This window comes from Physcomitrium patens, chromosome 23 (genome assembly GCF_059467195.1).
Source record: "Physcomitrium patens ecotype Gransden chromosome 23, ASM5946719v1, whole genome shotgun sequence".
In the NCBI taxonomy this organism is placed as follows: Eukaryota; Viridiplantae; Streptophyta; class Bryopsida; order Funariales; family Funariaceae; genus Physcomitrium; species Physcomitrium patens.
Window position 1 is genome coordinate 9397089 of NC_143432.1, and position 72089 is coordinate 9469177.

A 72089-nucleotide genomic window follows, 5' to 3' on the forward strand; every position below is an offset into this window, starting at 1 on the left:
GGTCTTCTGGCTTTGGAATGAAGCATAATCAATAGCTGAGAAGATATCAAGGATAAGAACTTGATAAAAATAAATAAACAAGTGAGACTTTTGTCAAAAAAAGATGACAAAATAAAAATAACTAAATATGTATATTAAAAAAGAAACTAGAATAGCTATTGCCAAAAGACAAGAAAACTAAAGATCCTTGAAACTAGAGTAAAAGCAAAAAAGGAATTGATAAGAGTGAAGAAGGCTTCATTCTTGCCTCTATATATACTATCTACCTAAGAGCTACATGGCGACATTCTATAGGACCTCCAAAAATATGTTGACTTTACATAATACGTATCTTAACTTACAAGGCAAGTTTTCTATGTGGGCACCACACAGTTAGCTTGTTTTCCAAGCTACCAACATGTGTGGCATGTAGTTAACTTATTGACAAAGTTTCTAACCAACCAATCAAGTATAAACACATGTAAAGTCAAAGCAGCGTCTATGAAGCTTTTAGGAAGCTTTTTCAACTGATATTATGAAATTAATCTATTTTTATCTACTTCTACCTATTCATATCACCTAGATAACAATTACAATAAATATATGTCCATGACAGAAGACTTATCAACCACTTTCAAAAAGAACAAAGATTTTAGTATGTAACAAATATAATTTGCACCATTTTGGATTACCTCAACCTATGATAATTATTCCTTGTAGAATTCATTCCTAGAGGAAAGAATAATATCATGGACATACATATTTACCTAAATAAAAAATACAATGTAGAAAGTAAATGTAAATAGATTTGATATTATCTTATTGAAAAACTTCTTAGAAGTTTTATAGATGGATATATAACTTTATAGATGTTTATAATTAATTTATGAATAAGAAACTTGGCCAACAAGTTAATCATGTGTCGCACATGTGGGTAGTTTGTGCTACAATCAAATAACATGGCACACATACAAGAAACTTGTCTTGTAAGTTAAGACATGTATCTTGCAAATTGGACACAAGTTGGAGGTCTTTTAGGATGTTGCCATGTAGCTCCTACTTGGAGAATATATATAGAAGCAAGAGTGAAGCCTTCTTCATTCTCGTATATGCCTTTCTAGTCTTTAGTCTTATTTTAAGACTTTCTAGTCTTCTTGTTATTGATAATAGCCATTCTACTTTACAATATTACCACCTTTGAGTGATTTTCTAGTCTTTTTAAGTAACATAAGATTATAATGAGATTTTTTTTCTTTGAGATTTATGTCTTTGATAATAAAATAAGAAAAAAAATAATATTAAGCTATAACAAAAGATATAAAAAATGTTATAAATTATATGATGAATAAGATTTAAATGAAGAATTGATTAAACTTAGGATGACTATTTTTTTATATTTATTAATATTATTTACAAAGATCAAAGTTTTTTATTTAAACATTTGATACCATAATTAATTAAATTAAAAATAATTATGGAAAAATTTCTTTCCAATTTATTAAAGTAAAATTTGATTTTTTTTTTTTTTTTTTTTTTTTTTTTTTAAACCAAGATTTGTTGCTTTAAGTTCTACAAAAAGCTTATAAAGATATAAGAGATAATTAAAATATATTGTAATTATCTTTAAAAAATCTAAATATTTCATGAATAAATAAAAATTTATTAACCGTTCTATGATTAATGATTGAGGATAAAAATAAATTTAGAGACCTCTAAACCTTAATTTATATTTAGTCATGGTGTTCCAAAAAAATCCACATATTTAGTACTTAGGACTTAACTAATATTTAAGAATACTTGTTATGTAATTTTATAGTTGAAAGAAAAAAAGAAAAATACTATTATATAAATTATGAGATATGAACAATTTTTTTATATTTAGTTTACTATTTTTTTAGAACTTAAATTTAGAATATATTAAAAGAGAAGAAATTTCATTTGAGCGGTTCCAATTGAAACCCAAATTCTAATGAACTTGAATTTGGATTTTTGTTCATAAAATAATGAAAAAAGAAAAAAAAGCCCTAAATTCTTAGCCTGTGTTGATTACTTGGACTAGTCAACAAAGTCTGCTCAGAAACATTCCATGGAGTGGGTACCACAAATAGCATTCAAAGCTCATTCCTCAACTTGCAAACGTCCGAACCGTCACTTCGTGTCATGAGAAGGGACCAAGATGGTACCTTTCGCCAAACCTCGACAGGTCCGCCAGGTTAGGGTTTGCGGTGTCGGTACCGACAGTAACCATTAACTGTACCGACAGCTCACAGGTCATATTTGATGACCTGTGAGGAGAGAACTGTGACTACACTCATTCTCTCTCATGCGAAGCTAGTTTCGCACATCTGAAGTCGGTTGATCGCATGATGTGCAGTTCCCCACCCTTCTTCTCAGCCTGTCTACGCTCGCGCTTCGTTGTGGGTTCGATTCTCAGAGTTTGTCTTAGAATGCGTCGCTGGAGCTCCTGCATGTCATCTGGAAACGTCGGACCCATTGAAACAACATCCAGCTCTCGCAGAATGAATGTGCTATTTGTGGAATATGGCAAGATAGTCTCGTTTGGAATCCGTGAACAGGGTCGCATGACGAGTTTTGGTCACAACCTTCCACGAATCCTGACGTTCACAACTCTTGTCCTGCAGAGATCGAATACAGACGTGTGATAACGAACATGGCTGAACAAACACTGGCAGTCATCTCGGAGTGCCGGAGTGTGAAAAGCTTTGATATCTTCTCACACCCCACAGCGACGCAAGCACCCATGAGCAGCAACCGGTCCAGCCTGATCCAATGCTTCTGAACTCAAAAAAGTGGGATGAGTGTTCATGCAAATGGACTGAAGTTGGAAATTAGAAAAACGCCCTCCATCTTCATATCCTCTGTACAAACAAACAGGTACAGATCCCGAAGAAACAGCTCACAGTTGAAAAGAGTATAGATTACGGATGAGGGAAGGTTATTCCTCGTTGCAATTGTGTAGAGATCAGGATAGGTATGCCAGAGGCTTTGAAGATGTCTTTCAGTGTCGGTATGGCGCTGAAACTCAGGCATGTCGACCGAGACAAAAGTCTTTCTTACTTCTTCCGTCATTGCTTCGAGATTTGCAAGGCTGCTGTGATCTCCGCTGCTGCCTTTCCATTCTGTGCGCATCAAATATCGGCACACATTTTGTATCGTAGCTGTGCTTAGTGCTATATTCAATGTCTTTATATATATATATATATATATATTCTCTTTTCTTATCTTCTTTAACACTGAGATAAAAAGACGAAGGAAAAAGATACTGTTTAATGATAACAAAAATGTGTTAAACGTTAATGCAGTAACTTGTGACTCATGAATGAAGTGCATTTTTATTTATTTATTTATTTATTTTTCTTTTTAATTTATTTCAGAAATTTTACTAATTTTATGGTGTATGAGTCGTTTATTGCATTTATAAAATAGATTACATTCAGTATAAAATTTTGTGTGGTTCAATGCATAATATGAAGTATTCTTATTGTGAAATTGGGTGAGAATTTTCAACAATCTTATTTTATGGTATTAGGGAAATAGAAGATAAAATATAAAGTAAAAATTGTTGAATTGCACAAATTCTCAGATTTTTTTTTCTCATTAAAAAATAATATTTTGATTTTTTCCAACAAGACAGTAGATATTGCTATTGTGTAGATCATAATTTAGTTATCCAGATATTAATTTTAAAAAAATCAAACAACAAGATGGATTAACAAATTAAACACTTCAATCTAAATTTTTACATTTGATTAAATGTAAACAATTCTACATTTGATAAGAAAATTTAATTTGATGTAGAATTTAAAATAAGTATCTCAAAGTAGAATTTGGAAGTTGTAATTCTTTTTTCAAGAAAACCAAAAAGTCACATAGACTAAATTCATGAAAATTATAAACTAATAAACTAAATTTAAAATGATTGGGATTTTTAAAAACATATCCAAAAATAGTTGTAATTTAAAAAATATAACATCATGATTCTTCTTTAATTTTTTTTATTAAGAAAATATGAAAATTTTAAAATATCTATAAATAAAAATACGTAAATACCATACTAGCATCTAATTAATTTTGAACAAAAAATAATTATATAAAAAATTAAGATAATATAAAATTAAAAGATGTCAAGGACAAGAACTCGATGAAAAAATAATTCAGACAAGTGAGCCTTCACTCAAAGAGAGGTAACAAAATATATATAAACAAGTATATATATTGAAAGAGAAACTAGAATGGCTATTGCCAAAAGATAAGAAAACTAGAGACCCTTGAAACTAGACTAGAAGCAAGAAAGGAGTTGACAAGAGTGAAGAAGCCTTCACTCTTGTCTCTATATATACTATCTAATTAGGGGCTACGTGGCGACGTTCTATAGGACCTCCAATATGTGTGTTAGGGACATATTCCTTAGGACTTTCTAGAGAGAAGTTTCTAGAACCTTCTAGAAAACAAGCCTCTGGAACCTTTTAGAAGAGAAGCCTCTGGAACCTTTTAGAGAGAAGTTTCTAGAAGCTTCTAGAAAGGAAGTCTTTGGAACCTTCTAGAAGAGAAGTTTCTAGAAGCTTCTAGAAAGGAATCCCCTGGAACTTTCTAGAAGCTTCCTAGTTAATAGAAGTAGCTCGAGAAGTTTCTAGAACCTTCTAGAAAAGAAGCCTCTGGAACCTTCTAGAAGCTTCCTAGTTAATAGAAGTAGCTCGAGAAGCTTCCTAAGTAGGAGTATATATAGGGATCGAGGCTGAAGAGTTCTTCAGTCTCGACAACACATCTCTTAGAGTTCTAGCTCACCTTTCTGATGTTGTTCTTGTACTCATCTGTTTAATCTAGTTCAGCCACTTCTTCTTGAACTTCTTGTTAGATTTTAAGTCTGTATTTTGTGTCCGTGACAGTTTGTCGAGACTACACTAACTTGAGATATCAGAGCTAGTTCTTTCTTAGTAGAGTGTGGATTACCCCTCTACTTGAAGGTATACTAGCATTTTTTAGAGGTTGCGGATTACCCTCCTCTAAACTGATACTTCTTCTCTTACAATATTGGAGTCTTATTCTTCTTGGAGAGAGTGGATTACCCCTCTTCTTGAAATTCTTAAGGCATTTTATAGGTTGTGGATTATCCTCCTATAAACCAATATTGCCTCTTATAGGGTCATTTTTGTCCTTCTTTTACAATGGCCGGAGGTCAAGACATTAGTATGACAGAAAGTTCGGAGTCTAAGTTAGATGCTATTATGAATGCCCTCGCTACGTTATCACAAAGAACTGCAGAGATTGAAGGAGTGGTGGCAAGGCTTCATAATGATGGAGTATCTGGGATAGCACAATCTAAACTACACCAGCCTCAAATTTCGGCACTTGGAGAAACAACTTTACCTCAGGTTCGACAAGAACCACTAGTTCTACAACATAAGGAGCCTCGAGTTAGCCTTCCAGATAAGTTTGATGGAACACGTTCCAAGTTTCGAGGATTCGTCAATCAAATCAGGTTGATAACAATTTTACAGCCCGAACGATATCCAACGGAGGAGTCACATGTTGGGCTTGTTGGAACCTTACTTACGGGACAAGCTCTATCATGGTTTGCTCCTTTGTTTGAGAAACGATCATCCATATTAAACAACTTCGAAACCTTTTTGGAAGCATTTGCGAAAGCATTTGGTGAACACGATAAGATTTGATGGGCTACAACAAAGATTCGGTCGCTACGACAAGGGATGCGTTCTACATCAGTCTATGCTTCGGATTTCAGGCAATTAGTATGCGACATCAATTGGGATGAAGAAGCTTTGATGAGTCAATTCTATTGGGATTTAAGAGATGATGTGAAGGATTTACTGTTAACTCTTCCTGATCCACGAATGCTCAATGAAGCCATTAGCCAAGCTGTGAAGTGCGATAATCGCCTATTCCAACGTCGCCAAGACCAACGCTCAAGACAACATACAATTTGCCATGCTCCAACTATGTCGGCAAGCGGTGTGAATTCGCATTCAGAGGTAGAAGACATGCAAATTGATGCGGTACGTATCAAATCTCTTACTATAGAAGGAAAAAAGCGACGTATGGAAGAAAATTTATGCTTGTATTGCAATGGAGAAGGCCACAAAGTCGGAAATTGCCCCAAAAAGCAAAATCGAGGCATAGTCAAGATTAGGGGAGTATTTGTTTAGGAAAACGAGGATGCCCAGCCACAGTAGGAACCGTGCGGCTGGACAATGAAATATCCCAACAACAATCAGGTTCCTTTCTTTCTGCCCAACCTGCACTTTGTTTTACAATCCCTTTGTTTATCGGCCCTCAAAAACTGAGAACCTTAGCACTACTAGACTCAGGAGCATCTGCTTGTTTTTTAGACGAAGAATTTGCAAAGCGTCATAAGATCCCTTTAGTACAAAAATCAAAACCTGTTCATGTTGAGGTCATAGATGGACGACCTTTATTGTCTGGTAGCATCACCCATGAATCAAAACCTATAGAAGTAACGTTTAAAGACCATAGTAGTCATATTATTTTTAATATTATTAGAATCCCATCAAATCCTATTATTCTTGGTCTTTCTTGGTTGGAAAAACATAATCCATTGATAGATTGGAGGTTGCGGAAGATGACTTTTTCCACAAAACCACCCAAGAAAAAACCTAGTAAAAAACCTCGAAAAAAGAAATCTTTATTCATTGGAGCAAGAGCGTTTATAAGATCATCTAAGGAAGGCACTCCATTTGTCATTTATGCGGCTCTAACTACTGAGGAGAAGATCTCAACAGCAAGTATACCGGAGCAATATAAAGATTTTGAAGACGTGTTTCAAAAGAAGAACGCCGACATACTACCGGAACACCGACCATATGATTGTGCCATAGACTTGCAAGAAGGAGCACAACCACCTTTTGGCCCAATCTACAATCTATCGCAAACGAAGTTGGCAGAGTTACGAAAGTACATCGACGAGAATCTAGCCAAGAACTTCATTCGTCATTCAAAATCATCAGCTAGAGCACCCATCTTATTTGTGAAGAAGAAAGATGGATCATTACGGATGTGTGTGGACTATCGAGGCCTCAACAAGGTAACAAAGAAAAATCGTTACCCATTACCCTTGATTTTTAGTCTCTTAGAATAACTTGGACGTGCGAAGATCTTTACAAAAATTGATCTAAGGGGAGCTTATAATCTCGTATGAATCAAGGAAGGAGATGAGTGGAAGACAGCATTCCATACAAGGTATGGTCATTTCGAATATAATGTCATGCCTTTTGGTCTTACCAATGCTCCAGCGGTTTTTCAACATATGATGAATGACATCTTTCGAGAACACCTCGACAATTTTGTTGTCAACTACTTGGACGATATTCTAATATTCTCTAAAAATGAGGAAGAGCATGAGGAGCATGTTCGTTTGGTCTTGGAGAAACTACGCAAGCGAGGACTATATGCCAAATTAAAAAAGTGTTTATTTCACCAAACGGAGATGGAATTTTTGGGGTTCATTGCGACTACAGAAGGTTTGAAGATGGACCCCAAGAAAGTAGAAGCAATCATGTCTTGGGAGGTTCCGAAGACGGTTAGAGACGTACAATGCTTTCTTGATTTTGCTAACTTCTATCGGATCTTCATCAAGAATTATTCTCAAGTTGCTGCTCCTCTCACTCGATTAACATGCAAGGATAAGTTGGAATGGGGACCTTTGGCGGAGAAGGCGTTTCAAGATTTGAAGACAGCATTTACTACAGCTCCAATTTTGGTACATCCAGACTTTACAAAGGCCTTCTATTTAGAAACTGATGCTTCAAATTTTGCTTTGGAAGCTGTGCTTTCACAAATGAGTGAAGATAAGAAGCTCCATCCAGTTGCATTCTATTCTTGAAAGTTCTCTGCTGCTGAAATCAATTATGAGATCCACGATAAGAAACTTCTTGCTATAGTGGATTCTTTCGAAGAATGGCGTCACTTTTTTGAAGGAGCTGCACATCCAGTAACCGTATATACGGATCACAAGAATTTGGAGTATTTCATGATGGCTCGAATTTTAAATCGGCGTCAAGCTTGGTAGAATATGTCGCTATCTAGATTCGATTTTATTATCACTTATCGACCTGGAGGCAGCAAGGACTATCCAATGCTTTATCAAGGAGATTGTATCTTGCACCAAAGGCTGGAGAAGCAGCGTTTGATCAACAATGTACAACGTTATTGAAGCTAGAGAGATTTCAACTTTGTGCTACTATTGTATCATTTGATGCTGACTTCCTAAACCAGGTACGTGCTATGACCATTAAAGATTCAATAGCCATTGATATCAAGCAACATACCAATGACGACAAGTTCAAGGTGGAGGGAGATCTTTTATACTTTGAAGAGCGATTGTACATTCCAAAAGGACTAGCACGACTCCAAGTTCATCAATCTCGCCATGATTTTCCAGATGCGGGACATTTTGGATTCAACAAGACCTTGGAGCTTATTTCCCGAGATTTTTGGTGGCCCCAAATATGGAAGGATGTGAAAGATTTTGTCCTCTCTTGTGACATCTGTTCAAGATCTAAGAATCCTCGGCATCGCCCTTATGGACTTCTACAGCCATTGCCAATTTCACGTCGACCATGGTCTTCAATTTCTATGGACTTCATCACAGACTTGCCATCATCAAACTCATTTGATAGCATCTTTGTCGTGGTAGATCGGCTTACGAAGATGGCACACTTTGTTCCTTGTAAGAAGACATCATCCAGTGAAGTCACAACAAGACTCTTTCTCGATAATGTGTATCGATATCATGGACTACCAGATGATATCATATCAGATCGAGGTACCCAGTTCGTGTCAAAGTTTTGGAGATCTCTCTTTGGGATATTGAAGGTGGATATCAAGCTTTCTTCAGCTTTCCATCCTCAAACTGATGGCCAAACGGAACAGGTGAACCAAGTCTTGGAGCAGTACTTACGATGCAGCATCAACTATCAGCAAGACGATTGGACTGTATATCTACCGCTAGCCGAGTTTGCATATAACAACACCCTCCATGCGTCGACTCAACAAACACCATTCTTTTCCAACTATGGATATCATCCAAAGCTTGATTTATTGAGTCCGTCAACAAATAACAATCCAACATCTGAAAGATTTGCGAAGCAACTATCAGAGCTTCAAACTATGTTGAAGCTTCAATTACAATCCGCTCAAGAATCCTATAAGACGTCTGCAGATAGATTTCGGAATCCAACACCTACTTTCAAAGTTGGAGACAAAGCCTGGTTTCTTCGACGAAATATCAAGACCAAGCGACCATGTGATAAGTTGGACTATCGAAGATTGGGACCATTTATCATCCAAAAGCAAATTAATCTAGTGGCATTACGGCTGGAGTTACCGGCTTCTATGAAGGTACATCCAGTCTTTCATGTTTCTTTGTTGGAACCTTATCGAGAGTCATCTTTTCTTGGAAGAGTGCAATGTCCGCCACCTAGTATTGAAATCGAGAACCACAAAAAATACGAGGTTGAAAAGGTATTGGATTCACGGCGAAGGTGGGAAAAGTTAGAATATCTTGTTCATTGGTGCGGCTATGACATTAATGAGCGAACGTGGGAGCCAGCTGAAAATCTTGCGAATGCGCCACAAAAGGTACAGGAGTTTCATCAACGACATCCCGATAAACCTAAATCAATTCGATGATAGCTTCTTTTTGAAGCTTGTTCTTCCAACAATATAAGAAAAGGGGAGAGCACCAGCAAAATTCATAGTTCATGTAGTTATTTTCTCCAAGATAGATCGTAGTTTGATCTTTTGATATGGATAGCCAAGAGATAGATACTATGCCAGTCAGAGTATCGCAATCGAGTAGCTCACGAAGGCGACCCCGAGATGAAGAACTACATGTACCATGACGACGACGGAGGATACCGAGTAACCGATCACTGGTGATCGTATTTGAGATCAAGCCTGCTTACGATGATCATCCAGAAGGCGTGTTTGCAGGACAATTTCACAATGAGGACACGGAAGTTCATGCTTGGTCAGAAGTCGAAGGCGTGGGCCACTACCGTTGGCTTTAAGGATCGATGAACCATTTGCCTCGTAAACAACAGTCGGAGTTCATAGCAGAAGTTATGCGACAGATCTTCATTTTCTTGCGTTGGTACTGATCAACAACATTGCTTCTCAGAGACCTCGAAGCTAAAGGAGGGGGTGATTTTAGGGACATATTCCTTAGAACTTTCTAGAGAGAAGTTTCTAGAACCTTCTAGAAAACAAGCCTCTGGAACCTTCTAGAAGAGAAGCCTCTAGAACCTTTTAGAGAGAAGTTTCTAGAAGCTTCTAGAAAAGAAGTCTTTGGAACCTTCTAGAAGAGAAGTTTCTAGAAGCTTCTAGAAAAGAATCCCCTGGAACTTTCTAGAAGCTTCCTAGTTAATAGAAGTAGCTCGAGAAGTTTCTAGAACCTTCTAGAAAAGAAGCCTCTGGAACCTTCTAGAAGCTTCCTAGTTAATAGAAGTAGCTCGAGAAGCTTCCTAAGTAGGAGTATATATAGGGATCGAGGCTGAAGAGTTCTTCAGTTTCGACAACACATCTCTTAGAGTTCTAGCTCACCTTTCTGGTGTTGTTCTTGTACTCATTTGTTTAATCTAGTTCTGCCACTTCTTCTTGAACTTCTTATTAGATTTTAAGTCTGTATTTTGTGTCCGTGACAATTTGTCGAGACAATGTGTTGACTTTGTAGGACACATGCCTTGACTTACAAGGCAAGTTTTTCTACGTGTGGGCCACATAGTTAGCTTGATCTTCAAGCTAACAACATGTGTGGCACATGGCCAACTTGTTGACCACGTTTCTAATCCAATAAGTCAATTAAAGACACCTATGAAGTCAAAGCAGCATCTACAAAGCTTCTAAGAAGCTTCCATATTAAATATTATAAAATTAACTTACTTTTACCTACTTTTACTTATTTCTACATATTTCTATATGTAATTATTAGCTTACATGATTATGGCCGTGACAAAAGGTCTAAAAGATGTTTGGACAATTTTTTTGCTATTTGTTTATATATTTTTTCATAAAAAGTAATTCTTTTTTTTAGTATTTTAGAATAGAAGAAAAAAAATACACATTAAAGGATATATCATGAAAAAAAAAAAGACTTATTTTAATAAAATTACATCAAGTTTCATTCTTGAGAACTTTGCAACAACATTCTAAGGTCATTTTAACGTAAAGGTAGAGACTTTTTAATTTTTACTATGATAAGATGTAATTTGTAAAATATTGCATATAGAACTATTTTGTCTAAATTTAATAAGATGCAATTATAAAAATACAAAGATGTAGATCCGATCATTGCATGATGATCATGTCAAAAGTTATTCATGATATAAAATTAAAATAGTTTAAAGAACAAGTAAACCATTTTATTACAAGAATTGGTTCAAGATTATCTACGCCTTTCAAGTCATTAATAGAAAAATAACTAGACGATGTTATTGAAGATTTTCTTGTAATTTTGTGAAATGAAAAACAAAATGTCAAGAATATGAATCACATTCAGCTGTTTTTGGACCTTTTTGTCAAGTGGACTAATTCAATCCCTATCTTGATGGAGCAGGCCACAGTAGATCAACTTGAGCAAGATGTGAACTTTTCCAAAGAGAAGAATTGTAGGACATTACAAGATGTGAACTTTTCCAAAGCTTTTGAGTTTCTCTGAGTTAGATGCATATTCTGAGGTGATGGTCTCAACAAGGTGCTAGATCCTAGTAGCACTGAGTATAATAAAAAGAAAATTTGAACACTAATGAACCACAAAGACGACAACAAATTTTCTGACCATGTGGGGTGTCATTGTCTTCTGGAGGGAGAAAGAAGCTCATGAAGACGCTTGTGCTTAAAGTTTATTTAGTTGCCAAAAAATTCCAGGGTTAAAGAGTGCAGGCTTGCAAGGATCCAATTTCTATATTTGCTACTGATTCTTTGCAAGCTGATCGAGCAGGAGCTTGCAGTCATTAATTTGGCATCGTTCAGTAGTCTTTCGAGATAAACTTGGTTGCAATATGTGGGTGTGACAGCTTGATTTTACAATGCCATTCTCGAATGCACGAACTGTTATGATCTACAATACGAACCTATAGTTCCTCATGGAGATCGAATATTTACACATTTATGCAAGCTTGAATGCTCTATCTACACATGATTATTATTGCTGTTATGCACAGACATTTCATACTTGTGTCGAATAGCATATGCTTTAGATAGCACGTTCCTGTCACTGCGTAAATGTCACATGCTAGGTTCAGGAAGTCTGCTGAATTGACAGACTGGGGTTGTCACGGTCTGTAGAAGTTTACCTTGCATTTTTCAACCAAATGGTGTTATCTACATTCCGATTGGTACTACTTGGGCATCGGAGGACTGTCGTTTGCTTTGCGTTTCTAATGTAGAGTCTTTCAACGTCTCAGTTCTCTGAACTCATGCCATAGTAATCATCCCTGGGAATAACCTATCTTCAGTTACTGAAAATGAAACTATCTGTAACTCTGCAAGGTCTGAGCCACACTTCCCACGTCAATGTGTTCTCAATGATTCCCACTATCGCTTGGGCCCACTTCCGGAGCTCAAATCTGGACCATGTTCGGACGACCTTTCTGTCCCCGAAAACTTTGATCGCACATCTCCAGACCATGGGAACTGTCGCAGGTCCAATCTCTAGCGACAGGCGTCCTTGACTCAGGCTTTGTTTCACGATCTCCAATAGAATGACTTCAGCTCGAGTGTGTTCTCAACTTTCCTTAGGAAGTGCCATTGCAAGCAGTCAAGTGTCAGCTTCTTTTCTGTAACATACAATGAGCGCGTTTCGGAGACGGTCAAAATGCGAGGCTGCTGAGAGGACATTGATATCTTTGTGTATTTTTCGATCAATATCCCGAGAAGAAAGTTATTATATGTTTATGATGGAGACATCTTAACGACTCGAAGAGCCTGACCTTGAATCTTCTACTATCTATAACATCGTCTTGTACTAGAACCTTCGTTTTATACAAGTTTTCCGATCTTAACATGGTTGATTTCCTCTGCTTTTCATCTGTTCATTTTCTAACTAAATATAGAATCCCTATTAAATATTTGAGCATCTGAGTTTCTTGATTCAGCGCCAGCAGCAGGTTCTGTCTCTTCATTGATTGGCACAAGAAATTTCTCCATTTAGAAACATAGTCTTGTCTAACGTGTAATCGAAGCCAAAATGGTCGTACTTGATAGTAGCAGCGTCATCGAGAAAAAATGCAGTAGCTCGGGTCACGTTTGGCTAAGCCATATCCCACTTGGACATGAAGAATAGCATCCACGTCGAGTTACAGAGCAACTCTGTCCACGGAAGGGCTTCGGATTCCTCCAAAACTTGGCGTGGGTTGGAAGTCAAGGTTGATGTTGAACCTCTTTTCTGTGGACTCCATAATGCAGGATACATTACGCACCAGCAGGCAGTCCAGGAATCTAAGCATCGCTACTTTCTCTGCGCTTTTAACTCTCGTATCCTCGTCCAAAGCTGGTCTCTTCAGTTTCTAAATCAAATCAAATATCTGATAGCGAATCCAAATCAGCTGTAGTATACTTTTGGCAAAATCAGATCTAGCTAAGATTTATCGTTTACAATTAAGACTGTGTAATAATCAGCAACTCCAATTTGTAGACGGTATAGAACTTGAAGCATTGCCTTCCAATGCTGGAGTGTGAGTGATGTCCTTTTCTGCGTCCGCTCTTCAGTTGTTTGCACTGATTCTTGCAATATGCAATTCTAGAAATTCTTGCCCCAGTACGAAAATTGCTTGACCACCAAATTACTGTTGCAAGTTATGCGCAATATCCTTTTGAATTCGGGACACACTATATTGAGAAAAGAATACTATAAGCATAACTTAAGTAAGTAGAAATCAACAAGGTTGCACATAAGAGAAGTGTGGAATGAGATGGTTCTCTCTTCCAACTCTCGTTACTTATAGGTGGTGGTTGCTGTCCTAAAAGGACTTCTTCCACCATTTGACTTTTACACATATGCTCCTTGAATCCTTTGACTCATACCACAAGGGTATCCAAGGATCCTAGGATTCTATGGCATCTTACATACCACGAGGGTATCCTATGCCATATACTAATTACTCTTACCTAGTTCTTTGGATATTCCCTAAGACACACTTTATCCTCTTGACTTTGACTCTTTGTCCTTGATCGCATCCTATGTCCATAGGATGCTTTTTCTATATGCCAAGAGTCAAGCCTTTGACCATTAGTAACTTACCTAAGGTAATATCCTTTACGAGGTAACTTATTCTACTTTAACTATTATCTATTCATCTTTATCTTTTACCTCAAAACACTAATTAAAAGACCACAACTTGGAAAAGACGTGAATGAATTTTTGGTAGAATCTTCTTATTTTCACTTAGTGGATTAAGAATGAGCAGGTGGTTGAGTGATTGTTACATTTATTTATTTATGCAACTACATCTTAAAAGAATATGTGGAGGATAAAAAAAAAAAAAAAAACTTTACTAACAATGACTCTTTGTATTATATTGAGTTTTTGTAGGAACTAATAATCCAATTTATTTCTTAGTTTTAATTTTATTTTTTTAAAATTTTTTTTAAAAAATTCCTTGGTTAATGTCTCATTGAAACTAAAAGAGGCTTCTACTCTATTAAACCAAATTTTAACCATTTTCAAAAAAAAACATGATTAAATCCAACTTTCTAAAGTATCACAAATAAATATTACCATAATACTTTATCATATGTTTTGGAATAGTATAGTTTAAATAAAATAAGTAGATATTTATTTTTTTAGCCTATTAAATAGTTTTTTGGACTACCAAGATATTATCCAAAGTAAATCTCATAATTTTTTTAAAATATTTTAGAATGGATAATTTTTTTTAAAATATTGTTTAATCTTCTTTGCAATATTTTTGTGAAAATCTTTTAAATTGTATATTGCAGTAATTGATCTCTAGTTATTAAGATTTTTTTCTTTTTGTTTTATTTTTTTATTTTTTGTGAAATAAAATGGTTTTTTCTTTTGTTTATGTTTTTATTTGTTTGCTTGTTTTTTTGTTTGTTTTGTTTTGTTTTTTTTTTTTTTGTAAATAACAATGTACAAAACAAAGCCATATATTAACGATTGATTGAACATGAATAGATAGTCTTTTTTAGTAATATTTTTTAATGCATTAAAAAAAATTACATCAATACTATCATATTTAAGATTTTCTTTTTCATTATTTATAACTTTCATTTCATTTTTTAGGTTTTTTAAAGCTTGTTTTATCTTTTTATATCTTTCAGATTATTTTACCTTGAAAATAGGATAATATTAAAATAAAATCTATTAAGACTTATCAATGTTTTAATTCTATCTTTTTATTGTTTCAATATATATATATATATATATATATATATATGTATAATTTTAATTTTATTATTGCTATGGCTTCAAAAAAATCTTCAATATCATATTGTGAATTGAACTATTCCATGCAGTAAGCTCAAGTTTAATTAATATCCTCTCAAAAAATAATGATTTGGCTTCAAATAATTTTTTCATATTCTAATTTCTTCTAAAAATCCATGAATACCATGTAGTATCAAGGACATGAATCTCAAAGAACTAAAAGTTGAATACAGTCTTGTGTCACTCAAAAAGACAAGAGAATTACTCAAAAATAGTATAATATTAAATTAGAATGGCTATCAATTAGCTATAAACATGTATAAGGTTAAATACATATCTATGAGGCTTCTAAGAAGCTTTGCCACAAGATAATATGAAATCTACCTACATTTTTTTTTTTTTTTTTTTTTTTTTTTTTTTTTTACCTAAAACTTTCTATCTAGATAAATATATATGTCCATGACACGTAAAAAGTATGTGTACTAAATCTAGTCATTTTTTTGTCTTTTTATAATATTTATTAGAAGCATATATATTAACAATGTCAATTTAATTTGTTAAGCTATCTTCGAAAGTAATTAAAAAAAACTTAGTCATTTAAAAGTAACTCTACATTGTGTGTAAGATATTTGATATGTGGTATGACTAAAATGCATATACCATCTACACTTGTACAATTGGGGCCAAGAAAATATCTAAGAGCTATTTTGAAAATGTAAAAACTTGCATTTGATTAAATTGATTTTCTAATTTCTCATGCTTTTTTATTATAAAGTTTATATTCTTAAATTAGTAATATATCATATTTTGATCATATGTTTTATATATAATATTGTAGCTTATATTTTTTAGAATTAAAATTTAATTCTTTAATATTATAAAAAAAATAGAGTTCTTCTAATAAATAGATTGTATATAGTTATGATAGTTTAAGCATTGTCTTTATAATAGTGCAATCAAACTTTAAAAAATAAGTCAATTATTATATGGACCAATCTACAACTTATCATAGAATAAATTGGCTACTTTTAAATAATATTTTTTAAAATTTTATTTTAAGAAGCTTACTTGACATTCAAGTTTTCTTCTTGTTTCAATAATTTATAAAAATTATTGCAAATACATAAGTATTATTTTGAATTTAAAAAATTAATATTTATTAATATTAATAATTTTTAATTTTTTAAATTTAACTTTATTTACCAATTAAATCAAACTATAATTTATGCCAAAACATATCTATAAGTTATTTTAAATTTAATAAGCATATAAAATAAATAAATAAAAAGGTTATATTTTAGAATTATTAAAAAGATCATAACTATATTGTGAAGTATTTTAGATTTGCAAATGATCAAAATATATTTAAAATTTTAATAGATAATTTGATGAATTTAAGATATATTCTAAGAAATAAAAAACTATTAAACATGAGAAAATTTCTAAAATAAAATAAAGTAATTAATGATTTATAAAATTTTGAATTGTAACAAAAATATAATTATGAGTTATTTCAATTTACTATATTATTACACAAAAAACTTATTAAGCCAAATTAATGAGGAATAAATATACAAAAGTAATATAATAATTTTTGAAATCTTAAATTTTAATTTTAAACATGGCTGAAAAGTAATTTCTCTTATTTGAAGGACATTTGTATAATTAAAAAAAATTGCATGCAATATGACTTTCAAGCATTTATTTATTAAATAAAATTATAGAATCTATTAAAGTTTTATTTTTTATGATTTAAATTATATATTTATATAATATATTTTGTAAAAATATTATTATTTGAAATCTTATAGATTTATTGAAACATCTTTTAATATTTTATTTCTATACTCATTAAGATAAATCTTCAAACCTCAATCTTTGTAATGATTTATTATAATGTTGGATTTTTTTTAATCAAAATAGTACAATCCATGTCTTGTGTTAAGACTATCAAAAATAAAAAAATATTTAAATAAATTCTATAATTATGTTAATGATAATCTTAAATTCAAATTTAAATTATATACATTTAAATTACTTCACATAAAATGTTTTTGATTTTTTTAAACCATCAAAAATAAAAATAATATCTATGTACATATATTTAATATTTTTAACAAATAGAACACCAAATTTTTAAATAAAGTGATTAAAATTATACTATTAATTTATTCATAAACATATTTGATAAACTTATTACTAATAATTATGATTATTATAAGGCTTAGGCTACAAGCAAACCTCAAGTTGCTGCACATACAGCCATTATGTCTATACACACACCCAAGTTTCTAATTGGCTCATCCAGATCTCTCTTCTCTTATCCAAACATGGGACTTGGCCCTTCTCACCCCTACACGGGTTTGGCCACCTCTTTTCCTCTTGTATGTAGGGAAAGCTTCTTTTGCCACAATTGCACATTATAATTAAACGATGCTTTTTGACTGAAATCCTTGATCAATTCCGTTCAGTACATTCTCTTTCATTTCAATCTTGGTTGATTGTGAAGTTTACAACTGGATGTGTTAAACTCATCACACGTGTTGCGTTGCGTTTCTCACAGATGCCTAGTGGAAGGTGCCGAAGAATTCATTATTGAGCCAATCAATATGGCAGACGTCAAACGATTGCGGGGTCACACAAGGCCTGTCCACATAACTTTGGACACTTCTTTGGGAACCGCTAGTGAAAACTCAGGTTCCACTTGTGGCTCTAAGAGGAAAATGGTGGAACCAACTGAACCTTCAGAAGGGAACAGCCCCGAGAGAAAGCCTCGCCTGAGTGAAGGATCTGTTTTATAATCTTAAGTGTGGGTCGTTGTGGGTCATTGACTAGAAGACCATTTGGACTTGTGCATGAGGTGACCATCTGATCTGGTTCATGATGCCAGAGGTTTACCATCCAAGTGGAAATGATCTTCATTGCTTGTCAAAGTTATTCAGTACATATTATTTGCACATTTGCATGCGTGGGTTAGTGATCTTCAAATTGATTAATTTGTCGACATATTATCACACCTGAACTGATGAGGAGGAACGTTTCCTAGGAACGGGAGTTTGGCTGCATGCTGCGGACACGGCTGCGGTGAAGAAGGAAAAAAAAACAACCAACGGAACAGCGAGCAAGAGGTAGAAGCTCGAAAGCGTAAAGTTATTTCGAGTTTTCTGTATACACCAGCTTTAGTAAAAAGAGAGCTGATTCAACAATTATTTTTCCATCGGATGCACCATGAGAGGTTTTTAGCCAATTGGGGTGTTTTTATTTTTGAGTGGATTTTGGATGATTTAAATTAGGTTTTGTATGATATAGTGCGATTGATTGCAGGCTTTGGCCGCATGCATTGCTAGCAAGGTAACTACGGTGTCGCAATTCTCCTCAGTCATTAAATCGATTCTCTCGAAGTCACCTCCTAATTCGTCGAAAACAAGATGGTGTATTGACACTAGACGGGCTTGTTACCCAGGAGTTCGTCCCCTTGCACACAGTGCTAGAGAGGATGCAGAGCTTCCTCTGAAAACTAATGCATTCCTTCAAATCGGTAGGCTTTCTGCCGGATGAGCTCTCGCTGTCAAAGATTGGAAACTACGAAGTAACAGCAGATTTGAGTCTATGGAAGAAGAACTGAGGTTGAGGAAGAAGGGATTGGGACCCCTGCTGGGACAAGAGAGAAAGGATCTGGTTAAGTCAATTATAAGTTTTGGGTGTGTTTAGACATCACAGATGTGCATATAGTAACTTTGGGCGTGTTTGTAGCCTGAGCCTATTTATAATAGTACAATGTATTATTTTTTTTCTCTCTCTCTCTATATATATAAAGATATATGACTTCTAAAATAATAATCTCATAATTTTTTTGTAAAAATCATTTTTTGAAGTATTTCCTAAAAATAAAGATGTAAACCAAAGAAGTTTAAGAAAAAAATGAATTAATAATGAAACATTGTTACTTTTAATATTTTAATTTCCTAACTTCTTATTGATATTTGTTTTGATATTCCTCCCTACATTATTTTCTAACTTCTTTATAAATTTTGGTTTAAAAGGATATGAAAATATAGACCTATTTATTTATATATTTATTCATATATTTATTTATTTTGATTTCATATATTATTAATTGTAATATATATTAAAAAATTATTTATGTTGTTAAAATTCATAGAATTATAATTTTCAATATTATAATTTTGTAAAAATCTTCATCATGATTTCAGACCTCATAATAATTTATAATAAATTTAATATAAAAATCTTAGAAGAGGTTTTTGGTGTTTGGTGATATTATTAAAAGTAGACACTAAGTTTAATGGTATTTCAAATATTTTGTTAAATAGTAATTATGAGGCTTTTTTAATCATATAATTTTGTTCATGGTTTAAAGAACCCACCAACCACCTTAAAATAAATTATAAATCAAAGACTATAATAAATAATATTTTTTGCATATTTTGTTTTTTTAAATTTTATGCCAATTTAGATTTTTATATGGCTGGAGGATGGTTTTCTAAAAATTGAGTAGAAACAGAGAGATAAAAATGATTAATGTCATCACTTCTATATTACATAGGTTTGTAAAGTAAATAGAAATAAGTAGATTCAAGTTGATTTAATGATAATGTTTTTGTAGAAAAATGGAAGCTTCTTAGATGCAAATTAGATCTATAAGCATCTTTGGTTGTACTATGTAGTTATAGAAACTTCTATTATAAATATACTAAATTTATAAAATATTGTAGATGCATCTTATAATTTGGGCATTTGTTTTACAATCTTTAAGGTCTTTAAAAAACATCTACATAACTTTGTTGTTAGTAGATATATTTGGAGACAAAAAAATGACTTATTCCTAAAAATTAGAAATTTAATAATATCTTATCAAATTAATTATATTTTCCAACCTAGTGTTTCTTTGATTTATTACAATTTAAATATTTTTTTAATATATATATATATATATATATATATATATATTTAAACTTTACAATAATTGATTCATTAAAAAATTCTTAATGAGATGTAAATAAACAATAAAATTATCATCCTGCATTTTATTTATAAAATTGAGTTTTTTATTTGATTTTATAACATTTAATTTTATTATCTTATTAATGAATTAAGTGCATAATTTACGTAATATGTGTTTATTGTTTTTATTTCTTTATTTTTCGTGTTATGATAAAAAATCATGTATAAATTTATTTTATAAGTGAGTTTACTATAGTTATTTTGATCCATGTTTATGTATTGATTGTTTAAAAATCTTTATATTAATATTATACACACATTTTAAAATAGTCTAAAATGATTTATATAATTCTTGTGCATTTTGTGAGAAGAATATGAAATCTCAATTCTTTGATAGTTTTGAGGTTTGTGCTTTTTTGGTCTAATTCAATTTAATTATAAAGCTAACGTTTAGTCCAAAATACCAAAACTTAGATTTATAATCAGGCCGCTACTAGGGACACACCTCCCTTCCTTGACAACATGTTTGGATTTGTTGATCTTAAGACTACCACTATACTACCACCTGATCTTGAGACCTTCATCATTTGGAAGATCCACACCAAGACTGCCTTTGAAACCACCAAAAGCCTTATTGCCAGGGACAACAAGTCTTCCTTGCCAGGGACAACATAGAACCTTGTTATTGTGTGCTTTCCTGAGGGTCTTTTCTGTTCTATTTTGCCATCAGACTGCAATTCTTTTTGTGGTGAGTTATCAAAGGGGTGTGACATGAGCAATTTAGGGGTGTGTCCCTAGTTAAAGCCTTATAATTACACTTAAAATATGTACTATTTATGCACATTGATATCAAAGACTTCTACAACATACAAATTCACATTGTACACCATTATTGAAATTATGGATTTCACAATTATCTTCAAAACTTGATAGATCATCTCAAAAAAAATTAAAAATATACATTCAATATAATAATTCATTCAAATACAATGTAATTAACTGCTTATACTTTGCTTGATTGTGCATAAATCTTTCATGCACATTTTGCCAAATAGTCACAATAATATGGAACAATCATATGAACATATTTCCATTAATAGGAAATTTCGTCATAAAAAGTAATCTCACAGCTTTGGATGTAAAAAGTACCCAAGTAAGAAAACAAAAGGAATTCTTTTTGTCTCATCAGGCTTTCGAGGTTCTCCTAGTATATGCAATCTGTGACTTAATCTCATTAATTATTTCTTCCACAAAGATACTCTTTAAACTGTTATTAAATCTTATTTCTTCATTTGCTATCTAACATGAATTCCTAATTGTGCACACAGGTAGGGCACAGGGACATGTGTTGGATCTTGGTCCAAAGCTTACAAGCCAAGGTCTGCGTCCCCTGTCGCATGGCCTGCTTAAATTGTGCCATCTTCACTCTAGCCTGCAAGGAGGCCTCAAAGCACTGCAAAAGAACCGAAGTGGCATAAGATTAAGGCAGTGCGGAACAAAGTATGTAAAGTATTTGAGCAACTTAGCTTATACTACAAGCACCCAATCCATTGTGACCTTGGAGTGCATCTGCCATAGTAAAAACCTCAGCTCATGAAGCAGTACCAAGCAGTACTTGCCTTCTAAGACAATAGACATTACTGCACCGGTATGAAAATCATTGACACCAAAAAATGTGCAATGTATGTTACAAAACCACATGTTGAAACTTGAGAGGAGCAATTCGGCTCATTACATGAGATCCATGACAGTGACAACACGTTCCGCACCACCGATGGCTATCAGTCCCTCTTATGATCAAGCAACACCAATCCAGGGTTTTTCATAGAATGTGCCCCAACCTTCGTTGTACACATCCACTTCGCTCACCTAGCCACAGGTCTCAGATACTCCACTGCAAAGTTAGTAACAATGAGTGGAAGTTGCCAATATCAACCACAGCAAAAGTAGCAAGAGATTTTTCTGGAACCGTTCACCGGTCGAAACATCGAAGGGTTTCTGCTATACCTGGGACCCTTCTGTAAATGCTAGCAATAAGCGATTGTCAAATGAAGACCTTTGAGAGAGCGTTAAGGAGGTAGGATGGTGCAATCTGGCACCAATAATTGGCATCCTAATCTTTATAAAGCTTTAAGCACAACTAGATTATTCAAGCAGCAAAGTGTCCATCACTGAGAAAAGAAGACTGCCAAGTTGAAAGAGGCAACGAAGTAACAGAAAACCTCTCTTGGCTACATGTGTAAAGGCGAGTAGACACACCATCTAGGAATCTCTTCATCTGCATCGGCATTTGATCTCGATAAAAGAAACTATGAGCAGAAAGTAATGCTTAGTGTATCTTCAAAGAGCAGACCGGTGACATGGCTAGCCATAGAAAATGAGACAGAGGATGAGGACAAGTACGAAAAAAGAGATTTCAATTTCAGTCATGCAGACTTTCCTCTTTAATAAAGACGGCAGTGGAAAATCGGAACTATGAATATTATTGCCTAGCAGTCAAGAGCATCAATAACAGAGTGTGCGTAAACGGTCACAATGAAGTCAAACGCATAAGCACAAACCCGCGAAGACGAAATCCAATTTTCCTAGTCTTACAAGCACATGGAGCACGTATCTCCAATAGTTTATGTAAGCTTGTATGGATTCAAGCGAAAACCCTCTCGTCCAGAGAATCATAAGCGCGTCTCAACCAAATTCCATTTACACTCCCAACGTCTCCCAACAAGGCCCTCAAGCACAATCCATCCTCGCAAATTACGCGACGAGAATGCTTTCCTGTCAGTAACACGAATGGCAGAAGATAGAGCGGAACTAACGCTCTCTGCAGTGTCCGCACACGCACCACGATTCCACTCACTCCACCAGATTGAGGAACCCGAACCTCCGAAAACGAGAATGCAATGACAAAGAGAACGATATGTCTGAAACTTCTGGAAGTGGAGATTAAACCCTAGTGGGACATCTCGTTAGAATCAGAGTTTAGTCACTCCTGGACTCTCTCCTGCAAATGCACAAGATCATCACTCTAACATAATCTTTATTGGGTCCAATGTTGTCTGCCTCTTTGAAATCACCTAACCATGTGCACCAATATTCACAGAAGGTAGGCGAAGATCACGATCAAATTTATATTCAAATTGCTCTTCTTCTCATTACTGACATTTGTGGTGGGAGCTCTGTCAACCCGTTATCAGAAACTACAGCATCGTGGATGTTTCATCCACGGGGTTCATCCATCAGTAGTAGCAAAGCCAGGGCTCACCGACAATCTAAAAAGCGCGATTAGGTTTAACGCCGAATTTGTTTGATTGAGTTTTATTGAGGGTGTGAGCTGAACATTCTGGGGGTGTGGGGGCACTGATATCAGAGGTAGGCGTTTGAGGCTTTTGAAGACAAGTATCCAGCTAGATGGGTCTCGAATTCAAGTATGTGGAGGATTCGAGCGATGAAGATGAGAAGATGACGGCCAGCGAGGAGAAATGGCAGGATCTGGAAGCATTACAAGCGCGGCACGAGGAACTAGTTAACAGCATGTATCGAGAGGAGCTGCTGAACTACCGCTTCAGCGAGCTGCAGGAGCTTCAAGATGCCGAGAATCCCAACTTCGTAGAGGAGATCATCACCGGCCATATGGAGGAATGCGCTTCTTGCATTGAGGAGCTTGAAAAAGCTTTAAAGACAGATCCCGTGGATTATCATTTCTGCAGCCCGGTTTGGAGTTACGGTTGCCAAATTGGAAACTCGAATGCTTCTATCGGTGCTCACCAGGTCGCGATTTGGTGTGGGAAATTCCGCGACTGCGTTAGCCGAGAAGACAAGCAAGGTTGTCTGGATGCTCTGGAGAAGGTCAAAGAAGCGTTCGACATTTTGAGGCCAAAGCTTCTCACCATGCTTGAATTTGAGAGAGAAATTGCGGCTACTGGTGGCACAGTCTATTACATGAACTGCAACAATCATGTTTAACGCGAGCAGATATCAGATGGCAACAGTCACAAGTATGCAGGGCTATGCTTTAGGGTAATAAATTTCCGAGCGAGTTTCAGCGTCATCGCACTTGGCTTGCAGACGTGGTAAGATCCTTGAAACGACTGCATATCAGAATGCTGAGACGCTTCGATATTATCTCTAAACCCTAAAACATAAAGTTGTTACTCAATTCGTACCCACTAACAGGGTAGAGATCACCAAACCTCGAAGTTCGTAGGACACGGCAGGCAATCAACCAATCGCCTCTGAGATGAAACCCATTTACCCACGACCTCTACAAACCCTTTGTTGCTCATACGTAGATGAAGTCATTGGTGAAATTTCGTTTTTCAGAAGGTCAGTAGGGGTGAGAGCATGGCCCTGCAGTGCCCATGCAACTCTGACCAATGATCTTACAGTCGCATTTTGCATTTCCGGCATAATAATCTGTATTCCGAGATCCTTTGACTCTTCACCTTTTTGTTATTACTCTTTGAAAGCGCAATTGATATTGGAATGATTTACGTGGTGTCGGTGCTCTATCTATTGAGGGTTAGCTTAAGTAGGGCTTTGGAGGGTACAGTCGTCAGTCACAATTCGGTGATTGTTGAGAATGGGTGCTGTGCACTTCCTTGCTCGCTCTTTACATTTCGACCAACAGGGCCAAGGGTTCAGAGTTTCGGTTACACAAATTCTGATACATGCTAGAGAATGGCTTGTATTCAGAGCACAGTTCGTGGCCCTACTTGAGAAGAATAATCGATCTTGTTACCTTTGTTTTAACTGTGTTTGTCAGTGGTATAGACTGATAGCTGGTGTTGGCAGGATGTTACAGCAAGCATGCCAACAAGTTAGGCGTTAATCTATTCATGCTTCGGCTTCAAACAGTTTGTGAAGTCAAGTTTTGCTTTGGAACAGGTTTAGAAAATATTTTAAGTAATTGATTTAACTTATGTGCGTTGTAATACGGCCCTCTTTGTGTTGTCTAGGCCGCGTATGTTTCGCTGATTCACGTAAAGTGCCTATGTTTCATTAATCATATGCAACTTTGCTTGCAATTGGCTTGTTCCTCATGCGCTTACATCTGTGGAATGCAAAAGTGATCTCCCTACCAATGCATGGAGTGAACTTATAATTTGTTTATCGTAGTTCTAGACTGGTTTGACAGCTGTCTAAGATTTGTTCATAACTCTTTAATTCATGAGAGTGTGACAGAACTTCTTCCTGAAGCAAAGCGGCTCCCCAAAGAAAGCTTTAGATGTATGTATGTGTATATATATATATATATATATATATATATCATTAGTGAGGATATTTGTTTTCAAGTCCGTTTTCATGATAGCAATGGAGTTGAGAGGTTTCTTATTTGAGCCTCTCAACTTTGTTCATGGTCGCCCAACTTCTTCCATGAAAACAATCTCTGAAATTGCTTTTGTGAGACCAAGGTAACAGCAATTTCCTATGCCTCACGGTGCTAACAAACCATTGGAATCTGCATCAAAGCTTGATTTCCCATGCCTTGTTTTTCTCCTGCATAGTTTGACTGCACCCAACTTGACTCTGCACATAGATTCAACAAAGTTGTATTTTTTGCTTCTTTTGTGAACGATTCCATGCAATTGCTGTTATGTGGCTTTCACAAATCTTGCTCCACATGTGTTGTTTTTATTTTTATTTTTTTGCATTCCAACAGCTTCTGCTTTTAGCTAGACACGTTCTTTCTCCCTTCACAAACGTGTCTTTATCCTAATGTGGAATGAATTGTTTTACACTTTGGGTGATAACTTGCACGAGGAACATCGAAGTTAGTGGTGATTTTTTATTTATTTATTTTATTTTTTTATTATTTTTTTATAGATGTACAACCACTAGTTTGGATGAGGGACCCCGAATTGTGATGCCTCATGGCTTGACTATCAAAAAGGACAAAAGTGAAGTCAAAGGTAGGTAGTCTATAAATGGTGTTAAATAATCTTGTGCGTTTGCTGTTTTTTTTTCACAAGTATATGTGTTCTAATCACATGGTATGTGTTGTAGTGTTGGTGTTTGTGTCAAATAAATAAAGAAAATGAAAAGAAAAAAGAAAAAAACAATGAAGGTTGGAGAAATTAGTTTAGAGTGAGTGTGGTTGTGAATTATTGCACATCTTTTCAATTAATATCTATAATAATAAGTGTGCAAATTAGAATTTGAAATGACTTCTGTGTTGGTGGCATATGTAGTTAAGAAAACCAAGTGGTTGTAGTAATAGATACAAAACATTTTAGGTTAGAAATATGGACTTTTTTGTGGTTTTATTTATTCATATATTTATTTTATTATATTTGAATAAAAATTTGTATATTCTAATCATCAGAAAAAATTATGAAAAGATAAAATTATTAATAAAAATACGTATTTGGAAATTTAATGTTGTTTAAGGTGTATAAATAAAGTAGAAAAAACTTTCAAAAATTATATTTCATTTTCTTGTAACTATAACATGTTTTAAAATCTCACAAAGATTTATTAAATTTTAATTATCTCTCTCTCTCTCTCTCTCTCTCTCTCTCTCTCTCTATATATATATATATATATATAGAGAGAGAGACTAAAAAAATCAAGAACCAATTAAAAGATTAAGTTGGTAGAATACTACTACTCTTAAAATAATCAAAACAAGTATAATTTCTACTAATATAATTTTATAGAAAAACAAAGGTTTTTAGACTTTGAAAAATTATTTTATATTCTTTAACTTATAAAATCTTATAATATGGTAATATAAAACTTATAGATTTAATATTAAAGATACTTATTATGTAAGCACTATATATATATATATATATATATATATATATAAGATTAGTATAATATGAATTTTATTAAAATTACACCTATATATATATATATATATATATATATATATATATATATATATTCTAGATTTGTAAGTCTTATTTTATTTATAATAAATTTTCATTAAATTTTAATCAATAAAAATATTTGTTTTTAAAGCATATAATTACTAAAATATTTATTGGATTTTAAACTACTTTAGAATGAATTATACTAAAATTTGGTATACAAAAATATTTTCAAGTGATAAAAAAATTAAAATTTTAATATATTACATTTAAAATATTGAATATAATTAAAAATATTACTAAAATCATAATTAGATTTGAAGTTATGTTATATAAAAATAATAATTTGTTACTGTACTCTGAAATAATAATTTCAGGTTCTTTTATTTTATTTTATATTTTAATATTTTAATTTTTGAAAGTTTTTTGAAAGCATTAAAAATAAGATATCTTTAATTTCTATTTAAATTTTTTGGTTTATATAGATATAAATATATATATATATATATATGTTTTATTCCTATAAAAAACCTATCAAATTCTTTAGAAACAAAACAAGATTATTTATCTTTCAAAGAAAAATCTGAAATCTTTTTGGCAAAATTTGTAGCAATATGTTTATCAAGTTCCAACAAGCATTAGAAAATATTTCAATCACATATATATGATTGAATTTTTAAATTAGTTAATTTTAATATAATATCAATTAATTTATAAAAACAAGAAATATATATATATATATATATATATTTTTGTAGGTAGAAGTTTTTTAAAAGAAATTTGTTTGTATGTTAAAGACATAAATAATTACCGAGTTGATGAGTGCTAGATAAAAGAAAAATAAAGGTAGATTTGATAACATCATGTAGTGAAGTTTTTTAAAAGCTTTATAGATGCAAATTTGACTTTAGATGTGGTTATAGTTGATTGATAGGTGTCAAGGATATAAATCAAAATAAGAAGAGCCTTAAAACAATTTTAAGTAACTCAAGAAGAATAAATATTCACTCCAAAAGTAATATGGTATTAAGACTAGAATGACTATTGCCAAAGACAAGAAGAATATAAACTCTTAAAACTAGACTAAGAACAAGAAAGGTATTGACAAGAGTGAAAAAGGCTTCACTCTTGTCTCTGTATATACTATCTAACTTGGAGCTATATGACAATACTTTGTATAAACTATCTAATACGTATTGACTTTACAAGTCATATGTCTTAACTTGCAAGCAAGTTTCTAAATAAATGAGTTAAAATAAACCTCCGCTATTTGAAAATTTATTCCAATTCACAACAAGTGAAATAACAATGTGAAATTTTGGAGTTAGAATTATTAATTAATCCTAATCAATTCACTCTTTAATCTTCTTTATCACCAAGTAATTAAGTCCAACTTCTACAATTAACTCACACTTATAATAATAATTCTTTTATAGTTTGCTTATATCAAAATTCTTCCTTTTAATTCTTAATTAGATTATTATTATTATTATTATTATTATTATTTTGTTTGTATTAATTTTCATCCATAAAAATATCATCCAAATATAAGTTTTGCAAGCCTTGATGCAAGAGCTCACTCGCTAGCTTCTCAATACTTGGTAAAGATCTTGCTACGACTCCACTCTGCGATTCCAAGCTGATAGAGGAAAGGATGGCCAAGAGTTATCAAAGAGACGACACTCCATAGATCTCGGTGCCACTGAGCAACGCAATATGCAGAGAAGAAATCAGTGACGAAGTGTGAGGGTGTGAATGGCTTCCCGAATTCCCTCAGAATAAAGGAATCAAACTAGATTGGTCAATTTTGATGCTTAATAACTGCGCCTGCGGAACCACCACCGTCGTTGACCAACTTTGAGCTAGTTTTCCTAGTGGTTGATTGTAGTAGTTGATTGTTGAAGCCACCTGAAATAGTTACTCTCCGCCGCCTACAACTCTTTGCCGCATACGTAAAAACAAGAGAGTATTGCGACACCATCACAGTGCTCTAATCGAAAACAAAACCAGCTGCCACCCAGGAAGACGATGCTGAGAACAAAAAAACATTCACGTTGGAGCTCTAACACACCGAACCGCACCTCTCCGACAGCAATCAGAAAAAAAAACAGAGAAAAAAAACAAGAGGGGCAAGGAGAGAGTGGAAGAGAAGAGAAGGCGAGAACCAATTGTCGCCCAAAATTTTGCCGCATCGCAAGCTTGCTCTTCAATCGCAGAAATCCAATTCCACTTGGGATCTAACAGGTGTTGACAAACACCTTCTCACAACACCGCACGCACTGCTTGAAAAAATCAGAAACGACGCCTAAGAGAACCACGTCACCCGCCTTCTAATACTTTGACGGAAGGAATAAAAACTTGCAGCAACACACACCAATTGAAGAAAATCACACCGTGCAGATTGGAGCCTCCGGAATGCATCGCACAAGACCCAAAAAAATAAAAAAAACAAGAAATTCAGGAATCCGAGGGGCCGGACCCTTATCGACAAAGAGGCTGCTGCCGTTCCTGGGCAGCCTCTCATCCTTCTCATCACCTTCTCTTCTTTTTTCTTTATATCTTTTTTCCTCTTTTTCTTCTTTTTCTTCTTTCTATTTTCTACTTTTTTCTTCTTCTTTTCTTCTACTTTCTTTTTCACTCTTTTAATCCTTCCTTCTACCATATATATATATATATATATATAAATATATATTTTTTCTTTTTGACTTTGCTAGTAATTTCATTTATTTATTTATTTCCTATAATATATATATTAAAGGTTATTATTAAATAATATTTTTCTTTTTCTTTGTTTTACAAGACTACTTCTCTTGGTCCTTCATCCAATATTAGCTAATTAAAAAACATATTCTTGTTGAATTATTTTTACAAAATTCTATTTTGGATTATATATCTATTATTAACTCTCTATTTTCTATTTTTTTCTAAAATTTCTATTATTAATTCTAAAAATCTGAGATTCTAAGTATAATAAGTGCATTTTATATACTTAATACCTAAGTAAGTCAATTTAGTGACTCACAATATGTGTGTTACATAGTTAGCTTGTTCCACCAGCTATTATTACATGTAACACATAAATAAGTTGTTGACCAAGTTTCTAACCTAACAATCAACTACAAATATGTATAAAGACAAAGTTGTATCTATTAAGCTTCCAAGAAGCTTTTCTAAAAGATATTATGAAATTAATGTACTTTTATCTACTTCTATTTGATCATATAGGTAAATATTAGAGTAAGTATGTATGTCCATCACATTATCCTCCTTTCTAGGGACAAGTTCCATGAAGAGTATTCATTATATGCTGAGAAAATTTAAGATGTGGCAAATTGTATTTGCGACATACTCTAATCTTTATTTTCTTGAAAGATGGTTAATAGGTCCTCTCAACTACCAATAATGTCTTATACTATGACAAAGAAATCACCTTGTTATTTGATCATTATTGAGGCCTTTATAATTTCTTTCAAATAAAATATTTGAAATATTATAATAATTCATTCTTATTTTTAAAAAAATCACCAAACATCAAAAGCTTATCTGTGTTGACTAAATCAATAGCAAATCTATGTTGGTCTTTTGATATTCTTGAGTTTCTTTTAAATGTGCCTTTATTGTTGTATATAACTCAAATAAATGATTTAATAAATCTTCTATCATAAGATTATTAACTTTTGAAAAGTCAAAAGCATCAAATCCTAGATGATAACCATAATTAGCAAAAATAAAAATTCATTGTATAAAAAAATGTATTGTGTTATAATAAGCAAACTTTGCCAATGGCAAAAAAATTGTCCAATCATCTTATTGGTAATTGATGGTATGCCTTAAATATATCTCTAAAACTTAATTTATGTCCTTTGTCTATCTATTAGTTTGAAGATGAAAGATCAAAAATAGCTTTATCTCTACTTTAAAAATCTTAAAAAGAGTTTTCTAAAATCTTGATACAAATTAAATCTTTCTATTTAATATAATATCCTTGGACAATCCATGATAGTGATAGATGTTGTTAAGTAAAAGAATATATATATATATATACATATTTATTCTTTATAAATTAGATATTTTCTATTGAATAAATATTAAAAGTTATTTATTATATTTTTAGAAGTTTTAGCTAAAAAAATAATTTAATATTTTATATTAAAATAAATAAAATAAAAATATTAATTCATTGTTTCAAAGATATTTATAAACTTGATAGTATTGCAAAAAAATATTTATATCTTAAGTATGTTTCTATATTACAATTATTATTCCATAATATACCACAAAGTAGCAAAACCTTGAGCTAATAGGAAGTCAAGTAGTATATTATTTTAGAAGTCATAAGTAATCAAGGCTTATACATATTGTACATTTTTTTGGCCTTTTTAGTTCAAAATATACTCTTGTGTCATTCCAAAAGACTAAAAAATCAATCAAAGATGATATAGTATTAAACTAAAATGACTATTGCTAAAGACAAGAAGACTAGAAAGTCTTGAAACAAGACTAAGGACTATAAAGCATTGACAAGAGTGAAGAAGACTTCACTCTTCCTTCTATATATACTCTCTAACAAGGAGCTATATGACAATATTCTATAGGACTTCTAATACATGTTGACTTTGCTAGACATATGACTTAACTTGCAAGGCAAGTTATCTATATGTATGCCACATAATTAGCTTGTTCTAAAAGCTATCAACAAGTGTATCACATGGCTAATTTATTGAAAAATTTCTAGACTATTAATTAATAACAAATACATGTAAAGTCAAAATATCATCAATGAAGATTCTAAGAAGCCCTTTATAAAATTAATTTATTTTTATTTACATCTATATAATCATATTAATAATTATTGAAATAAATATGTGCTTTCGTGATATTATCCTCCCTTTTAAAGATGAGTTCTATGAGGAGCAATCATCATACATTGAAAAAATCCAAGATGCAGAAAATTATATTTATCACATACTCTAATCTTTGTTTTCTTCAAAGACAATTAATAGATCCTCTCATCTATTATTAATATATTATACTAAGGTAAAAAAAATAACCATGTCATTTCATTGTAATTGAGGCCTTCTCTAAGGCCAAAATTCACCACTTGATGAAACCTATGCCACACAACAAGTCCAAGAGGTGGAATTGGAGAGCTTCCAATTGTGTAATTGTTAGATTAATTTAAATCTTTATATTAAAAATTCAATTAATTTTAGGCCTTCCAAGCAATGATTACCAACATTAAATTAACATGTTAAATAAAATTTACTATGCAAACATAGTAAAAATAATTAACTAAATTATTACTATTAATTGACCATAAGAATAAAAACTTAAATTTGAATTAAGAGTTAAGTTAAAAGTTAAGTTAAAAAAATTAAAGTTAAAAATTAGTATTAAAATATTAAGTTAAAATTTAAAATTAAACGGTTGAATTAAAAAAAAATTAAGTTAAAAGTTAAGATTAAAGGTTAAGTGAAAAGTTAAAATTAAAAGTTCAATTTAAAAGTTAAAGTTAAAAGTTTAAAGGTTAAAAGTTAAATTTAAAAGTTAAAGTTAAAAGTTTAAAGGTTAAAAGTTAAACTTAAAATTTATTAGCCAAAAAGTGAAATGTGGAGATTACAAGTCACTGTGAAGATGATAGTAAAGATAAAGTAAGAGAGGTGAAAGCAAAGGTACCTTGACAACACGTAAGGATTGAAGGCAGTGACCCTCTTCTACTTTTCATCCAAATTCGACAAATTCAAGCGGCATAGTGGTTCTTCTACTTAATGGGAGTCTTTTTAATGCAATGGTGGCACCAGATTTACCTTGTGGAGTGAAGAAAACAAGATCAGCAACCTCTCCTTCAAAATACAAGAGAAGCAATGAAATTCTCATTTTGAAGAATTTCACAAAAATTGCCAAGATCCTTGTAAGTAAAAACTTCCATGAAAATTATAATTGAGCATGGATTGAGGCATGTGAGTAGTCGATCTTAGCTTAAAAAGGTGTTTTGAACACAATAGTGAAGTTAGATTTACAAAAAAATGATTTCTTGACCACTTACAAGAGTCATCAGCCTTGGTAACGAGATTGGCTCTTGGATGAATGAAGGCCGTAGATCTAGATTAGGGATCTTAAAAATCAAGGGTGAAGATGTAGCCACCCTTCTATGAGAGAAATGATATTTCTTGACTTGAATTTGCTAGTTTTTGATTTTCTATCTTTTTAATGCTACAAATACATAGAAGCTACAAATAAAGGTAGAAAGTAGAATACTATCTTTTTTATATTTCATTTCTTTTATAGCAAGGATTTATTATTTTTTATCTTAGTTTTGATAGATATTATTCATAAAAAGCCTCAACTTTCTTTATTGGCTTCTATGTGTATTTTCTAATATCATATCTAAGCCAATGAACAAAATATTTCAATCTATTTTGACATCACATTGAATCTAAGATTTCTTCTACCTTGAATTTTTAATCATTATCTACTTCTATAAAGAAGGTAGCATTTGTCTCCTTCCAAATATATTTACTATCTTATATGGCTTAAGAAGAGATACGTGAAATACAAAATGGATCTTCATAGACTTTGATTAATGTAATTGATAAATAATAAGATTGACTTATTTACAAATAGAAGAAGGTCCAAGCCTACATAAGTCCAACTTGTCACAAGCATAAGTAATCTTGATATTACAACAAAGTAATATTGTATGCAAACTCTATTAATGACAAAAGAATTATCCAATAATCTTGATGATAATTGATGATAAACCTCAAATACTACTTTAAAACTTAATTCATCTATTTTATTGGCCCATCAATTTGAAGATAAAAAGCCAAAGAATGATTTACATCTACTTTTAGAATCTTGAAAAGGATTTTCTAAAATCTTAATATAAATTGAATCTCTCTATTTAATATAATATCTTTGAACAATCTATAATAGCAATAGATGTTGTCAAAAAAAAACTTAGTCATTTCTTTACTTGTGATAGATTTTGTATATGGTACAAAGTGTGCCATCTTAATAAAATAATCTATTATTATGAATATAGAATCATAGAAGCCTAAGATTAAAAGATCTATATTAAAATCTATAGAAACAGAAGACTATGGTTGTTTCAGAATAGATAATGGTTGAAGAAGTCTAAAAGGTCAATAACAAGAATTTTTTGATCTTGAATAAATATCACATGATTATACAAAGTCTTCAAGTGCCTTCTATATTTGAGGCCATCAAAAATTTCTAAATATTAGCTCTGAAGTCTTATTGTTTCCAAAATATCTGATTATTGAAAAGTCATGATAAGCTTGAAAAACATATAATTATGCTTTGCCTTCTGAAACATATAATTGTTCCTTAAAATAGAGTAGATCATTTTTAAATTCAAATTTAGAAATATCTTAAGACTTAAAAGAATTATTTTTGATATCATGAATAAAAAGACTATAGGACATATTTCATTGAATTTTCTTAATAAAGGTTGAATCAATAGTTAATGTTGAATTTATTATTCAAAGATAAAAATGCTTTGGCTTAAAAAAAATCATTCTTTAGTGATCAAAAGTTGTGTCTCTTTTTTTGGTGTAAGATAAGAACATCTAAAATGGACATTGTCATATTGTAATATGACTATTTGGTAAAAATATAATCAAAAATGAATTTCTAATTAATATGCAATCATCTTGGTTCAATAATAATTTAAGATATTTAAACATGGCTTTTATAAAAGCCTCTTAGTTTATTTTCTTGTCTTAATAACTAATAGATTAAAGATTAGTAAGAAATATTTCCTTCTAAGCTGTAAAAATTCTTTTACTACCTTAGAAATGCCATAAATTGGTAAGATCAAGTTAGAACAAGTAAATAATTAGCATGATTAATATTAAGATTAAGTTGAAAGTAGGATTGGATTAAAAAATTCCTTAGATAGATTAGATTCATACTCGGTGTCTTATTATGTGTTATCTTACTTGGAAATGCACTAAGCACCTAGCTGTGGAAGGTGAGGTTGTGTTTCACAAACATCCAAGAATCCTAATAGATTTCATCCATATGAAAAAAATATAATTCAAATTTAAATTCAAAATTACTAAAAAATATTCTTTTTAGTAGACTCAATGACAAAAAAACCTCAATTATCTTATTACTTTCATATTTACTTTCTTATTTATTAGATATTTCTTGTAAGTCCCAACTCTAATCAACGAGCTTTGACAAGCTATAACTTCTAATTTGATCGTGTACTTGATGTGAAATTTTGCATGCAATTGTCAATGTAAGTCTTCTATATGCTCAAGAAATTTCAGCCCAATCCAACTTATAGATTGTGAGAAAACCTCCAAAAATTGCACTAATATTACTTGGCTGCCAACTTGAAAGGTGAAGCAAAAGTTCTAGCAGTGATTTCTCTTTCTTCAACCATTAATTTCAACTCAAAATTGATATGTAGCTTGATCTTCAAGTCCTTCAATACCATCCCAAATTTTACCTTGATCCGACTAGTAGATCTCTAAATATCACATAAATCCTATCTAACCACAAATTGGCAACTTCTGATATATTCTTGTATCAAAATTCAGATATCTGTCAATTGCACCGTTGGATTACCACAAAATTTCACATATACTTAGAAAACCTAATTAAATAAGTATTATCAATATTTGAATTGTAGATGTGACACTAATTTAACAAACTAGCTAAGAGTACTAGCCCTAATTTCATTGGATAAATTCCAAGTTGCTAATACAAACCTTGACTTTCAATAATAATTGCTAACTCTCCCTGAATCCTACCAAAACCAATCTTATGTCTTTGGAACAAGTTCTAATCTAGCTCTCAATTCTAATCTCTAATCTTCAAATGAATCCCTATTTTTTCCTAGGTAATTGATTTATTGGCCGTAGGCCTAATTTTGACCTTGTTTCACAAACGATTGACCCTTGGATATCAATCTAACATATCCTAAGGATTTTTTAGTCTAATCCTATCTTCAATTTCATCCTAATATCAACTATATTAATTATTTATCTCTTCTAATATGATTTTATCAATTTATGGTCTTTCTAAAGTATTAAAAGAGTCTCTACAGCCTAGAAGGTAAAATTACTAATTAACCTTCAATCTACTAACTATTAAGATAAGAAAATAACCTAAATGGCTTTTATAAAAGCCATGTTTAGATACCTTGAATAATTATTGAACCTAAATAATTAGATATTAATTATAAATTTAATTTTGATTATAATTTCATAATATAGTCGTATTATATCATGATATTGGAGACGGACTGTTTGTGAGATAGGGTCAAAATCTAGACTTCTAGCCACTAAAATGATTTCTTAAGAAAAATTAGGGGGGCATTTGAAGATCAAAAATTAAAACTTGGGAGTTAGCTTGAAGTAGATTTTATATATATAAAGCTTTTTTTTAGAAGATTTGGAATGACTTTGTAATTGTTGTTCAAATTAAAGGTTTACATCAGTGATTTAAAATTTATATAATACAATTAAGCCTAGCAGTCTTTGCTAGTTTGTGCAATTAGTATCACATCTATAATTCAAAATTTGATAATATTTGGTTGATTAGGTGTATTAAGTGTGTAAAATTTTAAATTAATCTAACAATGCAATTGGAAGATATTTGAATTTTGATACAAGAGGATATTAGAAGTTGGTAGTTTGAGATTGGATAGGATTTCTTTGATGTCCAAAGATCTACTAATTGGATCTAGGTAGAATCTGGCCTAATATTAGAAGGCTTTAATATCAAATTATATGCCAATTTTGAATTAAAGTTAATAGTTAAAGAAGTAGAAATTGCTACTCAAACGTTTGCATCAACTTTTAAATTAGTAACCAAGTGATATTAATAAATTTTTTGAGTTTTTTCTTACAATCTCTAAGCTAGATTGGATTGAATTTTATATGGACATATGAAAGGTTTATAGTCGCATTTGTGTACAAAATTTTGCAATAAATGTGTAGTCAAATTAAGAATTATAACTTGCCAAAGCTTATTGATTAAGATTATGGCTTGCAAGAAGAAATCAAAATTGCCTAATTATGAAAGTAATAAAATAATTAGTTGAAGTTACCAAGAAGAATATTTTTGAGAGCTTTGTATTGACTTTAAGCTCTTTTGAATTAAAATTTGAATTGCATCCTTCTTATATGGATGAAATATATTAGGGTTTCTTGGATATTTATAAAGTACAACTTCATCTTCCACAACCAAGTGTTCAGTGCATTCTCAAACATGATAATATGTACTATAACAAAGTTTGACAAACCTTGTTGTTTTTTAGATTGATAAGTGATCTTGAAATCAAATCTTCATAAAGACATGTTTCAATGAACTTGGCAATGGTTCAAAATATATATGTTATGGATATATACATTTACTTCAATAATTACTTATATAATTAGATAGAAGTAAGTAAATATAGATTAATTTGATAAAATCTTTTAGTAAAGCTTCTTAGAAGCTTCGTAGATGTGGTTTTGACTTTAGATGTGTTTGTAGGTTGGAAACTTGGACAATAAGTTAATTATGTGTTGGTAGCTTGTGAAACAAGTTAACTCCGCATAGTAGCTTAAGGAATAAGCTAACCATGTGGCGCATACATAGATAACTTGCCTTGCAAGTTAAGTCATGTGGCTAGCAAAGTCAACATGTTTTGGAGATCTTATAGAGCATTGCTACATAGTTCTTAGTTAAGAGTATATATGGAGGCAAGAGTGAAGCCTTCTTCATTCTTGTCAATGCCGTTCTAGTCCTTAGTCTTGTTCTAAGACTTTTTAGTCTTTTTATTTATGGCAATAGCCATTCTAGTTAATATTACATTATCTTTTAAGTGACTTTTTAGTTCTCTTTAGTGACATAAGAATGTATCAAGGTTTTTCTTTCTTTAAAATTCATTTCCGTGATAGTTTGATAGGAGTACTAATATATTATTTTTGTCTTGTTTTAGAAGTGAGTAGATTATCTCACTTCTATTGTTGTGTTTTAAAGGTTGCGGACTATCCACCTTTTAAACAAAAAAAATCTTATTTTCTAACATTGATCTTTTTTTAAAGAAAGTAGATTACTATTCTTTATAGAAATTTTTATTAGAGATTGCAGATTACCCTCGTCTAGTTTAACTTTTTTTGGATTTGTTTGACTTGCCTATAGAAGGAAAGATTTTAGATGCTACACCTAGCAGAAGTGAAAATAGATTTGCAACTATTGCAGATCTTCATGAGCTTGTCAACACTCTTAGAGTGGAAATCTTACATATTTCTAATATGAATCATGGAGGTACTATGCCTACACCTATGAAAGAAGTTTAGAGTATATGGCAAGAAGTTGTGCAATCGAAGGAAGCAAGTAGATCAACCTCACAACCAAATTTAGAAAGTTTTGCTTCTATAAATATGATGGGAACAAAGATTAATATGCTTGAGAAGTTTGATGGAACAAGATCCAAATTTCAAGGATTTTTGAAAGAAGTCAAGTGCTATCTAAGGTTGCACCCTTTCCAATATCTAGATAGATTTACTCAAGTTGGATTCATAGGTACTTTTCTATCAGAAAGTGCTCTCTCTTGGTTTGCACTTTTGATGGAAAAAGATTTGCAACTCTTTTATGACTTGAATTCATTCCTAAAAGTGTTTATCACCACATTTGAAGAAAGTGGTCGAAAACAAGTACTAGACAATAAACTCTTATCTTTACGACAAGAATCACAATCAGCCACCACATATATTGCTGATTTCTAAAATCTTATTTGCGATGTAGATTGGAATGACAAAGGATTCATCAATCAATTTTGAAATGGATTAAATGATAGTGTCTAAGATTTTTTTATTAACAATGTCAAAAATAAAATCTTTAGAATAATTTAGTGCTCAAGCCATTGCATGTGACAATCAATTATTTAAAAGGCATTAAGAAAAAAAACTTAGTTGGAGAAGAATAGGTCAAGTAATGGCAGCAGCTTCTAAGTTTTTTGAAACGTATTCATCAAAACTAGAACCAATGCAAATTGATACAATACGTTTTAAAATTCTCACAAAGCAAGAAAAGACTCAACATTGCTAAGAGACTTTATATTTATATTATGGAGAAGCTAAGCACACTACTCAACATTATCCAAAGAAGCAACACAATTACAAAATGAAGAGCAAAATTATCAAAGAAGATAATGTGTCAAAAAACGAGTTTCTTTAGTTACAATAGGGACCATGCAATTGGAATCATGTGCAATACCTAGTAAAGGTCCTATTCTCTCTTCAGATTCCTCACCTTATATTATAATAGATGTGTGCTTAGGACCTAAAAATCACAAAGTCTTTACATTATTAGATTTAGGAGCCTCAGCTTGTTTTATAGATGAAGATTTTGTCAAAAATAAAAAAAAATCTTTAGTCAAGAAGACTAAAACCATACATGTAGAAGTCATAGATGATTGTTTGTTGTCTTGTAGAAATGTTATCCATAAAACTATTCCTTTAGATGTAATAATTAAAGATCATGATAGTGTAGTAGAATTTAATGTAATAAGATCTCCCTCCAATCTAATTATTTTAGGATTATTATAGCCAAAAAAATATAATCCTCAAATAGATTGAATTTTTCATAACCTTAAATTTTTTAGTAGTATAATTTAAGATTGAATTAGCAAAGTAAAAGTATAAAAGTCTTGTACTTCCAAACCATTACTAGTAGGTGCAAGAGCTTTGATGTATGCTGCAAAAGAAAGATCATCTTTTGCTATATATACTATGCCTATTTCTAATGGTAAAAAAATGTCAAGTGGTATTCCTAGCCAATATGAAGAATTCCAAGACATTTTTGAAAAGAAGAATGAAGATATTTTTTTATAGCATTGATCTTATGATTGTTCAATTGATTTGCAAGAAAGTGTTCAACTACCATTTGGACCAATCTAAAGCTTATTGTAGAATGAATTGATTGTATTAAAGGAGTATATTGATGAAAATTTGGCAAAGAACTTCATATGCCATTCTAAATCTCCGGTCGAAACTGCTATCTTATTTATAGAGAAGAAAGATGGATCTTTGCAGATGTGTGTGGATTATCAATGATTCAATAAGATCACCATCAAGAATAGGTATCTTTTGCCTTTGATTTCAAAACTTTTTGATCAACTCAATCGAGTAAAGATCTATACCAAAATAGATCTATGAAGAACATACAGCTTAATTCGTATAAAAAAAAGAGATAAATAGAAGATTACTTTTTGAACTAAGTGTAGATATTTTAAATATAATGTCATGTCTTTTGAACTCACAAATACACCGACCACTTTTCAACATCTTATGAATGATGTTTTTTGTGAGTTTCTAGATAATTTTGTCATTTATTATTTAGATGACATTCTAATCTACTCTAAGAAGAGAAAAGAACATAAACTTCATATTTGTCATGTGTTACGAAAACTTAGAGATACATGATTATATGCCAAGTTGGAAAAGTATATATTCCATACTATTTGTTATTCTCATTGCATTCAAGCTTTAGTAGACCAAAGCAATTGAACTAATAGAGGTGGGTTCGAATATGGAGAGAGACTGGTTATATGAATTGGATCTATTAGTGTCACAATTGATTGTACTCTGGCTATCTGAAATCAACTATCAAACTACAAAACACTGAAGCTTACTACTTCTGTCTTAATTCAATCCACAATCTATTCTATAATTATCAATTCAACAATACTTCTCTCACTCACAATTCTTCATAAGCAAATAATAAAGAAAACAAAGAGGTAGTACCAAGCTTACCTCGGCTTACGACTTTCATAGTTTGGCTCTCGGCTTTCGACTCTCAGTTTGGCTCTTGGCTTTCGACTCTTAGTTTGGCCTCAATCTCTCTTTTTTCAACCTATTTATCCTACCAAAAGATGATTCGTCGACCAATGGATTCCAAAGGTTATGATCATTTGAATTCTTAACCATTTATTCTACTAACAACCTACTGTTACCAACTAAACTACCTGGCCATTAGTCTAATTCTCAAGGTTATCAATAACCAACTAGTAACTTATCACAAAGTTTATTTACCTATTCTACATAGCCCCACTCGTAATTATGCAGTGTCCTCACAAACACACAATTATTACCTATCTAAAAACTACTAAACAAAACTCTACAAAGGTACTATTTTCTCTAGCCTACCCAATTGATTATTTACTGTATTATCAAATGTACATTCCACTGAATCTGGTTCCAATTACAAATCTTCTTCTTCCTCCTCCAGTCCGTCTATTGACTCCTTCCTCAACTGGTTTGAGAGATCTTCATTATACTCGTCCAATTCATAAACTTGAGCTTCCAGTTTCAAGATCTAGATATCTTGAAGCTTCAATTATTGCTGTTGTTGACTCATCCATTTTGGGATATCTTCAATCGACACTCATGACCAGCTCTTCATTGTTAACTCTTAACTGGAACTACTACTCTCGAAAACACAAGAAATACAAGAAAATGGCACTCCAACCAACTCAAAATAATACCACAGAATGACTTTAACTAGTGCCCCACTCCTATTCTTTTACTACTTGGTGATAATGACAACATATTATTTATACTGTCCGTGAAAGGTAATGGAAAGTAATCTTTCTTGGTGGCTGCATTTAATTTTCAGAAATCTTGCCAAATGCAAACTTTTCCATTCTTTTTCGGTACCATAATAATTGGAGAAATCCACTCACTATTCGGTACTAGGTAAATAAAACCAACTGCAAGAAGCTTGTCCAATTCCTCCTTCACCATGAAGGAATATTTAAGATTAAGGCGATGTTGCCTCTGCCGTACCGGTTTAGCGTTCTCCCCTAAAATGATACGATGCTCACAGACTTCAATGGAGATACCTTTTAAATCAACATAAGTCCAAGCAAAAGCGGATTTATGATGCAAGAAAAATTCTGTCCAGCAGGTCAACTCCTATTCCTTAATACCTTTGTAGACCTTAATTGTCCGAGGCTCTACTGTGGTTGCCAAGTTGATAGTTTGACATAAAGATGCAGCGGCGATGTTTGGTTTCAATCCCCGTACTGATTTAAAATCAGTCGGTAAGTCCAACATGTGCGAAGTCACATGGTGCACATCATACTTAGTTATCCAATCAATACTAATTTTAGCAAAGATTTTTGAATCCGTCGGGCATATCAAGTACTCTTGCGGACTGCCACATTGATACACCACTCCAAGGTGTTGGTCTACTTTCACGGATGCTTCCATAATTGGTGCTACTACATCATCATCAGTGCTAAGTTCATTGTTTGACGTCAAGTCAGATGCTGACAATTGAGATTCCCTGTAATAGTATACTGGGTACATTTGTAACACCATTTTATCTCCGCCCTTGTCAATTGTCAATGTACCCCGACCCCAATCATTCTTCGCCTTTGCTTGATAAAGCTAGGGTCGTTTCAATAAAATTGGATATGATAAAGTTGAACGTTGTAACCCAAAGACAATGTAGTCAATTTCATATGCAATATCGATAATTATAGTTTGAACACTCCAAAAAATATCCATTAGGTTAACTCGGCTATTATCGGCCATCCATAACACCAATATTGTGGATACTAAGTGTTCTAAATCTAAAGCATCCATTGTATGAGCATTCATTAAATTGATGCTAGAACCACCATCCACCTGAACACCCGAGATCATAACAACGTCAATCGAAACATCGATGGTTGATGTACCTAGATCAGGGTTCAAACTGACTTCACAAACTTTCTTATTGTGTTGCCTATGTCGTGTTAACGATGAATTCAATGTAGAATGGCATTCTAGTGCGACTGCTAAAAGTTGCTTCATAGAAATAGAAGGCCGAATAGCATCCAAATCCTTCAAAATATCATAGGGTTCCATATATAAGGTAATACCTAATGCCCTCTTTTTTTTTCATTGGTTTGAATTTAACTCCGTGAGGTAAGATATTCTTCTGCCCTAGACTCTGAATTGGAACAGTAGATGGAGCTTCTTTGGAATTCATGCCCTCGAGAGGATCTTTCAATAGAAAAGACGTTTCCCAAAACTGTATAAAGAATGGAATAGCTCGACACGGAATCAAAGCCTTCGTAATTGAGACCTCATTGAGATGTACAACCGATTCAGGTCTTATATTGAGTAAGGAGCCCATATCAGGATCTGGATTGGATGGCCCCATAATTAGGTCCAATTGCCCCTTTGCTTTAGGATCATCCAAATATTGAATTGATCTTTTTCACTTTTGCTAACTTCTTATAAGGACAGCTTGGACTACTTCTACTTGATGAACTGGTGAATCTTGAGGACCTTGATTTATCTCCTCCATTGTTCCTTGGCTTTGGATCTTCTGATCTCGATTATTGAAATTAAACGGAACATTACATTGCTGATAAGTATGTCATGATTGCTTGCAATTTGTACATACTAGCGCATAATCGTCACTAATTCTTGGATTTGAACATTCACTTGCATAATGATCAATCTGTCTATAATGGAAACAACGAAGTGGTCTTCTTGTACCTCTATCTGGCATATTGGATATCTCCACCAATATAGACCTATTAGGCTTATTCTATGTAGGGTTAGAAAATGATCCTGATTGTCCCATTGGTAAGGAGAGTACTTAGTTTGATGACGCCGATGGAGCACATTGCTGATACCTCTGCTACTCCTTCCTGTAGTTTTGAGGATTTGATACAGACCTCTGATTAAAATTGGAACTTTAAAAATTATTGAATGTTTAATTTTGTTGATTAGATCGATTTCCATTCCATCCATATGTATTTCTCATTTGAACTTGATTGACTTTCCAGTGAGTTGGTGGGATCATGGTCTGATTACTGAATTGTTGTTGCATTTGTAAATACCAGCAGTTTTGAATAAGGTGCTTTCCTCCATAAAATGTACATTGAACACCCGTTTGTCTAGGTGATGGATATTCCGTATCAAAATGACCTTGTCCCTTACAATTATTATACCGTATATTAGGTCTCGTATTAGAAGGCTTATGTAATTTTTTCTTATCTTTAGCCAAATTTACAGCCAATTCTTCCATCTTCTTTGTTAGATTTAATAATAAGGCTTCATTTGGATCTTTAACAGTCACATTTGTGAACAACTCCGGTTATTGATAGATTGGCGATGTAAAATAAGATGTCATTATTATTGGTACTATTGCTTAGAGTGGTATAGCATTAATTGGTTGTTGCAATATAACATTCTTTACATTAGAGGCAGCTATTTGTAGATAATTATCCATCGACATATTTTCCAGTTGTATTTGTTGGCTTCTTGAACTTGGAATCATCGTGGCCCTTACTATTAACAATTGGTCATAATGACATTCTTCCCACACCTTTGCTCATGCCAACGATGCCTCTATCGTAGCTAGTCGAGCCTCTTTTATAAACATTTTTAATTCTGGTGGATGCAAATTATTAATTAATATCGACAATATAAACATATCTGGTATTTGATTATTTGACTATTTATAAAGTATATCCATGATCCGGCTATAATAGGACTCTACGAATTCCCCAACAAACATCCTGCTATTCATAAAACTTTCTCTAAGCTGATCTTCAAATCCAATTGGTCTAAAATGGATTAGGAAGGTATTCCTCAAGGCCTCCCAATTGGAAAATCTATCCACTAGTTGCCAAATATACCATTCAAAAGTTATATCTTTTAAAGTTGTGGCAACTATCTCAACCAAATGTCTTCAATTCTACCATTATTAGCCACACAAGCTGTCAAGAATTGAGATATATGGTGATTGAGATCAGAACCTGGCCAACCACTAAAAGTAGGTAATAGTGCCACACTTGTAATTTGATCTCCTAGTGCTTCCATTTGTACTGTAATTGGTACTTTTGGTACTCTTGCGGCCATTAGTATTATCACTAGTCTCTTTGCTATTTGAATTTGAATTTTTCTTCTTTTGGTTTTACTTAGACCTACAATTTCTTTTTGTCATTCTCGTAGGAGATTTCTTATGCATAATCGCTCTTATCTTTCTTTTGCTTGTCGATTAATTCTTTGATAATCCTCCCTTTAATGATTATCACTCATAATCTTTCATTCTTCTTTACAAAATTAATACTGCCTTGAATTATAACTCAGATATTTGTAATCCTAAAATTGGTTCTTTTCACGTTTTCATTCAACATATAATTCCATCTTCCATACAATCAATTTCTAACATTTTATATTGTTATCATTTCCCTGACAGCGATACCAAAATGTTGTTCTCATTGTGTTTAAGCTTCAATATACTAAAGCAATTGAACTAATAGAGGTGGATTCGAATACGGGGAGAGACTGGTTATATGAATTGGCTCTGTTAGTATCACAAGTGACTGTACTCTGGCTATCTGAAATCAATTATCAAACTACAAAATACCAAGGCTTACTACTTCTATCTTAATTCAATCTATAATCCATTCTATGATTATCAATTCAAGAATACTTCTCTCAATCACAATTCTTCATAAGCAAATAATAAAGAAAACAAAGAGGTAGCACCAAGCTTACTTCGGCTTATGACTCTCACAGTCTGGCTCTTGGCTTATGACTCTCAGTTTGGCTCTTGGCTTACAACTCTCAGTCTAGCTCTTGGCTTATGACTCTTACTCTGGCCTCGATCTCTCTTTCTTCAACCTATTTATCCTACCAAAAGATGATCCATCGGCTAGTGGATTCCAAAGGTTATGATCCTTTGAATTCTTAACTATTTATTCCACTAACAACCTACTGTTACCAGCTAAACTATCTAGCCATCAGTCTAATTCTCAAGGTTTTCAATAACCAACCAATAACTTACCACAAAGTTTATTTCCTATTCTACACTACTCAAGTTGACTTTTCAAAGTACATTATTTCCAATGAAGGCCTTGTGATAGATCCTAAGAAGGTCCAAACTATCATAGATTGGAAGATTCTAAGAACATTATGAAATATGTAATGTTTTTTAGACTTTGTTAATTACTACCAAATCTTCATCATGAATTTTTTTCAAGTTGCAGCTCCACTTACATGTTTGCCTTGTAAAGACAAATTTAAGTGGGATAAAGAAATAAAAGCATCATTTGATGCTTTAAAGAAGAAATTTATTCATGCACCAATCTTACATTGTGTCGACTTTTCCAAGGCAATTTTTGTAGAAACAGATGCATCAGACTTTACTATAGGTGCTATGTTGTCACAAATGGGAACAGATGACAAATTCCACCCAATAGCTTTTCATTCTAAGAAATTTTTAGCAGCCATGATTAATTATGAGATCCATGACAAAGAGCTCCTTGTAATTATAGATTCATTTTAAGAATGGCATCATTATCTAGAAGGTGCTTCAAGTCAAGTCATTGTATATATGGATCATAAGAACCTCAAGTATTTCATGTTAGCACATATTTTGAATTATCATCAAGCTTGTTGGAGTATATTTTTATCAAAATTCAATTCCAATATCATTTATCGACCTAAAAAATAATAAGATCTATGAGACGCTCTTTCTAGACGTTCTTATCTTGCATCAAAAGAAGGAGATTCATTTTTTGATCAACAAAGAAAAATCCTCTTGAAGTCCAAGTATTTTCATCTTTGAGCAATAAAATCAACATTGACTGTTGATTCAATCTTTATCAAGCAAATTCAATCGAGTATGTCATCTGATCGTCTTATTCATGATATTAAAAATACTTCTTCTAAGTCCAATGATACATCAAAGTTTGAATTTAAGAACAACCTACTATATTTCAAAGATCACCTATATATTCCAAAAAGCGAGCCATGATTATGTGTCCTTCAAGCTTGTTATGATTTTCTAGTAGCTGGATATTTTGGATACAATAAGATTTTGGAGCTTATATGAAGAGATTTTTGGTAGAAGGCAATCAAAGACTTTATACAATCATACAATACTTGTTCAAAATTTAAAACTCATCGATATCAACTTTGTAGACTGCTTCAATTGTTACTTATTCTAGAACAACCATAGTCTTTTATTTCTATGGATTTTATCACGGATCTTCCAGTCTCAAGTTTATATGATTTTATATTTATAATCATAGATTACTTCACTAAAATAGTATATTTTATATCATGTAAAAAATCTATTTTAGGTGAAGAAATAACTAAGCTTTTTATCAGCAATATCTATTGCTATCATGGACTACCAAAGGATATTATATTATATAGGAGGACTCAATTTGTATCAAGTTTTTAGAAAATCTTATTCAAGATTCTAAAGATGGATATATAGCTTTCTTTGGCTTTTCATCTTCAAATTGATGGGCAAATAGAACAGGTGAATCAAATTTTGGAACAGTATTTACTATTAACTATCATCAAGATGATTGGACTATTCTTTTGCCATTGAGAGAGTTTGCATACAATAATTCACTATATTCTTCTACTAAACAAATACCTTTTTTTATCAATTATGGTTATCATCCATGACTTGATACTTTTGACTTTTCAAAAGTTGATAATCCTGCGGCAGAAGATTTAACAAATCATTTGTCAAAGCTACATGCAACAATGAAGATACAATTAATAGGAGCTCAAGGACGGCAAAAGATCAATAAGGATGCCTATTACAAAGAGCAATTACAATTCAACGTAGGTAATAAGGTATGGTTACTTTGTTGTAATATCAAGACTACTCGTCTTTGTCATAAGTTGGACTATTGTAGGCTGAGATCTTTTTCTATTTGTGAACAAATCAATCCTGTTGCTTATCGATTACATCTATTAGAATTTATAAAGATCCACCTTATATTTTACATGTCTTTTTTTGAGCTATATAAGATAGTGAACATTTTGGAAAAAAGATAAATACCACCTCCTCCTTTAGAAGTAGATTTACTTAAGAGTTTGAGGTGGAAAAAGTCTTAGATTCAAGGTAGCACCAAAATAGGTTGAAATATCTTGTTCATTGATGTAGATATGATATTAGTGAATGCACATGGGAACCATCAAAAAATCTTGCAAATACAACAAAGAAAGTTGAAGCTTTTCATCAACAAAATCTATCAAAACTAAGATGAAGAATAACAAATCTTTGCTATAAAAGAAAAAGATCAAAGAAAGATAATATTCTACCTTCTATCTTTCTTTGTAGCTTGTATGTATTTGTGATGCTAAAGAGATGGAGAACCAACAATCAGTAGATTCAACTCAAGAGCTTTTATTTACAGACTTATTAGATGAGACATTGTAATTATTACAACCTTCAAGACGACAAAATTAAGATGAAGATCATTAAAAATGACATGTCCTTCCTCAAATAGATAGCAAGATATAACGTGTTTGATATGACAACCTTGGAAGAGACTCCTACTATTTGGTGATTTTATTAGAGGCAAGAATAACTCCTGACGGGGTTCTAAACGTTTTATTTGAAGGGAGTTATGAAGGCCTCAACAATCACTAAATAACAAGGTGATCTTCTTGCCCTAGTATAGGACAATATCGATAGTTGAGAGGGCCTATCAACCATCTTCAAAGAGAGCAAAGATTGGAGTATGTAGAAAATATAATTCGCTACATCTTGAACTTTTTGAACATATGAAGACCACTCCTCGTAGAATAAGTCTGTAGAAGGTGAGATAATGTCATGGACATATATATTTACCTCAATAATTACTTATATGATTAGATAGAAGTAAGTAAATATAGATTAATTTCATAAAGTCTTTTAGTAAAGCTTCTTAGAAGCTTCATAGATGCAATTTTGACTTTAGATGTGTTTGAAGGTTGAAAACTTGAGCAACAAGTTAACAATGTATTGGTAGCTTGTAGAACAAGTTAATTCCATGTAGTAGCTTGTAGAATAAGCTAATCATGTGGTGCATATATAGATAACTTGCCTTGTAAGTTAAGTCATGTAGCTAACAAAGTCAACATGTTTTGGAGGTCCTATAGGACATTGCCACGTAGCTCATAGTTAAGAGTATATATGGAGGCAAGAATGAAGCCTTCTTCATTCTTGTCAATGTTGTTCTAGTCCTTAATCTTATTTTAAGACTTTCTAGTGTTCTTATTTTTAGCAATAGCTATTCTAGTTAATATTATATTATCTTTTGAATGACTTTCTAGTTCTCTTCAGTGATAGAAGAGTGTATTGAGGATTCTCTTTTTATGAAATTCATGTCCTTGACTACATATCAATATGAATACTCAAGTTTCTTGTAATTTTAATACATGGTGACTGGATTTGAGGCGCCTTTTAGATAATGATGCCATTCTGGAAATGAATCCATGATTGTAAGAAGCTTTTTTTCATGGATCTCATAATTAATCTTGGCTACTAAAAATTTTATGGAATGAAAAGCTATCAAATGGAACTTGTCATTTTTTTCTATTTGTGATAAAATAACATTTATAGCAAAGTTTGATGCATCTACTTCTATAAAGAATGCCTTGAAAAAATTAACACAATACAAAATTGGTGTAAAAATAAATGCTATTTTCAAGGCATCAAAAGATGTTTTTATTTTTTTGTTCTATTGAAGTTTATTTTTACATATTAGACATGTAAGAAGAGCTACAATTTGAAAAGAGTTCTTGATAAAGATCATGTTATAATTTATAAATTTTAAAAAATATTACACATCTTTGAGTATTTTTTACATCTTCTAATCTATAATATCCTAGATCTTCTTTGGATCCATTATTAGTCCTTCATTAGAAATATTGTATCTCAAGAAATTTATAAAAAATATCATTCATGAAATATTAAAAAGCAACTAGTAGATTTGTTAGTCCAATAGGCATGACATAATATTCAAAATGTCTATATCTAATTTAAAAAATAGTCTTCTATTCATTTTTTTTTAATGTAAATCATGTTATATTCTTCTTGTAGATTTATTTTTATATGGATCAATTCTTAATTGAGTTGATTAAAAAGTTATTAAATCAAAAATAGAAAATATCTATTCTTAATAGTAATCTTATTAAGTCCTCGATAGTCTATACATAGTTGCAAAGATCCATCATTTTTCTTCACAAATAAGATAAGAACTCTTGTTGAAGATTTTAATTGGCATATGAAGTTTTTAGCCAAATTCTTATTAAGATATTCTTTTAGTGCTGCTAATTTATTTTGGAATAAGTTATAGATTAAATCAAATGATGATTGAGCTCTTTCTTGTAAATCAATTAAATAATCATAGGATTAATGCTCTCAAATAATATTTATATTATTCTTTTTAAAAATCTTCTAAAAATCTTGATATTAGCTAAAAATATTAATTAATATCTTTCCACCATTAAAAATATGCATGGCATATATAACAAAAGATGATCCTTCTTTTGTAGCATGCTATTATAATCTTTAATTGCTTCATCTAAAAGAATACTTTCATAGATAACTTTTCTAGAAGACAAAAAATAACCATCTATAACTTCTACATGTATGGATTTATTTTTCTTGGCTAAAGATATTTTTTTATTTTTTGACAAAAGTTTTATCTATAAAACAAGTTGATGCTATTAAATCTAATAATACAAAGACTTTGTGATTTTTAGGTTATAAATATACATCTATTATAAAACAAGGTGAAGGATGTGAAGAGAAAATAGGATCTTTATAAGGTATTACTCAATCCTATAGTCCTTGTTGTAGTTGGAAAAACTTATTTTCCAATACATTGTCTTCTTTAGCAATCATGCTCTTATTTTTGTTATGACGTTGCTTCTTTGGAGAATATTAAGTAATGTACTTAGTTTTTGTATACTATAAGCATTAATCTTCTCAACAATGCTGAGTCTTTTCCTACTTTGTAAAGAATTTAAAACATATTGTAACAATTTACATTGATTTGCCCTTGATGAATAAGTTTCTATAAACTTGGAAAATGCCATCATTACTTGACTCATTCTCCAATCAAGACTTTATTCTTAAATCCTTTTAAATAATTGATAATCACATGCAATGGCTTGATCAATAAATTATTTGAAATTTTTTTCTTTTTGCATTATCAATAATAAATCTTTGACGTTATTTTTTAATCTATATCAAAATTGATTGATAAGAGCTTTGTCATTCTAGTCCACATCACAAGCAAGGTTTTGGAATTTAATAGTATATATGATAGCTGACTATGATCCTTGTTGTAAAGATAAGAACTTGATCTCTATTACTTTTATTTATTACATTCTCTACATATGACCATAAACACTTCTAAGAATGAATTCAAATCATAAAAGAATTGTGAAACTTTTTTCATCAAAGGTATAAATCAACAGAGAGTACTTCTATATAGAAGTATGCCTATTAATCCAAATTGAGTAAATCAATTACGATAATGGAAGACATGCAACTTTAGATAGAGCTTGATTTATTGTAAATTTTTTTTAAAATTTTGATCTTATTCCATCAAACTTCTTAGGCATACTAATTTTTGTTCTTATCGTACTTATAGAAGCAAAATTTCTTAGATTTGGTTGTAAGATTCATCTACTTATTTCTTTCAACTATACAACTTCTTAACATAGGCTCTGAACTTCTTCTATAGATATAAGAATAATATTTCTATGCTTGGTACTAGTGATGTATAAAATTTCTATCCTAAGAATATTAATAAGTTTGTGAAGATTTTTAAAAGTTTTAAATCTATTTTTACTTCTATCAAGTATAGCATCTATGGTTTTTCTTTCTATTTTAAATAACTTAAGAAATTTATTTTTCAAATTAAAAGAGGATAATCTGCAATCTTTAATATTAAATAAAAATTTCTATAAAGAAAGATAATCTATTTTTTTAAGAAAAAAAATTAGAGTTAGAAAATTAAAAAATTTATTTAAAGATGGATAATTTGTAACCTTTAAAATATAATAATAAAAGTAGAGTAATCTACTTACTTTTAAAATAAGACAAAAATAATAAATTTTCACTCTTATCAAATTATTAAGAATATAAACTTCAAAAACTTAAAGGTTAATATATTCTTGTATCACTCAAAAAGACTAAAAAATCATTCAAAGGTGATATAGTATTAAATTAAAATAGCTATTATTAAAGACAAGAAGACTAGAAAATCTTGAAATAAGACTAAAGACTAAAAAAGCATTGACAAGAAAGAAGAAGGCTTTACTCTTGCTTCTATATATACTTTCTAACTAAGAGCTATATGACAATATTCTATAGGACTTCCAATACATATTGACTTTATTAGATACATGACTTAACTTGTAAGGCAAGTTATTTATATGCACACCATATAATTAACTTATTCCATAAGCTACTAAAATGTGTATCACATGGCTAACTTCTTTACCAAGTTTCTAACATATTAATTAACTACAAACATATGTTAAATCAAATTAATATCTATAAAGCTTCTAAATTTTTTTTTATGAAATTAATCTATTTTTATTTACTTCTATTTAATCATATAGATAATTATTGGAGTAAATATATATATATATATATATATATATATATATATATATATATGCTTGATAATTTGCCACTTATTTATACTATGCTAACTAATAAAGTCTTTGTATTTATTTTTGATGTAAATGGCTAAGAGTATTCTTATTATCATTTATTAGTTAATAATATTTATTAGATGTGGAACAATGCTTTGAAGTAGTTTATTTCAATATCATCTATAATTTTTATTTTTAATAGAATATAGATACTATTATTAATATTATGTTTGAATAATATATCTTTCATTATATGCTTTTAAAAGATGAACATGACATACTAGGCCTTTAAAATATTATTACATAGCTAATTGATAATAATAATGTCCATAGAGGCCTAATATTATATTTATACTTTTTATGTATTTATATATATCAATTATTTATAAATCATATTGAATTTAAAAAATCCTCTCACTTCTATTAAATGTATTCCAAGTTGTTGGCTAGTACAAGTCAACATGTAGTATATTGTTCCATTCTACTCCATTCTTTATATGTCCATATTCTCTATAAATTATTACCTTAATTATGATCTTTTTTATTATCTAATTTATTTATTTATTTATTTTAATATCATAATCCAACCTTTTTAATTCTATTAACACAAAAAAATTCCAAAATAATTATTCTTCCATCGCAATATTTTTTTTGTACTTCCTACTATTTTGCCATGGTTTATAAAAACTGCTCCTGTTCCTTTGCCATATTCCATTAAAAAATGTTATTTACCTTTGAAGTTACTGCTGTAGTATTTTATAATATCTCTTGCTCCTCCTTGGTTTGCCAAATAAAATAGTTTAATGTAGCATCACATATTCCAACTTAATCTTGCTTCTTTTATTCCTCAATTGTATTTGTTATAATTGGAATAACATACTAGAAACTAGGATCCTTTATTACTATAGTTGTTTGAAGAAAGTGCCAAAAAATATAGCCTTATACCATCACAACTTTTGCTACAATTCTTCTTTCTCTTTTTCTTCTTAAGTCAATCTTTGTTTTAATTTTTTTAATTTTTCATATCTCCTAAATTAAAAATAAAGCTTAGCTTTGATATCTTTTAAAGTGGTATTATTTATGGACTTAAAAAAGAACAAATTCTGGTCAATTAGATCCAATTCCTTCAAAATCTATACCTTTGACATCTTATTTGTCGCTTATGATTGTCCATACAATGTATTTTTTTCTTCTCTAATTGTAGATGGTTTTCTTTGGTTGCCTTTGAATCTCTTAGTAGATCTTTGAATATCTTCTCTATTTTTGCAATCTCTACATTTCTTTGCTCTAATTGTACCTCACTTTTTTGGCTTGCATTTCTTTCCATTTCGTCAATGCAATCACTTTCAAAGGCAAATTCTATAGGAGCCTTCTTTTTTAGAATTGGAGAGTTTATTTGTAATCACCTATTAGCTATCATAAACATATATAATTACATAGATAAGAAATATTAGATGAAAAATAAATGTAGATAGATTTAATAATTTCTTGTGGTGAAACTTTTTGAAAACTTTATAGACACTATTTTGACTTTAAATGTATTTGTAGTTGATTAATAGGTTACAAATTTGACCAACAAGTTAGCTACATATTGCACATGTTGATAGCTTGTGATATAAGCTAATTATGTGGCATAAATGTAAGAAGCTTGTTTTACAAATTAAACATGTATCTACTAAGTTGGATACCTATTGAAGTTCTTATAGAACATTGTCATATAGCTTCTAATTAGTAAGTATCTATAGAGCTGAAAGTTAAGACTTTTTTACTCTTGTCAATATCTTTTTAATCCTTATTCTTGTTTTAAAAATCTCTAGCCTTCTTTTCTTTAGTATTAGTGATTTTAATTTCAATATTATATAAATTTTGCATGAATATCTTTTTTTTATCTAAGTGGCATTAAAAAATATTGAGGTTTATTTGTTGTGATTCATGACTTTGACATCAGTCTATTTTTTATGCTCTTTTATCAAAATCCAACAATGCTTGTACTTAAGATGTGTTTTATTATCAGTATTTATCTTAGCAATTTTTAAGTACTTCTTAATATATCCGCCACACTTTTGCCACTCTTGCACAATTTTTGTACTTACAAGTAGACACTAATTCACTTGCTCACACTATGTTTTACATTACTTTATATTGTCTTCAACAAATGCTTTGGCCTTGCATCCATAAGTCTATGCTTATTAAAGTTGAGTTTGCGATTGGCCATGCTCTAAGCCCTTTTAGGTGTCCATCAAATGATAGCATATAAATGGTGAATAACAATGAAGTAAAAATGAGCATCTTGAAAATAAGTGATAATTATTAAATTGGTAGAAATAAAAGAAAATAAAAACTAAAAGATGGGTAAGATCATCTTTATAAAAGAATAAGTACTACAAGATCAAACAAATGTTTTAACAGCTTTTATCATTTGAAGCCACAAAAAATCTTTTGAAATAAATTTTAAAGTTTTATTATATTTAAAATTTTATTTTATTAGAAAGATATGTTGTACTTATAGTACATGTAATAATGCTGATTTTTAAAATATAAAATGTCTCCTATAATAAAAGAGATTATTTATAAAATTAAATTTCGTAGACTTATCATAAAACTAATTTTATATATCAAAAAAAATTATTTAAATTTTTTTATTATATAAATAACAACTAAAAAATTTATTGTATATATTATTAAACAAAAAAATTATATGGAGCCTAAAATTTGTAAAATTATTTTAAAAAAAAATACCAAAAATACACTTCTAAAAACCTTAATTCTCTTAGAAGTTCTAAATTCAAGAAATATTAAATCCTATCAATTCTAAGTCTCAAATCTTATCAACTTTAAATTTAAAATCTTATTAGTCTTAAATTTAAAATTTAAAAAATCTCTAAAGTATTTTAAAATATCTTAATAAATCTTAAAACATATCTTACAATATTTTAGAGAAATAACAATTAAATATTATTAATTTTTACATAGATATTATAAAATAATTAATTTTAAAAAACAATCCTAAATAAAGCCTAATAAAACTTTAGAGTTTTAAAAAAATCTTAATCTAATCTCAAAGATCCTTAGATAAAGCTTAAAAAAACCTAGCTAAATTTTTGCAAATCTTAGACTAATCCAAAATTTCAACAACAAAAATTAAGGAGCTATATTTCTTAATTAAATTTTTGAATTAGTTTTAAATTTTTCACAATACTTGATATGACAGTTGTAAATAATTTTATATATTTTAAAAAAGAAAAAAACTATAAATTCAAAGAAAAGACCAAAGAATTGCTGGTATATAACTCATCCTCTTTCTCTAGTCTTAATGCTAATTTTTAGCAACAAGATTTACAATTTTTTTAGTTAATTTATGCACAAACTCTGTATTAATCTTTTGCTTTGAAATATATATAAGTGAACTAATTTTTAATTTGATCCAACATGTAGATCTTATAAGACAAATATCATTATTGACCTTTTGACTACCAACTATAAGTACTTGATTGCACTTAATTTTTAATAATTATTAAAAATTATTAAAAAAAAAAAATTAAGTTATATAATAAATAAATATATATCCATTGTATCAAAAAAAAATTAATTTTAGATTTGGCTTAAAAGTTTAAAAATATCTCAAGTTATAAATATTAAATTTATTACACAAAAGATGTTGAGTAAACTAATCTTTTAAGTTTAATTGATTTTTACAATTTTATTTTGTGAAAGCTCAAATAGGTTTATAAGTTATATTTTTTCCAAGTTATATAGAATTGGTATTAAGAGTACAAGTTTAATTAAAGTCTAAATAAGAATCAAGACATTAAGTAATGAGCCACCTAAATAAGAATAAAATACAACATATTTTCTATCTATTTTTTAAAGTAGCCGATTACATGAATCATCTTCTAAATAGATGGTGCAACATTCATTGCTACCTAAGTTAAGAAGAAGAAAGTTGTAAGTTGTGAACTAAAATAAATGCTCACTAATTGAAAGTTTATTCTAATTTATAACTGTTAATTATCTAATTCTTCTATTAATTTTTATTATTACTTGCTTCTTGTTAAATCACTCTTTAAATCTTCTAAAATAATTTCTTTAAGCAATAAGAACTATCATTATAAGTTGCACTTGTAATATAATTCATGAAAAAAAAATCATACATTGATAATTTTTTTATTTTTTTAATATATTTTTTTAGCATAAATCATCTACTCAAAAAATTTCATTTAAGAATGAAAATTCATCTGCAAATAAATTTTCATTAAGGAATAAAAATTCATCTACAAATAAATTTTCATCAAAGAATGAAATTTTATCTATAAATAAATTTTTATTAAGAAATATTTTTTATCCAATCATAATTTTTATCCAAATATTCATCTATATTCTAATTCCAATCAAATCCTAATTCATCCAACCTAATCTATCTTCATTCAAAATAATTCATTTAAGTTATTCAATTTAGCTTGAAAAATCTCACCAAGGACAGAGGACATGAAAGACAAGCTTGAACAAAGGATGCAATAGACACAAGATGTAGCTCATCAATAAATTTTCAATTAACAACTCATAAGAATTACATTTATAGGAGAATCAAATCTAGAATGTTGTGAAGTCTTTGATAATTGTAGCAACACCAAAAGTACCAATACTTTCTTATATACAGCTATTGATCAAATACAAACCTAATCAATAAGAATGACAAAATCTTCATACTACACTATGGGCTAAGAGTTGTAAGTAGCCAAATAGGCACTCTTAAGATTCATCCAATGAGTGATACAAAATACATGAATAATATAATTTTGAATCAACTTCCTATATTGCACTTTAACTAAATCAAAAATCCTACAAGAATAATAATAAATTTCATTAGCAATTGCATTATAATAGCTATTAGATCATAACTTAATATTAGCTAAATTAAAAAAATATATGTCTTTTTATAAAATATATTTTAAATTTTTTCTAAGAGATTGTATTTTTATAATTAAAATTCTATTTTTTCTATTTATCTAAGAATTTTATATTAATTCACCATATATTTTGATTTTAAGGATAATAAATATATTTTTTATACTAATTTCATCAGTGAATCAATTCTATGACTCATATAAATCCTATCAATAGATTTTAATTGGTAGATTATTTAAAACCATATTTTTAAGTTATTTAATTATAAAAATTATAAGTTAAAATATTTTTTTAATATTTAAGTATTTATTAGAAATTAGAAGTATTTTTAAGTTAAAAAAGTCTTATTAAAAAAATATTGCAAGAATGGAGGCTTTATAAGCCTTGAAGGTAATTATTTTAGTTTATTTAATAATTTAGAATATTATTAAATATTAATATTTAGTTATTAAAACTAATACCTAAATTAGAATAATATACATATATATATATATATATATATTATTAATAAAATTTCCATAAATATTAACTAATAATTAAAATAAATATAAAAAGATATCATATCTTTTTATTTATTTATATAAAAAACTAAAAGTTTAGTTGATTCAATATGATTTAATCACTATAAAAAATCACCAAATTAGAAAAATATAGCTTTAAGTTGATATTAAAATTATAAAAACAATATTATAGAATTTTTTAGAATTTATTTAGAATTATTGAAGAATTTTAGAAAAAAATTGAATACTTTGATAAAATTAAATTTTACCACCTTAAGAGCTATTATGAAGAAATGGAGCAAGATTTGAAGGCCATATTAGCTTCTTATACTTATTGGATGTTTTTAAACACCATGGTGAAGTCAATTTTTTTTTTAAAATAGTTCTAATAATAAAAACATGAGGACCAGTAGCTATTGTAGTCCTAATGGGAAGGAAGGTGCACAAGTTCCATATGGGTTGTAGCACGTTAGATGTAGGAAAGTAGCTAAGACTAAGGCTTTGAAGCCTCTTTCAAAAATCCTTATATATTATATGTGAGCCTTATTGAAGCTCAAATTCTTGATCTATAAGCAAGTTATTATTGAGATAAAATATATTTATTTAATTTTTTAATTATTTACTTTTTATTTTCAAACCTTCATAATTTATTCATAATAAATTATATTTATATTTTTCTTATGCCATTAAAAAGATAATAAAATCATCTATCTAAAAATATAATTTTATTCTTTATTCTTTTTTTTTATTTATAAATCTAATGAATAAATCGTGATAAAGTTTTAGAGTGTGTAATTGCTTGATCACATTTATTTTACATATTTTTTATTTTTTCTTTTTTGTACTTCTTATTTTCTAGTCTTATCATGAAAATACTATACAAAAGACCAAATAAGAAATTGAATATAAGAGCTTTAATAAGAAAGCTAGCAAGAACTTGATTAAACTACATGAATACAAGATCAACATGAAGAAAGATTAGCTAGAGCTCTAGAAGATGTATTGTCAAGACTAAGGATCTCTTTAGCCTTGATTATAATATCTACTAGGTATTAGAAAGCTTCTTAAGAAGTTTTCATATTGCTTGAAGATAAAGCAATCTTAGAAATTTTCTTAAATAATTTCTTTAATTTTTTAGAAATTTTTAAGAATATTTTAAGAATCTTTTTAGAATCTTCTAATAAAAAATTTTAAAAATATTCTAAAAATCTTTATTAGAATATTTTAAAAATATTCTTAAATCTTCTAAAATTTGATGAAATATTCTAAGAATATTTTTAAAATCTTCTTCTTAGATGTTTGTAATATTATTTCTTCTTCTAAATTTGAGTTCTACGAGGAACATCAATTGAATATTTGTTTTATAATGACCAAAGTTTGAGCATCATCAAAATAATAGATAAAAAACTTGTTTAAGAATTCTTAAAAATTATCATTCAAAAAATACTAAAATATAGCATAAGTATTTTTCAATCCAAAAAGCATAATATTATATTCAAAATGTCCGTACTTCATCCAAAATATTGTCTTCTATTCATTTTTTTTAATCTATATCAAATTATATACCCTAAAAAGATCTATTTTAATATAGATTTTAGCTTGACCAAGTTGTTTCAAAAGCCTTGATATCAAAAATAAGAGGAAATGATTTTTTACCATTATTTTATGGAGGCCGCAATTATTAACATATATTTACAAAGATCCATCTTTTTCTTTACAAAAAGTATTGGAATACCTATTGGAGATTTGGAATGCCGAATAAAATTCCTTGTAAGATTTTTATTGATGTAATATTTTAATACCAAAAGCTTGTTCTATAATAGATTGTAGATTGAGCCAAATGGTAGTTGATCTCTTTCTAGAAGTTCAATGGCATAATCATAGAGTCAATGCTCTAGTCAATATATAGCAAATACTCAAAGATATCTTAAAATTCCTTATATTACTTTGAAATAGCTACTAAGAAGCATGCTTCTTCATGAGCTAGAATTGCATAAATGATAAATGACATTTTTCTTTGCCATTGTTTTAAAAGCCTTTGCTCTAGGAAATAAGGACTTTATTATTGATGACTGCTTGAAGGCATTTGGGCACTTTAGAGATTATGGATTACCTTCCTTTAAATTAATATTATTTGAAAACTTTCTTTTTTTTCTTTCAAGATAGCTGGAGGTGAAGATATTAATATGGTTAAATCTTTGTAATTCAAGTTAGATATTATTATGAATATGATAAATACTATATTTTATAAAACTCCTAAAATTGAAGGATTTTTTGTAAGTTTTTATAGTGATGTAAAATTTGAAGCAGTTCAACCTTTAATGCAATCATTTTCTTAAGGTTCTACATTCTAAGAGGTAGTGGTACTTGTACCTCAACAAGAAAATTTACTTATTCAATAACATAAAGAACATCAAATTAGTTTTTAAGAAAAAAATAATAGTACATGCTGTAAGTTTCAAGGATTTATTAATTAAATTTTATTGATATTTTTTTTATAACTTGAGTGCTATAAAATAATGGAGTCATAATTTGATTTAGTTAAAATCTTACTTACATTATAAGCCTTATCTTAGTTTATACTTTTATTTAAAAAAGGATCTCTAATCTTGAATAACTTTAAAGCTTTTTTAGAAGAATTTGTGGAGGCATTTGGAGAACATGATAAGATCCAATAGATGATAACATAGATTTGCTCATTACATCAAAGATTATACTCTACATAAATTTATGCATTTAATTTTAGGTAATTGGCTTGTGAAAATAATTAGGATAAACAAGCTCTTATAAATCACTTTTAATGGAAACTAAGGGATGATGTGAAAGACCTATTATTATTATTACTTGATCTTCAAATACTTAATGAAGCTATAAGCCAAGCTGTAAAGTTTGATGATTGATTATTTCAATGCCATTAAGATCAACACTTGTGGATTTTGATAAAAAAAATTATCAGAAATTTTTATTCTACTGCTTCAATAAATACATAATTTTTACATTTTAAAGCTGAAGACATGAAAATTAATATAATATGATTCAAATTTCTTACAATACAAGAGAAGAAGCATTAATTTGAAGAAGGCTTATGCTTATAATGTGGTAAAAGAGGCAAAAAATTTGAAAATTGTCATAGATACATTATACAAAAGACTAAACAAAAAGTTGAATAAAAGAATTTCAACAAGAAAGCTAACAAGAACTCGATTAAACCAAATGAGTATAAGATCAACATCAAGAAAGGTCAATTAGAACTCTAAGAGATGTGTTGTTAAGACTAAGAATCTCTTCAGTCTTGTCTCCAATATAAAATAGGTATTAAGGAGCTTCTTGAGAAGTTCTCATGTTTTTTGAAGATGAAGCAATTCTAAAAAGCTTCTTGGATAACTTCTTTAATACTTTTAAAACCTTTTAAAATTTGATAAAATATTCTAAAAATATTTTAAAAATCTTCTTATAGAATATTCATAACAAATTTTATTTTATACCACTAATTATTAACAATTCTTAATTGAAGTCATTTTTTAATATGAATTGAAGGACGAATTTTATCCTCACAAAATATGGCTAACTTAAGAATGGCATAATTCATTGAAAAAAAAAATTAGAGCATTAAGAAATTAAAATTAAAGTATTTAATATAAAATAATATTAAGAGGATATTAATGAAAAAAATAGAACCATGGTGAGAAATATAAAGAATTTATCAATTCAATTCATATTAAAGAAACTAATTTTTCTTAATTTTTAAGATAATATAAAGAGATCCAAGTTATAAAATAATTTAGTTGCACTTTGTAAGCGGTTTTTTCTCACCTCACTTAAGTTTAATTTGATTCCATTGTACTTAGATTAAAATCAAATTTTAACCAATGTGAATAATTAAACCATAAATATAAAAACAAATAAATAAATAAATAAAAATAAAAATAAATAAGTGATACAATAATCTTAATTAATCCAATCAAGCATAACAAGTCAAGTATATAATTTTTATGATTTTTTAAACGTTATAATCTAATAAATTAATTGCCTTCTAAGGTTTTTCAAGCTTAAACTCTGAGTATTATGAATAAAGATAAAAATAAAATAAATTAAATTAAGTGAGAATTAATAATTAAAAATTAAGTAAAAAGTTTAAAAATAAATATAGTAAAAAATTGAAGTTAGAAGGTAAAAGTCATAAACTCTAATTAAAAGTAAAAGGTAAAAATAAAAATATAAGATTAATTTTTTTCTTTTATCTTTTAAAGATAAAGATGGATAAAAAGATAGAATTTTACCATTAATTATTGGAATGAAAGAAGAGTTTTTAAAAATTATTAAATAATATTAATTAATAATAATAGGATGAATAAAAACTAATATAGCAGATTAGGTGCTAAAAGAATGTGATTAGAAGATGATTAGAGAGGAAAACAATAACATACTTCGAGTATGTTAAATTATAGGTAGCCACCCTTGCCACTAAAAAATTCACCAAAACTTCCTTGAGACTCCAATGCATGTGAATTTTAGTGTGATTAAGGTTCACTCTAGTTTGCTTCTACTTTCTTAAATCTTGTGGCAATCTAACCCGAAATTCTTGAGATATGATTTTTTCCAAGTAGAGCCACTTAGGCTGCCTTGGTAGTATACCTCTTCTAGTTAAAAATTCACCGAAAATTGATTAGTGATTTAAAGTTAACAATTCTAATTTTTCCTAAAATTAAATTTAGTAAACTTCTTTTTAAATTAAGATTCAATGACAAAAAATTCATAGGTATTAAGCTAAATTTTTCTAAAGTTAATTATTCTAAATTATTGAGGTAGCAGATCCATCCTCACTATAAAAATCATCAAAAATTCTTTATAACTTGGAAGTTAGTGAATCATTTTTTTTAATAAATCAAACTTTAAATTATATTAATAATATTAAGTTGCATTAAATTTGAGTTAGATGTTATTGAATTAAATTTTTTTGAATTTGACACTCTTATGCTACCAAGGGCAATAGACCTCCTACTACTTGAAAATTTGCCTAAAATCTGTCTGAGCTTCAAATTACTTATAGCTTACATCTTTGAAAAGCTGATAACTAGAAAAATATGGATACCAAATATTGCTCAAAAGCATAAAAAATTGAGTGACCGAGAGAAAAAAATATTGAAAAAATGATAAGATGGGAGAAAATTTCCTTCAATTAAAAGCCTTGAAACAATTTGGCAAGGCTTTGCCTTACAAAAGGGAGTAGAAAGAGAGGGATTTTGATCACCTAAGCCCTCTTAAATAGGTGGGAGGAGGCCCAAAGGTGGCAGCTACATCTCCACCATTCAAATCAAAAAACCTCTAATCAAGTTCAAGGGTCCATAATCATTCTAAACCTAAATCCGATTTTAAGGTTGGAAATACCTATAACTCAAAAACTAATACTTTTTTGGCAAAATTAACACTTTTAATGTTTCTAAAACTTATTTTTATCACAAGATTGACTATTCACGAGCCCAAATCCAAGTTCTAAATCATAAAAATTAATTAATTTACTAATTTAGTTGTAAGTTCCAACTATAATTCTAATGTTACTTAGTCTACTTAGAGTTCAGCAAGGATTCTTGCCATCAAAGCCATCATAAACACCATTCTTTAATTTAAAATCCTTTAAATATGAACTCTAAGGAAATCTAATATCCAATTGTAATTTGGCCTTGAATTAATACACTTGTGATTTTTTATTTTTTTATTTTTTTTCTAATTTTCAACTCCAAATAGTCATTAAAATCACTAAGAGAGGAATTCCACTACAAAAATTAGTTTATCTCTATCTTCTAGAAATCATCATTAATTCGACAATTAGACTTTATATTTTTAATTAATTTAAATTGCAGCATGAAATTTAAGCATAAAAAAAACTTAAAAATTAAATAAGAAGATAGAATAATTAGACTTAAGGAATTTTCTAACCATATTCAATTTAAGAATTAGCCTTGGGGTTGAAAATTAAGATTGTGGATTAATTTAAGATATAATTTCTAGGACTTAGAAGAGAAATTCTAGTAGAATTCTAATTTTAGTAAAATAAGAGAATTTAGATTAGATCAAGAAAAAAAATTATAGATATTTTTAACTTACTATTTTTAGAATTCTTAGCAATCACTCAATTTAATAATAAAAAATATCTACCTAAGTAATAATCTAAAAATACAAAAAAAATCATAATTAACTAAAAAAAACTAATTTAGATCTATAAGTTAATCATATTAGCATTAAAATTAATAAAAATATGTTAAAAAATCACAAAAGTGATTATTACTAATCATTGAAGCTATTAATTGTACTTACACTTCGTGACCATTTGAGACAATTGGAAGAAGAGAAGAACTCAAAAACTCCTACTAATAGAAAAGTTAGTTACCTTATCTATTGGACCTTATGGTTTTAGGATTTTAGTTTATGGTTAAAACCAAGAAGAAAATTGGATTCAGACTCTCACTTAAATCAAAGTTATTTGGACCTATAAATAAAAAATTTAGAAAAAATTCAATTCTTCTTAGATAGAATTAATGTGAATCTATAAGCAAAATTTCATCCATTTTATAGATAAGTTTTCATCCAATTTTTTTTGTAGTTATTTATTCAATATTGTACTCATATGTGTCTCAATCTTGTGCTCAAAATTATGATCAATCTTGCACTTGATTAACTAATTGTAACAAAGATCAAATGTTTGCTAAAGCTAAATACTCTCACCATGATAATGTATTACAATTCTACTTAAGAATAAAGATCTTTATTCTTTGCCTTAAATATAATCTTTACAAGAAAGAAACAATATATTATTATATAATTCTAAACTTATCTTAATCTTATAAAAAATTAACAATTGCTACCACTTTAAATCCATTGATCTTTTTACAATTGATAAAGTAGAGGTTACCATTTCTAAAATATTTAGAAATATCTTGTCAATTTAATGTCTTTATAAAGCACATATTCATATCAAATTGCATCTTATATTTATGTAAAACAAGTTTCTTTACCAAAAAAAGATTCTTCTTTATCTTTGATATATGTTAGACTTCTTTCAATTTAATCTTCTTGGTTTGATCATTCACAACAATCTCTACCACAATAGAGCCAATTTAAATAACTTATACTATATCATTGTATCTTAACAAAATTCTTATTGTTTTATTTTTTTTATAAATATTAAATAAGCACTTATATAGAATCACGTACTTAGTAGATTTGAAATCAACAATCTATTTGGACATAGAAGCTATGGAGGTGCCTTCAATTGCTATAAAAGTATAACCATCTCCTCAAATTTCATCACATGCATTGTTAGTAATTTCTCCATCTCATTTTTGGCCTTGTAGTAATTTTGTACAAAGTGACATGATTTTTCAAAAATAAAGTAAGTTCTTATATTTTTTTATATTATTACATTATTGTATAGTAACATGGTCATTAGGTAAAAATATATATATATATATATATATATATATATATATATATATATATATATTTTATTATACAAGAGCCTAATAAAAAGATATAATAAAAAAATAAAGATAAATAATTGAAAGGTAGTAAATTTTTTTAATTTTAATGCTATCTTTTTATTGAAGAGACTTCTATTTACTTTATAGGAGCATCAATGAATCAAATAAAAGTAGATAAGATAAGTAAATAGTATAAATATGTTTAAGAGAAGTTTAAAAATAAATTTTAGCAAAAATTATTTCAAAATATAAAAAATTGATACTTGGAAAAAATTGATTGTGAATTGAGGTCAAAATGAGACCTTAAGGTGCAAAGCCACGCATCTATGGTAGTTTTGGAGATCTTTGGTTGATTAAAAAAAGAAGTTTGAAAGAAAATAAAAAAAAAAATCTTCAAGCATTGATTTCAATTGATTTGAGTGCATAATAGTTTTGTAAAGACATTTTTTTCAAGTAACTTTGGATTTTGAAAAATTTAAAGAATTGATACTTTGGAAAATTATGTGGAATTAATAGATGATCTATAAATGATATTTTTTAATAGAATATTCATTACTATACTTATCTATGTTATAAATTTGAACTTGATCTAATAGTTCATTCAAAGTTTATTAAAGTTTAAACATATTAAGGTCTTAAGAATCGGGATTTAAAAGACTAATAAGGATTTTTAAGATATTTGTTAATTTATTAATTGGATTAAAATCAAATTTTTCATACAAATATTAAACTTAACTTCTAATAATTTTGTAAAATTTGAGATCTATTAAATGATGAAATTAAGATATTTTGGCTTTGATATATTAGCATCAAGGTTGGAAAAGAAAGCCAACTAATATCCAAGCAGATTTTAGAGGTTATCTTCTATTTGATATTTTCAATCTTCTACAATATTTTTGTGCTTGTTGCCAAGTAAGTTGTTGAAAAGTGTAAAACTTTTGAGCCAAAATCAATAGTTCAATCATTAGTTACTGATATTTCAATCTACTATTAGGTTTAAGATTTGTTTAGGATTCATTAGGATTTCATTAGATTGCAATGTAGAGTTTGGTTAGAATTTGATTAAGATTTGATTAAGATTTGGTCTAAGATTTTATTAGAATTTTATTAGAATTTGATTAGGATTTGGTCTAATATTTGATTAGAATTTGATTAAGATTTGATTAAGATTTTATTAGAATTTGGTTTAGGATTTGGTTACAATTTAGGATTTATTTAGAGCTTGATTATGATTTATTTAGGACTTTATAAGGATTTTATTAGGATTTTATTAGAATTTGTGTAATTCACCAAAGTGATTTATGAATCATTTTAGGTAGCTGAGGTAAAAAATAGATAAATATAAGAAAAATAGAATTAATAGATTAATTTCTATAGTATAAATTTTTTAAATAAAAAGTATCTTAAAAGCATCAAATAGACATCTAATTAGTATTTCTAAAGTATCTTAAAAGAATCTTATATATTCAAGATTCTAATAGTATAAAATTTATATATAATATAAATATGATAATATTATAATTTAAAAATAACAAAGCTATAATATACAAAATATAATAATATATAATATCATATATAAGAGATATGATATGAGCATCATTAATAGGGCATCTATGGGCCCAAATACCAATATTTGAATATTAGACAAACTATTGTAAGCCTCAAGACTACTAATAGGGATTTAGTTTTGGTTCAAAATTCTCTCTTTGTTTTTATTCTCTTATGGATCATTGAACTCCACATATTATTTTTTTCCTTCTTTGCTATAGTGCAATGACCATGTGTTTTTTTTTTTCATTTTTACTATTGTGAGTTAAAAATCCTTCCTATCCACTGTAAGAGAAAAAATAACTACACAAGTTTGGAAGGTAGTAGAAACCAATTTTATAACTACTTTTATGGTTGATTAATTAATCAAGCGGTTGTAGTTCCAACTTTCTAGATAATGCCTTTCAAGCAATGATTACCATTTGATTTAATTTAAAATAAGTAATCAAAAAAAAAAAGAATTACATAGAAATAGCAAAATAAAAATAGCTAAATGAGAGAAAATAAATTGAATAAGGTAGTTGAATAGAAATAATGTAATTGAATGAAAATCATGTAATTGAATGAAAAAAATGCAATTGGATGAAAATCATGTAATTGAATGGAAAGAATATAATTAGATGAATATTATACAATTAGATGGAAATAACGTATTTGAATGAAAATTATATAATTGAATAAAAATAATGTAGATAGATTAAAATAACACAATTGAGCAGTGCAACTTTAGTAGTAGAAGCAAAAAAACCTCCCAACTTCAAATCTTCATAACTTTTTTATTTAGCTCCAAATTTGATGGTTCTTTTGCTCTCCTTTATACAATGAATATGTCTAAATATAAAAATAATTCTAAAAATAGTAAGCTTTAGGAAGATCAAGAAAGATATAAAATAATCAACTTATAATATATATTTATAATTAAAAATTAAATAAATAAATAAAATATAATTCTTTAATGCATCAATGAGCCATCATTGTGAAAGGTTCAATCAAAAGATGAAAGAAGAAGAATAAGGCTTTCAGAGGGCCTTATATATTCAAGCCCTGAAGCCAATTATTGATAATTATTATTGTTAATAACTTGTAAGTAATAACTAATTTGAGAGCCTTTCTACTAGCTAATCCATATAAGTGATACAACTTGTATGTCTTTTGATCTTATTTTAAGTAGTTCTAATTACCAATCAATGGTTTTAAAACCACTTACAATTAAGAAGCCAACTTACATCCCCTATAATCTTCAATCAATATTACTTATAGGGAGGATCAATAGTTGGCATCGATTAATCACAAGGTGATGATAAATCACCATAAATATCAATCAATATATAGGTTTTAATTCCTAATAATTTAATTAATGAAAACTTATGCATAATAATTTATTAATAAAATATCAATATTTGGAAAGAATTTACTAGGAGCCAATTTAATTTTTTGTCATAGAAATAATAATTGAAGGATATAATAACTTTGTTTTTTCTTCTTTCACAATTATTTATGGCTTTAAGAGCAAAATAACTCTCTATCTTCTTCTTTTACTATCTCTTGTAGCCTCAAGAGTAGAATAATTCTTCATCTTTTTTTTTTCACTATTTCTTGTAGCTGCAAGAGTGGAATAACTTTCTATCATCTTTTCATCCTATTCCAACTACAATTAACTCTACCTTTCCTAACAACTTCATTTTAAATAAGAATTGATTTTTTTTAGAATCTAATTTTTATAATTAAATTTTATTAATACAAATTTCATAATCTAAGGCCTTAATTTACAACAATAATCTAACAACTTTCTTTTTGTGGTTCTAATATTGATATCATCTATATTAATAGGCTTACATAATTTTAAGCTTATCTTTAATAGTAGAAGTGGAGTGCTAGAGCAGTTGTCTTTTATTTTCTTAGCATTGACTCTCATTAGTTGACGGGTCTAACTTATATGTGGTTAGCTTATCAATTATAATTAAGTATGTCTTTTGAGAGATTTGGGACATTACATGGTAACAACTCAAGACAAGGCTTTACTAATTATAGTAGGTGGTTGTGATAGTATCATCAAAATAGTTATAATTATTAACATTACTATTGTAGTAGAAGATTTTTATTCAGTGACTGCAATACTCATTTTTTCTATTTTCCTTATTTGTGATGTTGTGGAAAGAGAGTTTTCCTTGAAAAAATATTAGATTTCTAACCTCTACTAATTGCTCTACTAACTTACAACTTAAGAACATATACAACACTCTATAATCAAGAATCTTTCATAAACTTACTTATCTCTCATATCAATAATCTCTCTTTTTATTAAACATTTGCAAAAACAAATACAAAAAAATTAAAACATCCTTGAAGAGTCTTCATATCTCCCTTCCAAAAAGATTTCCATGCTTTCAAAATCCTAATTCCTTCTCTAAATTCTAAATCCTAAACCTTAAACTTTAAATCCTACTCCTAAATCCTAGATCCTAAATTATAATTTTTTATTTTAAATTGAGTTTATATATATATATATATATATATATATATATATATATATATAAATTGAGTTGAGGATTCCAAAGGATTAATGCCATTTTATTTTAAGCCACCACCAACTTGTAGTTTTATTTTTTATTTTTTATTTTTACTTTAAGAGAAGCTATATACCAATTTATTTGGAAGACAAATATATAGAACGTCTAGGCATCACAAATTATATTATTATTAAAAGAGATTTCTTGATTTTGCCTATAGGTGATAAGTGCCCTTGTCATCCAACATAATCTCTTAATGTAAGCATTGCAAGGCCAATATTCTAAATATTTTTAAAAAATTAATTAAATATTTTTGGTAAATATTTTCTCCCCCTCTCCCTCATGTCCCACCATGGGATTTCGAATTTGGGACCTCTCAAGTGCTAGCCAAGCATCTTATCATCCATCCAACTCCATAAGTTCCTAAGCCACTATTTGATATTGAAAGCTTCATTTCTTCACCTTATAAGCTTATTGCTCGACAACTTTCTCTTTTTTAAATCTCCATTTCTCAAAAATTCTAATTTTATTTTTAATAAAAATTTAAACATCTATTTATAGATTTACAAAAAAATATATCTACTTAATTATACATTAAATGGATACTCTAATAATTAATTATGTTAAATTCTAATTTTCTTTTATACAAACTTAGTTTTTTATTTTTAATAATTGTAATAATTTTTATTAATATAATTTATTCATTTATGTATATGTATATATATATATATATGATATTATAAATATATATTTATTAATCTTTATTCTAATTTATTAATTTTATTAATTAATTCTAATTTTTAATCTTTTTTTAAAATATTTTATTTAATAAAAAAATACAAACTAAGAAATAATATATTGTATAGTTCTTATCTATTTTTTTATATATTATATATAAATATGACGTGACATCCATCTCTTTCAATTCTACACATCCTCTGGTATGTGCAATTAATCTTCCTCACTTTCTTTAGATTTTGTCAATATTGTCTTGAATTTTTCATCTTCTTGATCCTCTACTTTTTATATTTTTCAAGAGCCAATATTATCTTCTTTATTGAACCTTGTATTATTTTGCTTAAAAATCTTCACTCTCTCATTTGTTACTGGATTTTTAATAATTATTCCATCTAACTCATATAAAAAATAAGTAGCATTGTCATAAGCTATAATTACTACATAAGATCCAAATAACTTCTTTTCAAATTTCTTTATTGTGTTATATTGATGGATCAAACTACTATCATAAATTAAAATCTAATTTCTAACTTCTATAATATAAGTATAAAATTCACTCGTCAATTCAAGTTAAAAGATGGCATCAATTAAGAGTTACTTGGAATGGATGGTGTCAAGTGGAAAAAACACATTATAAGAATAAAAGAAGAATAAATACAAAAAAATTGGAATAAATAAAATTAAGTAATTACATAATCAAAAACTTGATCCAATTTGTTTACTAAGTTTTTATCTAATAAAATATAAAAAATAAAAGTAAAAAATATATTTTTAGAAAGATAATTTTTTTATCTTTTCAATGGTATAAAATAAATATAAATCCGAATTATTATGACTAAGTTATGAAGGTTTAAAAATAATAAGTAAATAAAATGAAAAGCTAAATAAAAATATTTTACCTCGAGGATAACTTGCTTATAGATCAATAGTTTTAACCTCACCAAGGCTCACATATAGTGTATAAGGGTGTCTAAAAGAGGTCACGAGGCCTTAGTCTTATCCTCCTAACTACCTTCAAGGTGCTACAACCCATAAGGAACTTATACACCACCTTCTTACAAAGATTACACTAGCTATTGGTCCTTCTATTTTCTACTAATAGATCCAATATTTTTGTAATTTCGACTTCATCATGGTCTTCAAAAATGTTTAATAAGCCTAAGAACCATGAATGGCCTTCAAATCTTGCTCCATTTTTTCATAATAGCTCCCAAGGTAGTAAAATTTATTTTTATAAAGGTCTTAAAAATTACTCAAAAAATTCTAAATAAATTATAAAAAATCCTATGATGATTTAATAAGGCTAATATCAATTTAAAGCTATAATTTTCTATCTTGATGATTTTTTATAGTAATAAAATTAATACAAATCCACTATAAATTCTACTTTCTATATAAATAACTAAAATGACATGAAGTTCTTTTTCATGCTTATTTTAGCTACTATTCAAAATTTATAGTTTTTTCTAAGTAATATATATAAATAAAAAGCCAATATAAATATTGAATTTAATAAATAATCCTTAATACTTAAGTAATAAATAAGTAATTTACTTAAGTAAGGATTAAGTAATTTAATAAATAATCCTTAATCCTTAATACTTAAGTAAAAAAATACTAAATAAACTAAGATAATTACCTCCAAGGCTTACTAAGATTCCATTTCTATAACTAACATTTTAATTTTCTATTTGTTTAATAATTTTAATACTATTCAACTTACATTATGATTTTAAGTATTTTAAATATAATTTTTTATTCTAAAAT

At 29.4% G+C, this 72089-nt stretch overlaps 1 protein-coding gene and 1 long non-coding RNA gene across 2 annotated transcripts; one reads left to right on the top strand and one right to left on the bottom strand.

Annotated features, from left to right (window-relative positions):
• Positions 1–21455: 21455 nt before the first annotated feature.
• LOC112276047 (uncharacterized) lies at positions 21456–23540 on the bottom strand. The gene is made up of 2 exons (XR_002967923.3): positions 22125–23540; positions 21456–21842 (listed from the first exon to the last, which is right to left on the bottom strand). It is a non-coding gene; the product is annotated as an uncharacterized LOC112276047 (long non-coding RNA).
• A 124-nt stretch (positions 23541–23664) lies between these two features.
• Positions 23665–24830, top strand: LOC112276046 (histidine-containing phosphotransfer protein 1). Its single transcript, XM_024507005.3, has one exon. The coding sequence runs from the start codon at positions 23798–23800 to the stop codon at positions 24350–24352; it is 555 nt and encodes a 184-aa protein (XP_024362773.1). The 5' UTR covers positions 23665–23797; the 3' UTR covers positions 24353–24830.
• Positions 24831–72089: the final 47259 nt, after the last annotated feature.

Excerpts from the sequence above, each read along its gene's own strand:
- LOC112276046 (XM_024507005.3), top strand. The coding sequence starts at position 23,798 with ATGGGTCTCGAATTCAAGTATGTGGAGGATTCGAGCGATGAAGATGAG.